Source organism: Alosa sapidissima, chromosome 24 (assembly GCF_018492685.1).
Source record: "Alosa sapidissima isolate fAloSap1 chromosome 24, fAloSap1.pri, whole genome shotgun sequence".
Lineage (NCBI taxonomy): Eukaryota > Metazoa > Chordata > Actinopteri > Clupeiformes > Clupeidae > Alosa > Alosa sapidissima.
Genome location: NC_055980.1, coordinates 4590183 through 4662271, shown reverse-complemented (window position 1 = coordinate 4662271; position 72089 = coordinate 4590183). Strand labels below are relative to the sequence as shown.

Genomic DNA, 72089 nt, shown 5'->3' with positions numbered 1-72089 from the left:
TCTGAGAACCATGTGTTTAAACGCATTAAAATGCAAGTATTTATGTGCATTTTCCAAAGCTGTGCGTTTAATAGCTCTTTGACATAAAATTCCAGCAACTGGACAAAGGTGCCATGTGTAAGAATTGAGGTAAAAATATACAAAAAATGAGCTACACGCATCAAAAGAATGAGAAGAAATAAGGGTGATGATGTCATTAAAGAAATGACAAGGTATAGTGCTGCAGAGATATCAACCTGAATTAGCATGCTAAATTACTAGCCACAGCCCGACAGGTGTCATAATACCAGTTTCGGCCATGGGAGGCGGTATGTGGGCAACATAACCGCCAGCCAAACTGCAATACACGTGTCTCGCTTGTTACTCTAGGGTAGACCAACTCACTTTCTGGAGGTATACTGCCCCCATCTTTTATGGAATGTGGAGTATGAATTGATTTTTTGGGGGACATTACACATGGCACCTTTAAAGAAGAATTCTGGCGATTTTTCAATTAGATCTCTCTTCACCAAGTATTGTCGTTACGAGAAAAAAAAGAGGCTATGAGTGGTTCGCACTCTGAAAAATGTGACTAGACAAAGTAAAAAAAGAACAAAAAAAGAAAACAATCGGTTCTACCTAGCTCGAGTTGCTGCAGCCAACAGCTAGAGCAGCCAGGCAGCTACAGTACTACACTCTGGTAGACTGGGTAAACCCAGCCTGATCTGCCGGCAATTTCTTTTTCGCCCTGCAGCTCAGGCTGGAAACCCGTGCATCTTTTTCTGCTGCTTCCGTTACAATTTTGCCGGGACCAATCACAAGCTGGCTTATCCACCTGGCGCGCTACTGGCAGGTTTAAAACAATGACGATAGCAGAGCGACGGCAAAGTCTCTCTCATGACCGTCAATCCAATTCCCTTTACCCTCTCGACGTTGGCTCAATGTCTTTTTTAGGTTAGCAAACAAATCGATCGAGTGGGTGTAAATACCATTCACTTTCATGTTTTTTTTGCACAACCTGCAAAAATCGCTCGATGCCATTGCTGCTTCTGCAAACCGCTGATAAATGGAACGTCACCTATTTCGTGTATGTGTCACTTAATATTAATTTCTATACAAACCAAGACGGCGGATCTGATCTAAAGAAACACAAGCCCCCACCCCATAATTGTATCTAAATTAGCTATCTACCAAAAATGCCATTTTACCGTGACTCGAAGAGCTGTAAACAGTGTTGTAAGGGTACGTAGGTCTACCCGCTTGGAGCTCCAGTGGAATTTTGATTTCACGACGAGAGTTCTTTCGCCGAGTGCGGCGGAAATAAGGCACCCACCAGCCCAGCACCAAACTCCGTGCACTGTAAACAAAATCAGATTTTTAAAGCAGTAAATGCTCCCGTTAGGAACCAAACCAGATTGTGTTCAAATCTACACACCCATGGCTACTGAAACATGTAAGGTTCATTTATCAAATGTTATTTTGAAGTATTAAAAATCATCTTTGTTTTAGAAGTTTTGAACGAACGATACGTTTGTTCCAGCAAGTTTCCTGCCTGGAAACTTGCTGGAACAAGTTTCCTGCCTGGAGTTTTCGCGTCAGCTCTGCAACGTCACCCGGTTCGTTGGTCAGATTGGTGAATGACTATCCAATTGCGTACAGAGTCATTTGAACTATACCCGTTGATCACGCCTCTTGTGCAGTAGAAAATACATAGCAGTCTCTTAAAAGATTGAGCTTGGTCTGGTGATAGCTAGACTAACACTCTGGGGGCATGTTCTTGAGCCCCCATGTTAATGCACCCAGTGTTGCACTCTTGGGGCATGAATCAATAAAAAAAACAGTATTTTATTTGATCATGATGTAGTACTGGGTTGTGGACAACCATTATTTGAGTAGATTTTTAGATTTCCTGGCAATTCATAAAAGGATTTGTACAGAACAAATTATAGCTTGCTAGAGACAAGAAAATAATGGTGTGTGTGTGTGGGGGGGGGTATACAAATTGTCTCTGTGTACCTGTGCACAGGATCATCACTTTTAAATTATTTTAAATAAAATAGATTTTTGTTGGTGTGTTGTGCAGTATGTTTTCTTTGGACTGTAGCCCTCATTGTGCATAATAAGTTTTATACTTTGATCATTGTTTTATTTATTTGATTCTGTGCAATTATTTAAAGAAACTTGCAAGCTCAGAAATTAAGTTGTAGTCAGATCATGCCTCATGCCTATTTTACAGCACCATCCTTTCAGCTTGCTTCCGGTAATCCCACATGATTGAAGCCATCACTTCCAGCAGTGAGAAATTCCAGGGAGCAGTGAGACAACACAACACGACATTGGCTGCATAATTCAAAGCGGAGAGAGAGGAGAAAGGGAATAAAGGAACATTAAGCCTTTTGCTTACCTCTTATCTCACATACCTGTTCAACTAGCTGAATAAAGTGCAACTAAATAGATGTGCCACATCAGTCAGTGTCAGTGTTCGTAACGCAAGTCATCTACACATATTCCGCTCTGTCCGCCGGCAAAAGTTGACATGTGAATACATCGTGCCAACAACCCCCGCAACCTGAGGGGTATTTCACAAAACCTAGATAAGGGATTTTTTGGTTGATCCTGGATGAATTTAGCCTTGACTTGGTTTCACAAAAGAGACGGCACATAAGTTACCATGGGGATTTATTCTCCGACTGCACCTAGCCTGAGGGGTATTTCACAAAACCCAGATAAGGGATTAAGATGGGATTTTTAGGTTATCATGGATGAATTTAGCCTTGGTTTCACAAAAGAGATGGCACATAAGTTACCATGGGGATTTATTCTCTGCACCTAGCCTGGTCCCGACCAGGCTAACAGCCAAGCTAAGTTCATTCTAATGGTAATTATGTCGTCTCATTATGACCGCCGCGCAGCGAAGCGGCGGTCATATAGGTTTAGTCAGATTTTTTTTTTTTTTTTTCGCATGTCCAAATTTCCGTCAAGGATTCCCGGGACACTGAAAGACCGGGGTAGACGAAACTTGGTGGGCATGTAACCCCATATGGATAGCATCGAACCATCGTTTTTCGTTTTGATCTGTAGCCGGACTGCACCCCCCGAAAGGAGGGTAGGGCAGACACAGTTTTCTGTGAATATCTCGAGAACCGGAAGGTTTAGGAGGACCTTTTTTTTTTTTGTATGTTGATCTCAAGGGGCCATGTCAACCCATTCCATAAACACTCATTTCATGTATAGCGCTACCTAGTTAAACACAAAAAAGTAAAAATGAGGTGTTGTAATCGCAGGTATCTGTGACCTAACATAGTCAAAACTGCACGAAATTGGAAGTGTAGGATCATTATGACACCCTCTGAATGCACGCCAAGTTTCGTGGAATTCCGTTCATGGGGGGCCACACAATAAATTAATTTATGTTACTATACACCAACTGGCCTGTAGGTGGCCGGAGACAGTTTTCTGTGAATATCTCGAGAACCGTAGGGCCTAGGAGGTCCACCTTTTTTTTGTATGTTGGTCTTAAGGGGGCATGTCAACCCATCCCATTACCATTTATTTCATGTATAGCGCCACCTAGTTAAAAATTAAAAAGCAAAAAAATTAGGTGTTTTCATCACAATATCTCTGGCTGACATGGTCAAAACTGCACGAAATTGAAAGTGTAGGATCATTATGACACCCTCCGAATGCATGCCAAATTTTGTGAACTTTCGTTCATGGGGGGCCTTACAATAAAATAATTTATGTGTACATTTAGTGACCGTACACCAACAAGAATTCCCGGGACACTGAAAGACCAGGGTACATGAAACTTGGTGGGCATGTAACCCCACATGGATAGCATGGAACCATCGTTTTTCCTTTTAATCTGTAGCCCCCCCGCTGTACTGGACCCCCTGAAAGGAGGGTAGGGCAGACACAGTTTTCTGTGAATATCTTGAGAACCGTAGGGCCTAGGATGACCAATTTTTTCCGTATGTTTGCCTCCAGGAGTCATGTTAACCCATTCCATGTGCACACATGTGCATAAACAGATACACACGCACACACATACATTCACAGTAATCATACGTATGACACATACTCACACAGTAGACATATGTACGCATGCATGCACATGCACAAACACACATACGCAGGCAAACACACAAGCACGCACACACATAAACATAAACGTGTATACGCACACAATTCAAGAATTTCTCAGAATTATGAACAGGCAAGATGGGGGTGGGGTTGTATAAAATGAATTTTACATGTGAAATCTATGAACTAATCATGTTTTGGTACTTGTTGTCTAGCAGATACCAGTGAGAATTGAGTGTGGATAATGCAATTTAGTGAGACAGTTAGAATCATATAGGCCTTTTAGCGTGATTTATTTTTGTGGAAAAAATGTGCTGGACTGGGCGGCGGTCATATTTTGTACCGCTCTGCGGTACATCTAGTTGGTTCAGCTAGCTGTCATTCACATCAGACCTCCGTGCAAATTTTTAAGGAGCTTTATTCCATTTATTAACTATTTGCTAAATGTATTTGCTCGCAAAACAAAACAGATTGTCTGCCTACTACCATATGGTTATTATTTTAATTGTGATAGCCTTATACTTATTAACATAGGCCTAGGTACTCATTGTTATTTTATTGATAGACGTTTGATAAATAGCCTACTATAGTGGAGGGGCAAGTTTTCAAAGGTATTTTCAACTATAATATTAAAGGTCACATTCACTGAGAAACCGTTTAATACTTGTTACTTTCGAAATACTATAGCTCACTCCAAGTTACATATGCATGCTGCACGTGAAAATGATCTTCTACCCCCATTGCCCGCATTAGCCAATGAAAGAAAATACACGGAAAAACAAGCGAATCAGAAAGAGCCCTTCCCAATGACGCCGAAGGGAAACTGACTATTCATGGCCTCGCCCACCTTGGCTTGTGACCGCCTACAGGAAGACTGGAAGATTTTGCGGCTAGGGGATTGTCTCTCTGCAGCTAGTAGGAGCTAACAGCAAGTTGCCAACATGGCGGAAAAAAAATCGTTCCTGTTTTATTTCTGGCAATAACACATCAATGTTGCATGTCTTGCCTTAGAAACATGAGTTGAGGAAGAAATGGTTCGGATTTATCGTTGGAACACCACCACCAATCATTTCGACCACACTCACTGCCTTAGAAAGTGGTTTTGCATCGATGTTCTGAAAACCTGGTTCTGTACCGTCATGACGATCGACCACCAGCTCACAGGCTTTAAGTACAAACAAACTTTTCCACCTAACATCTGTTACAAAATAGCATGTTCATATTCTTCACGTTAGCATGCATGAAAAGGGTAAGCTAGGCTTAGGCTAGCCTATATTACAGGAAGCTACACCAGGCACGTAACTGAAGTGTTCTGTTCGCGACGTGTAAAATCAGAGAATGCCTAATAGGAAGGGCTCTGGTAAAATCCATTAGAGGAATGGTCTATTTTCCCGAACGTAGCCTACAGGCCACTAACACGCCAGGTGTAGCTACTTCCATTGATTAGGCCTATTGGAAGCTAATTGTTGCAGTACATAACGCAAACGGAATGCTTCAGTTACGTGCCTGGTGTAGCTACACTCATAAGAAACTGACCACACTACCCAGAGATTAAGCTTGTTGAACCTATAATCTTCTAACCTAAGCGTTAAACCACAAATAATAATATTAGCAACAATATTTTATGCTCAACTAAGTACGGGTATTGTTCTAGTCTAAACAGGGAAAATCAAAAACACAATACCCGTGCACTATTAGGTTAAGTTGCTATCACTAGAGCTCAGGTATTTACACTTAAGTCTAATTTATGTCTTCTTGCCATTATTGACATACAATGATGTTTTGTTTGATTACTTGCTGTTTACTTAGTGTTTTGTATGTCTTCCAGAGCACATCCTCATGTCAGGCTACACAGCTTTCTAGCCTACATTAGGTCATCATGTTAGAAGCAAAGGTTTGTGATCTAACTTTTATTGTTGTGCTAGTTAGTTTCTAGAAGTCTTTTTCTAGTAGGCTAATACAGGTTCTTATGTGCTCGTCAATGTTTTGGAAAGTCAATTCATGGGTTTCCTCAGGTCACTTTCCACAGGTGTATAAAATCAAGCACCTCGATTATGAATGCAGACTGCATGGTGCTTGATTAATACACCTGTGTAAATGGACCTGATGAAACCCATGAATTGCATAACAGATAGAATTGATATTACCGAATGTCTTCTTGTGGGTGTGCTACTTAGTACATCATACACCTTACCACAGTCACTAAAATATTTTTGTTTCCATTGTGCCAGTACAGTTTTGTGAGATAGTGAATGTCCTGTGTACTATTAGTATCTTGTAACTTGACAGTAATACACATTTATTTACTTTAGGTACCCAAACAGAATACTTAATGAAAAGTATGAGTATTGATACAAGCACTTCGGATACACCATGGGCATGGGGGCCTGCTACCTCTACTGCCATCAATCCTGTTCATCCAAGGCCAGCTAGAAGACCTCGGTTGATCAAGAGGAGGAGGATAAAAGCGACATCTCCACAATAACACCTGATGGCTCCACCTATGGCCCAGCGCAATCAAAGAGCAATGTAATAAAATCATCACAGCCAACGAATGTGTTTTGTGTGTTGTCCCTTCGGATCCCCAGGACAATACAAGCCGAAACAACAACTCAGACCTTTTTCCCTAAATAATCCCAGCACCATCTTACAAAGGATCTGTAGGCCAGATGTCTGCATCGTCTGGCAAAAAGAGGACATTGTTAATTCTGTGCATAGTTTGGATGTTCTTGTTTTGTGTTTGCATTATTTTAATAGACTGCAATATTACTATTTGTCAGTGTTTCACGGACCACCTAGCAAAAAAAAAAAAACAGACCTACTTCAACAGTATATATTACACAACAGGCCTTCTCACTGAACCACCTTGCTTATTGTCTTTGCACCTTGCTTATGGTGTCAGAGGATTCATATGATTTAAACTGGCATAGGTTACATCAGTGTTGCAGAACTGTTTGGATTTACATACAAGTTGGTTCAATATTGCAAACAACTCATCTATTATATTTTACCACATCTACTTGTGGAACACTTGAGATAGCTTGCGGACCACACTTTGAGTACCACTGCTGTATGTAAATATAATAAAGTTGTTTATAGAAAATTGACCTGTTTTGTATATTTGTTTTAGGAGTTTCATCAGTTTGTCCCTTTTTAAAACTCATCTAGGCTACCTAGTTCAGTCAATCCAACTATATTAAACCTCATCTGCCTAGCAAATAATTTAACCTTTTAAACTATCCACCTATTTAACTGTTCAGTCATTCCAACTATATTAAACGTCATCTACCTAGTTCAGTCATTCCAACTATATTAAACATCATCTACCTCACAAATAATTTAACCATTTAAACTATCCACCTATTTAACTGTTCAGTCATTCCAACTATATTAAACCTCATCTACCTAGCAACCAATATAGCAACCACCTCAAGTCCCCTAGCAACAGCCTAGCAACCACTTCCACAGTTACAACCTAGCAACCAATAAGTGTAACCTAGCAACCAGCATAGCAACCACCACAACTAACCTAGCAACAGCCTAACAACCACCTCATGTACCCTAGCAACAGCCTAGCAACCATGTCAAATACCCTAGCAACAGCTTAGCAACCACTTCCACAGTAACAACCTAGCAACCAATATAGCAACCAATAAGTTTAACCTAGCAACCAGCATAGCAACCACCACAACTAACCTAGCAACAGCCTAGCAACCACCCCATGTACCGTAGTAACAGCTTAGCAACCATGTCAAATACCCTAGCAACAACCTAACAACCACTTCCATAGTTACAACCTAGCAACCAACATAGCAACCAATGAGTTTAACCTAGCAACCAGCATAGCAACCACCACAACTAACCTAGCAACCGCCTCATGTACCCTAGCAACAGCCTAGCAACCATGTCAAATACCCAAGCAACAGCCTAGCAACCACTTCCACAGTTACAACCTAGCAACCAACATAGCAACCAATGAGTCTAACCTAGCAACCAGCATAGCAACCACCACAAGTAACCTAGCATCAGCCTAGCAACCACCTCAAGTACCCTAGCAACAGCCTATCAACCATGTCAGATACCCTAGCAACAGCCTAGCAACCATGTCAAATATCCTAGCAACAGCCTAGCAACCACCATAGCAACCAACAGGATTACATAAGCAACCAGCAAAGCAACCACTTAATTTGGCATAACAACCAACATATTTACCCTAGCAACACTATTGCAACTATATCTGCATTATTTGTTTTTACTCTGTATGATATTTTACATCATATTCTTTGCATTTTCATGCACTGTATTTCCTTCACGAAATGCTTTTCTAGTTCTTATTACAGTGCATGGAAATGCACTGTACTGTTCTTCCTAGGCTTCTTCTTATTACAGTGCATGAAAATGCACTGTACTGTTCTTCCTAGGCTTCTTATTCTTATGCTTCTTCTTATTACAGTGCATGAAAATGCACTGTACTGTTCTTCCTAGGCTTCTTCTTATTACAGTGCATGAAAATGCACTGTACTGTTCTTCCTAGGCTTCTTCTTATTACAGTGCATGAAAATGCACTGTACTGTTCTTCCTAGGCTTCTTATTATAGTGCATGAAAATACACTATACTGTTCTTCCAAAATGTCTTATTACAGTGCATGAAAATGCACTGTACTGTTCTTCCTAGGCTTCTTCTTATTACAGTGCATGAAAATGCACTGTACTGTTCTTCCTAGGCTTCTTATTCTTATGCTTCTTCTTATTACAGTGCATGAAAATGCACTGTACTGTTCTTCCTAGGCATTTTATTACAGTGCATGAAAATGCACTGTACTGTTCTTCCTAGGCTTCTTCTTATTACAGTGCATGGAAATGCACTGTACTGTTCTTCCTAGGCTTCTTATTATAGTGCATGAAAATGCACTATACCGTTCTTCCAAAATGTCTTATTACAGTGCATGAAAATGCACTGTACTGTTCTTCCTAGGCTTCTTATTACAGTGCATGAAAATGCACTGTACTGTTCTTCCTAGGCTTCTTCTTATTACAGTGCATGAAAATGCACTGTACTGTTCTTCCTAGGCTTCTTATTCTTATGCTTCTTCTTATTACAGTGCATGAAAATGCACTGTACTGTTCTTCCTAGGCATTTTATTACAGTGCATGAAAATGCACTGTACTGTTCTTCCTAGGCTTCTTATTACAGTGCATGAAAATGCACTGTACTGTTATTCCAAGGCATTTTATTATTACAGTGCATGAAAATGCACTGTACTGTTCTTCCTAGGCTTCTTCTTATTCTTCTTCTAACGCGTTTAATGCAGCTTCAACCGTTTAACGTAGAAACTTCATTCAAACTATGTTACGTAGGTCTTACTTAGGACATGGGTGCTATGTATTTTTCAGCTTTGTAACTTTTATACTTTTTAAACTATTAATTAAAAACTGTTCAAAATTTCCCCATAGACTTAACATGGGCTGATGACATCACAATAGAGCCGTTAAGCAATTAGAATCCTATGGCAGGTGTTCAGGCCACCTGTCCCAACTGCCATTCTCAGGCTTTAAGCATACAAACTGGCCCTATTAAGACTACACATCCTGTTCAACTGCTTCCTCTGCCAAAAACTGTTTCAAAATAAAAGTCCTCACTACAATATTTCACTGTTAAACAATTTAACCCTTTAAACTACTGAACTTTTTAACTGTTCAGCCATTGTAACTGTTACTTATCATCAACTATGACTCCTACCCACTGTAGCTAGTTAGCTAAGTTAGCTAAGTCACATGGTTAGCATTGTTAGCATGTTAGCATGCTAGTTAGCATTTTTAGCAAAACTGCTTAAAATGATTAGCTAAGTTAGCTAAGTCACATGGTTAGCATAGTTAGCATGCTAGCATGCTAGTTAGCATTTTTAGCGAAATTGATTAAAATGATTAGCTAAGTCAGCTAAGTAACATGGTTAGCATAGTTAGCATGTTAGTTAATCATTTTTAGCAGTTATGCTAAATATGCTAACTAAGTAAGCTAAGTAACATGGTTAATATAGTTAGCATGTTAGCATGCTAGTTAGCATAACTGCTAAAAATAATTAGCTAAGTTAGCTAAGTCACATGGTTAGCATACTTAGCATTTTAACATTGTTAGCATGCTAGTTAGCATAGTAACTTGGTTAACATTATTATCTTTGTTAACATAGTTAGCATAACTGCTAGCAAACATTAGAGCCATTCCAAGTTTCAGTTATCGTCAACTATCTACCTAAATAATTTAACCATTTAAACTATCCACTTATTTAACTGTTCAGTCATTCCAACTATATTAAACCTCATCTACCTAGCAACCAATATAGTTTGTTTTTACTCTGTATGATATTTTACATCATATTTTTGCATTTTCATGCACTGTATTTCCTTCAGGAAATGCTTTTCTAGTTACAGTGCATGAAAATGCACTGTACTGTTATTCCAAGGCTTTTTACAGTGCATGAAAATGCACTGTACTGTTCTTCCTAGGCTTCTTCTTATTACAGTGCATGAAAATGCACTGTACTGTTCTTCCTAGGCTTCTTCCTGTTCTTCCTAGGCTTCTTCTTATTACATTATTCTTCTTCTGCTTATTACAGTGCATGAAAATGCACTGTACTGTTCTTCCTAGGCTTCTTATTACAGTGCATGAAAATGCACTGTACTGTTCTTCCTAGGCTTCTTATTACAGTGCATGAAAATGCACTGTACTGTTATTCCAAGGCTTTTTACAGTGCATGAAAATGCACTGTACTGTTCTTCCTAGGCTTCTTCTTATTCTTATTACAGTGCATGAAAATGCACTGTACTGTTATTCCAAGGCTTTTTCTTCTTCTTATTCTTCTTCTTCTAACGCAGTTAATGCAGCTTAAACCGTTTAACGTAGAAACTTCATTCAAACTATGTTACGTAGGTCTTACTTAGGACATGTGGGCTTTGTATTTTTCAACTTTGTAACTTTTATACTTTTTAAACTATTAATTAAAAACTAGTCAAAATTTCCCCATAGACTTAACCCTTTAGGCGCCAGAGGTTTTTTTCCGAAACGATCAATTTTGACATCTTCATTTCAAAAGGCTATATCTTAAAAGTGATAAGAGATAGAGACTTTCTGTAAATTAGAGAAATATTAAGGATGACCCAAAGTTTATGTAGAGATTAAATGTTTATATCTAATTTGCATATTATGACGTCATATGGTGGCGGCCATCTTGGATTATAGAATTTTCATGAAAAGTCGCATGTTTGAATGATAAAATGCACCACTTCTTTCCCCCCAAAATGTCCCTCACCTTCTGTATGCTATATTGCACAATACTGAATGCTCAGGTAAATAGTAAGTAGTGAACAAACTGTGTAAATCATTACTAATAAATGGCAGAAACAAACCAAATGCATGTAGCGGTAGACTGGCCTTTTGCTGTAGAGATTTTCCATTTACTACATACAGTAGGCACTCTGATTCCATGTATGGGCCACATATATATTATTCAGATGACACACAAACACAAGTAGACAAGACCTGTTTAGTTCAAAAGCTCATTTGCCACGGCAAGGCACAGATCAGGAGTGAGATGACGAGACAAGACAAGAGACAATGTTAGTATTTTTTTTCTTTTTGTTGATGTTTTTTTGTTTTTTTTTCTTAGCTGACAAAGACACACACATCACAAGGACATGAACACACAAAAAGGAACACATAGTGTACTGTATGTCCTAAATGATCAGGGAAGTAGATAGCAAATCAACAGTGTAAATCATTACTAAATGGCTGACATTTTTTTTTTTATGTAGCAGGCCTTTTGCTGTAGAGATAATGACTCCCTATCCCTATCCATACAGGGCCGGCATTCCCATCATCTTGTGATAGACTATGCATGACCTAATGTGTGTGTGTGTGGGAGAGGGAGAGAGCGTGTCACCACCTCCACCATGCGAGCAGCATGGCCAGATCTGCCTCGCGCGCGCCGAGTGGAGAGAATTTGCGCAGCTCGGACTAGGCCTACTGTCATTCTCATTGCGACTCCCCACACTGCCACTACGTTCCCCCCTAACTGTCCTATGAGCACTTCGACCTCGTCTAACATACCCAATGGCATTAGACAAAGGCTCCACCACGTTACTGTCGCCACGATTGTGGAGAGGCACACGTTCAGAAGACAGAAGCTAGCGCTATGGATATTAGGCTACCTCCAGCCTCGTTCGCCACACCACTAACACCCTGCTAACTTCCCGATGAACACTCCGAACCCGTGAAACATTATTCCCACCAGTGACATTGGGCAAACGATTCAACGTTTGTGCTTGGTGTAACCTAAACTATGGAGTAAACTCTCACTTTGTCCAGCTGCATCATTGCAAGGCAGGGACGCATCTGAAGCCTCACTAAACGAATCACCGTCATTTTCTGAAGGCAGATATTCCCCTTCAGAATCAGGGTCCGCGAATAGAAGACCCAACACTTCATTTCAGGTAAACTTTTTTGATGCCATTAGACGATAATCTAATGCAAATACTCGCTGACGTTGACAATATCGCTCTGACAAAGTGGCTCACACGCACACTAGCTCCGGTATTTCATGCACTGATTCAATGAGCTGTAGCTAGAAAGTTTTGTTTAAAGCGTGTCCTTTTTTCGACTCGGGGATGACGTATGACATGTCTGCCATCTAGTGGAGTGGAAGTCGAACGAAATATGACACCCTATTTGACTAATTCGGCCGTTTTACTCAGTGCCGCATCTTGTCGACTATAGTCGCCTGTGGCGCCTAGAGGGTTAACATGGGCTGATGACATCACAATAGAGCCGTTAAGCAATTAGAATCCTATGGCAGGTGTTCGGGCCACCTGGATCAACTGCCAGTCTCAGGCTTTAAGCATACAAACTGGCCCTATTAAGACTACACATCCTGTTCAACTGCTTCCTCTGCCAAAAACTGTTTCAAAATAAAAGTCCTCACTACAATATTTCACTGTTAAACAATTTAACCCTTTAAACTACTGAACTTTTTAACTGTTCAGCCATTGTAACTGTTACTTGTCATCAACTATGACTCCTACCCACTGTAGCTAGTTAGCTAAGTTAGCTAAGTCACATGGTTAGCATGCTAGCATGTTAGCATGCTAGTTAGCATTTTTAGCAAAACTGCTAAAAATGATTAGCTAAGTTAGCTAAGTCATATGGTTAGCATAGTTAGCATGCTAGCATGTTAGCATGCTAGTTAGCATTTTTAGCAAAACTGCTTAAAATGATTAGCTAAGTTAGCTAAGTCATATGGTTAGCATAGTTAGCATGTTAGCATGCTAGTTAGCATTTTTAGCAAAACTGCTTAAAATGATTAGCTAAGTTAGCTAAGTCATATGGTTAGCATAGTTAGCATGTTAGCATGCTAGTTAGCATTTTTAGCAAAACTGCTTAAAATGATTAGCTAAGTCACATGGTTAGCATGCTAGCATGTTAGCATGCTAGTTAGCATTTTTAGCAAAACTGCTTAAAATGATTAGCTAAGTTAGCTAAGTCACATGGTTAGCATAGTAACTTGGTTAACATTATTATCTTTGTTAACATAGTTAGCATAACTGCTAGCAAACATTAGAGCCATTCCAAGTGTCAGTTATTGTCAACTATCTACCTAAATAATTTAACCATTTAAACTATCCACCTATTTAACCGTTCAATCATTCCAACTATATTAAACCTCATCTACCTAGCAACCAATATAGTTTGTTTTTACTCTGTATGATATTTTACATCATATTTTTTGCATTTTCATGCACTGTATTTCCTTCAGGAAATGCTTTTCTAGTTCTTATTCTTCTTCTTCTTCTAACGCACTTAATGCAGCTTCAACCGTTTAACGTAGAAACTTCATTCAAACTATGTTACGTAGGTCTTACTTAGGACATGGGTGCTATGTATTTTTCAGCTTTGTAACTTTTATACTTTTTAAACTATTAATTAAAAACTACTCAAAATTTCCCCATTGACTTAACATTGGGCCTTTATGACATCACAGCAATTAGAATCCTATGGCAGGTGTTCGGGCCACCTGGACCAACTGCCAGTCTCAGGCTTTAAGCATACAAACTGGCCCTATTAAGACTACACATCCTGTTCAACTGCTTCCTCTGCCAAAAACTGTTTCAAAATAAAAGTCCTCACTATAATATTTTACTGTTAAACAATTTAACCCTTTAAACTACTGAACTTTTTAACTGTTCAGCCATTGTAACTGTTACTTGTCATCAACTATGACTCCTACCCACTGTAGCTAGTTAGCTAAGTTAGCTAAGTCACATGGTTAGCATAGTTAGCATGCTAGCATGTTAGCATGTTAGTTAGCATTTTTAGCAAAACTGCTTAAAATGATGAGCTAAGTCAGCTAAGTAACATGGTTAACATACTTAGCATTTTAACATTGTTAGCATGCTAGTTAGCATAGTAACTTGGTTAACATTTTTATCTTTGTTAACATAGTTAGCATAACTGCTAGCAAACATTAGAGCCATTCCAACTGTCAGTTATCGTCAACTATCTACCTAAATAATTTAACCATTTAAACTATCCACCTATTTAACTGTTCAGTCATTCCAACTATATTAAACCTTATCTACCAAGTAAATCATTTACCTATATAAACTATCCACCTATTTAACTGTTCAGTCATTCCAACTATATTAAACCTCATCTACCTAGCAACCAATATAGTTTGTTTTTACTCTGTATGATATTTTACATCATATTTTTGCATTTTCATGCACTGTATTTCCTTCAGGAAATGCTTTTCTAGTTCTTATTCTTCTTCTTCTAACGCACTTAATGCAGCTTCAACCGTTTAACGTAGAAACTTCATTCAAACTATGTTACGTAGGTCTTACTTAGGACATGGGTGCTATGTATTTTTCAGCTTTGTAACTTTTATACTTTTTAAACTATTAATTAAAAACTATCAAAATTTCCCCATTGACTTAACATTATGATTATGACATCACAATACGGCCGTTAAGCAATTAGAATCCTATGGCAGGTGTTCGGGCCACCTGGACCAACTGCCAGTCTCAGGCTTTAAGCATACAAACTGGCCCTATTAAGACTACACATCCTGTTCAACTGCTTCCTCTGCCAAAAACTGTTTCAAAATAAAAGTCCTCACTATAATATTTCACTGTTAAACAATTTAACCCTTTAAACTACTGAACTTTTTAACTGTTCAGCCATTGTAACTGTTACTTGTCATCAACTATGACTCCTACCCACTGTAGCTAGTTAGCTAAGTTAGCTAAGTCACATGGTTAGCATAGTTAGCATGCTAGCATGTTAGTTAGCATTTTTAGCAAAACTGCTTAAAATGATTAGCTAAGTTAGCTAAGTCACATGGTTAGCGTAGTTAGCATGCTAGCATGTTAGCATGCTAGTTAGCATTTTTAGCAAAACTGCTTAAAATGATTAGCTAAGTTAGCTAAGTCATATTGTTAGCATAGTTAGCATGCTAGCATGTTAGCATGCTAGTTAGCAATTTTAGCAAAACTGCTAAAAATGATTAGCTATGTTAACTAAGTAACGTGGTTAGCATAGTTAGCATGCTAGCGCTAGCATGTTAGCATGCTAGTTAGCATTTTTAGCAAAACTACTAAAAACAATTAGCTAAGTTAGCTAAGTAACATGGTTAGCATAGTTAGCATGCTAGCATGCTAGTTAGCATAGTAACTTTGTTAACATTATTATCTTTGTTAACATAGTTAGCATAACTGCTAGCAAACATTAGAGCCATTCCAACTGTCAGTTATCGTCAACTATCTACCTAAATAATTTAACCATTTAAACTATCCACCTATTTAACTGTTCAGTCATTCCAACTATATTAAACCTCATCTACTTAGCAACCAATATAGTTTGTTTTTACTCTGTATGATATTTTACATCATATTTTTGCATTTTCATGCACTGTATTTCCTTCAGGAAATGCTTTTCTAGTTCTTATTTTTCTTCTTCTAACGCGTTTAATGCAGCTTCAACCGTTAAACGTAGAAACTTCATTCAAACTTTGTTACGTAGGTCTTACTTAGGACAATTGGGCTATGTATTTTTCAACTTTGTAACTTTTATACTTTTTAAACTATTAATTAAAAACTATCAAAATTTCCCCATTGACTTAACATTATGATTATGACATCACAATACGGCCGTTAAGCAATTAGAATCCTATGGCAGGTGTTCGGGCCACCTGGACCAACTGCCAGTCTCAGGCTTTAAGCATACAAACTGGCCCTATTAAGACTACACATCCTGTTCAACTGCTTCCTCTGCCAAAAACTGTTTCAAAATAAAAGTCCTCACTATAATATTTTACTGTTAAACAATTTAACCCTTTAAACTACTGAACTTTTTAACTGTTCAGCCATTGTAACTGTTACTTGTCATCAACTATGACTCCTACCCACTGTAGCTAGTTAGCTAAGTAGCATGGTTAACATTTTTAGCATGCTAGCATGTTAGCATTTTTAACATGCTAGTTAGCATTTTTAGCAAAACTGCTTAAAATGATTAGCTAAGTAACGTGGTTAGCATAGTTAGCATGCTAGCATGCTAATTAGCATTTTTAGCAAAACTGCTAAAAATGATTAGCTAAGTCAGCTAAGTAACGTGGTTAGCATGTTAGCATGCTAGTTAGCATTTTTAGCAAAACTGCTAAAACGATTAGCTAAGTTAACTAAGTAACGTGGTTAGCATAGTTAGCATGTTAGTTAGCATTTTTAGCAAAACTGCTAAAAATGATTAGCTAAGTTAGCTAAGTAACATGGTTAGCATGCTACCATGCTAGTTAGCATAGTAACTTTGTTAACATTATTATCTTTGTTAACATAGTTAGCATAACTGCTAGCAAACATTAGAGCCATTCCAACTGTCAGTTATCGTCAACTATCTACCTAAATAATTTAACCATTTAAACTATCCACCTATTTAACTGTTCAGTCATTCCAACTATATTAAACCTTATCTACCAAGTAAATCATTTACCTATATAAACTATCCACCTATTTAACTGTTCAGTCATTCCAACTATATTAAACCTCATCTACCTAGCAACCAATATAGTTTGTTTTTACTCTGTATGATATTTTACATCATATTTTTGCATTTTCATGCACTGTATTTCCTTCAGGAAATGCTTTTCTAGTTCTTATTCTTCTTCTTCTAACGCACTTAATGCAGCTTCAACCGTTTAACGTAGAAACTTCATTCAAACTATGTTACGTAGGTCTTACTTAGGACATGGGTGCTATGTATTTTTCAGCTTTGTAACTTTTATACTTTTTAAACTATTAATTAAAAACTATCAAAATTTCCCCATTGACTTAACATTATGATTATGACATCACAATACGGCCGTTAAGCAATTAGAATCCTATGGCAGGTGTTCGGGCCACCTGGACCAACTGCCAGTCTCAGGCTTTAAGCATACAAACTGGCCCTATTAAGACTACACATCCTGTTCAACTGCTTCCTCTGCCAAAAACTGTTTCAAAATAAAAGTCCTCACTATAATATTTCACTGTTAAACAATTTAACCCTTTAAACTACTGAACTTTTTAACTGTTCAGCCATTGTAACTGTTACTTGTCATCAACTATGACTCCTACCCACTGTAGCTAGTTAGCTAAGTAGCATGGTTAACATTTTTAGCATGCTAGCATGTTAGCATTTTTAACATGCTAGTTAGCATTTTTAGCAAAACTGCTTAAAATGATTAGCTAAGTAACGTGGTTAGCATAGTTAGCATGCTAGCATGCTAATTAGCATTTTTAGCAAAACTGCTAAAAATGATTAGCTAAGTCAGCTAAGTAACGTGGTTAGCATGTTAGCATGCTAGTTAGCATTTTTAGCAAAACTGCTAAAACGATTAGCTAAGTTAACTAAGTAACGTGGTTAGCATAGTTAGCATGCTAGTTAGCATTTTTAGCAAAACTGCTAAAAATGATTAGCTAAGTTAGCTAAGTAACATGGTTAGCATGCTACCATGCTAGTTAGCATAGTAACTTTGTTAACATTATTATCTTTGTTAACATAGTTAGCATAACTGCTAGCAAACATTAGAGCCATTCCAACTGTCAGTTATCGTCAACTATCTACCTAAATAATTTAACCATTTAAACTATCCACCTATTTAACTGTTCAGTCATTCCAACTATATTAAACCTTATCTACCAAGTAAATCATTTACCTATATAAACTATCCACCTATTTAACTGTTCAGTCATTCCAACTATATTAAACCTCATCTACCTAGCAACCAATATAGTTTGTTTTTACTCTGTATGATATTTTACATCATATTTTTGCATTTTCATGCACTGTATTTCCTTCAGGAAATGCTTTTCTAGTTCTTATTCTTCTTCTTCTAACGCACTTAATGCAGCTTCAACCGTTTAACGTAGAAACTTCATTCAAACTATGTTACGTAGGTCTTACTTAGGACATGGGTGCTATGTATTTTTCAGCTTTGTAACTTTTATACTTTTTAAACTATTAATTAAAAACTATCAAAATTTCCCCATTGACTTAACATTATGATTATGACATCACAATACGGCCGTTAAGCAATTAGAATCCTATGGCAGGTGTTCGGGCCACCTGGACCAACTGCCAGTCTCAGGCTTTAAGCATACAAACTGGCCCTATTAAGACTACACATCCTGTTCAACTGCTTCCTCTGCCAAAAACTGTTTCAAAATAAAAGTCCTCACTATAATATTTCACTGTTAAACAATTTAACCCTTTAAACTACTGAACTTTTTAACTGTTCAGCCATTGTAACTGTTACTTGTCATCAACTATGACTCCTACCCACTGTAGCTAGTTAGCTAAGTAGCATGGTTAACATTTTTAGCATGCTAGCATGTTAGCATTTTTAACATGCTAGTTAGCATTTTTAGCAAAACTGCTTAAAATGATTAGCTAAGTAACGTGGTTAGCATAGTTAGCATGCTAGCATGCTAATTAGCATTTTTAGCAAAACTGCTAAAAATGATTAGCTAAGTCAGCTAAGTAACGTGGTTAGCATGTTAGCATGCTAGTTAGCATTTTTAGCAAAACTGCTAAAACGATTAGCTAAGTTAACTAAGTAACGTGGTTAGCATAGTTAGCATGCTAGTTAGCATTTTTAGCAAAACTGCTAAAAATGATTAGCTAAGTTAGCTAAGTAACATGGTTAGCATGCTACCATGCTAGTTAGCATAGTAACTTTGTTAACATTATTATCTTTGTTAACATAGTTAGCATAACTGCTAGCAAACATTAGAGCCATTCCAACTGTCAGTTATCGTCAACTATCTACCTAAATAATTTAACCATTTAAACTATCCACCTATTTAACTGTTCAGTCATTCCAACTATATTAAACCTTATCTACCAAGTAAATCATTTACCTATATAAACTATCCACCTATTTAACTGTTCAGTCATTCCAACTATATTAAACCTCATCTACCTAGCAACCAATATAGTTTGTTTTTACTCTGTATGATATTTTACATCATATTTTTGCATTTTCATGCACTGTATTTCCTTCAGGAAATGCTTTTCTAGTTCTTATTCTTCTTCTTCTAACGCACTTAATGCAGCTTCAACCGTTTAACGTAGAAACTTCATTCAAACTATGTTACGTAGGTCTTACTTAGGACATGGGTGCTATGTATTTTTCAGCTTTGTAACTTTTATACTTTTTAAACTATTAATTAAAAACTATCAAAATTTCCCCATTGACTTAACATTATGATTATGACATCACAATACGGCCGTTAAGCAATTAGAATCCTATGGCAGGTGTTCGGGCCACCTGGACCAACTGCCAGTCTCAGGCTTTAAGCATACAAACTGGCCCTATTAAGACTACACATCCTGTTCAACTGCTTCCTCTGCCAAAAACTGTTTCAAAATAAAAGTCCTCACTATAATATTTCACTGTTAAACAATTTAACCCTTTAAACTACTGAACTTTTTAACTGTTCAGCCATTGTAACTGTTACTTGTCATCAACTATGACTCCTACCCACTGTAGCTAGTTAGCTAAGTAGCATGGTTAACATTTTTAGCATGCTAGCATGTTAGCATTTTTAACATGCTAGTTAGCATTTTTAGCAAAACTGCTTAAAATGATTAGCTAAGTAACGTGGTTAGCATAGTTAGCATGCTAGCATGCTAATTAGCATTTTTAGCAAAACTGCTAAAAATGATTAGCTAAGTCAGCTAAGTAACGTGGTTAGCATGTTAGCATGCTAGTTAGCATTTTTAGCAAAACTGCTAAAACGATTAGCTAAGTTAACTAAGTAACGTGGTTAGCATAGTTAGCATGCTAGTTAGCATTTTTAGCAAAACTGCTAAAAATGATTAGCTAAGTTAGCTAAGTAACATGGTTAGCATGCTACCATGCTAGTTAGCATAGTAACTTTGTTAACATTATTATCTTTGTTAACATAGTTAGCATAACTGCTAGCAAACATTAGAGCCATTCCAACTGTCAGTTATCGTCAACTATCTACCTAAATAATTTAACCATTTAAACTATCCACCTATTTAACTGTTCAGTCATTCCAACTATATTAAACCTTATCTACCAAGTAAATCATTTACCTATATAAACTATCCACCTATTTAACTGTTCAGTCATTCCAACTATATTAAACCTCATCTACCTAGCAACCAATATAGTTTGTTTTTACTCTGTATGATATTTTACATCATATTTTTGCATTTTCATGCACTGTATTTCCTTCAGGAAATGCTTTTCTAGTTCTTATTCTTCTTCTTCTAACGCACTTAATGCAGCTTCAACCGTTTAACGTAGAAACTTCATTCAAACTATGTTACGTAGGTCTTACTTAGGACATGGGTGCTATGTATTTTTCAGCTTTGTAACTTTTATACTTTTTAAACTATTAATTAAAAACTATCAAAATTTCCCCATTGACTTAACATTATGATTATGACATCACAATACGGCCGTTAAGCAATTAGAATCCTATGGCAGGTGTTCGGGCCACCTGGACCAACTGCCAGTCTCAGGCTTTAAGCATACAAACTGGCCCTATTAAGACTACACATCCTGTTCAACTGCTTCCTCTGCCAAAAACTGTTTCAAAATAAAAGTCCTCACTAGAATATTTTACTGTTAAACAATTTAACCCTTTAAACTACTGAACTTTTTAACTGTTTAGCCATTGTAACTGTTACTTGTCATCAACTATGACTCCTACCCACTGTAGCTAGTTAGCTAAGTTAGCTAAGTAACATGGTTAGCATAGTTAGCATGTTAGCATGCTAGTTAGCATTTTTAGCAAAACTGCTTAAAACGATTAGCTAAGTTAGCTAAGTCATATGGTTAGCATAGTTAGCATGCTAGCATGTTAGCATGCTAGTTAGCATTTTTAGCAAAACTGCTAAAAACGATTAGCTAAGTTAGCTAAGTAACGTGGTTAGCATAGTTAGCATGCTAGTTAACATAGTTAGCATAACTGCTAAAAATGATTAGCTATGTTAGCTAAGTAACGTGGTTAGCATAGTTAGCATGTTAGCATGCTAGTTAGCATAGTTAGCAAAACTTCTAAAAATGATTAGCTAAGTTAGCTGAGTAACGTGGTTAGCATAGTAACTGTCAGTTATCGTCAACTATCTACCTAAATAATTTAACCATTTAAACTATCCACCTATTTAACTGTTCAGTCATTCCAACTATATTAAACCTCATCTACTTAGCAACCAATATAGTTTGTTTTTACTCTGTATGATATTTTACATCATATTTTTGCATTTTCATGCACTGTATTTCCTTCAGGAAATGCTTTTCTAGTTCTTATTCTTCTTCTAACGCATTTAATGCAGCTTCAACCGTTTAACGTAGAAACTTCATTCAAACTATGTTACGTAGGTCTTACTTAGGACATGTGTGCTATGTATTTTTCAGCTTTGTAACTTTTATACTTTTTAAACTATTAATTAAAAACTAATCAAAATTTCCCCATTGACTTAACATTATGATTATGACATCACAATACGGCCGTTAAGCAATTAGAATCCTATGGCAGGTGTTCGGGCCACCTGGACCAACTGCCAGTCTCAGGCTTTAAGCATACAAACTGGCCCTATTAAGACTACACATCCTGTTCAACTGCTTCCTCTGCCAAAAACTGTTTCAAAATAAAAGTCCTCACTTACAATATTTCACTGTTAAACAATTCAACCCTTTAAACTACTGAACTTTTTAACTGTTCAGCCATTGTAACTGTTACTTGTCATCAACTATGACTCCTACCCACTGTAGCTAGTTAGCTAAGTAGCATGGTTAACATTTTTAGCATGCTAGCATGTTAGCATTTTTAACATGCTAGTTAGCATTTTTAGCAAAACTGCTTAAAATGATTAGCTAAGTAACGTGGTTAGCATAGTTAGCATGCTAGCATGCTAATTAGCATTTTTAGCAAAACTGCTAAAAATGATTAGCTAAGTCAGCTAAGTAACGTGGTTAGCATGTTAGCATGCTAGTTAGCATTTTTAGCAAAACTGCTAAAACGATTAGCTAAGTTAACTAAGTAACGTGGTTAGCATAGTTAGCATGCTAGTTAGCATTTTTAGCAAAACTGCTAAAAATGATTAGCTAAGTTAGCTAAGTAACATGGTTAGCATGCTACCATGCTAGTTAGCATAGTAACTTTGTTAACATTATTATCTTTGTTAACATAGTTAGCATAACTGCTAGCAAACATTAGAGCCATTCCAACTGTCAGTTATCGTCAACTATCTACCTAAATAATTTAACCATTTAAACTATCCACCTATTTAACTGTTCAGTCATTCCAACTATATTAAACCTTATCTACCAAGTAAATCATTTACCTATATAAACTATCCACCTATTTAACTGTTCAGTCATTCCAACTATATTAAACCTCATCTACCTAGCAACCAATATAGTTTGTTTTTACTCTGTATGATATTTTACATCATATTTTTGCATTTTCATGCACTGTATTTCCTTCAGGAAATGCTTTTCTAGTTCTTATTCTTCTTCTTCTAACGCACTTAATGCAGCTTCAACCGTTTAACGTAGAAACTTCATTCAAACTATGTTACGTAGGTCTTACTTAGGACATGGGTGCTATGTATTTTTCAGCTTTGTAACTTTTATACTTTTTAAACTATTAATTAAAAACTATCAAAATTTCCCCATTGACTTAACATTATGATTATGACATCACAATACGGCCGTTAAGCAATTAGAATCCTATGGCAGGTGTTCGGGCCACCTGGACCAACTGCCAGTCTCAGGCTTTAAGCATACAAACTGGCCCTATTAAGACTACACATCCTGTTCAACTGCTTCCTCTGCCAAAAACTGTTTCAAAATAAAAGTCCTCACTAGAATATTTTACTGTTAAACAATTTAACCCTTTAAACTACTGAACTTTTTAACTGTTTAGCCATTGTAACTGTTACTTGTCATCAACTATGACTCCTACCCACTGTAGCTAGTTAGCTAAGTTAGCTAAGTAACATGGTTAGCATAGTTAGCATGTTAGCATGCTAGTTAGCATTTTTAGCAAAACTGCTTAAAACGATTAGCTAAGTTAGCTAAGTCATATGGTTAGCATAGTTAGCATGCTAGCATGTTAGCATGCTAGTTAGCATTTTTAGCAAAACTGCTAAAAACGATTAGCTAAGTTAGCTAAGTAACGTGGTTAGCATAGTTAGCATGCTAGTTAACATAGTTAGCATAACTGCTAAAAATGATTAGCTATGTTAGCTAAGTAACGTGGTTAGCATAGTTAGCATGTTAGCATGCTAGTTAGCATAGTTAGCAAAACTTCTAAAAATGATTAGCTAAGTTAGCTGAGTAACGTGGTTAGCATAGTAACTGTCAGTTATCGTCAACTATCTACCTAAATAATTTAACCATTTAAACTATCCACCTATTTAACTGTTCAGTCATTCCAACTATATTAAACCTCATCTACTTAGCAACCAATATAGTTTGTTTTTACTCTGTATGATATTTTACATCATATTTTTGCATTTTCATGCACTGTATTTCCTTCAGGAAATGCTTTTCTAGTTCTTATTCTTCTTCTAACGCATTTAATGCAGCTTCAACCGTTTAACGTAGAAACTTCATTCAAACTATGTTACGTAGGTCTTACTTAGGACATGTGTGCTATGTATTTTTCAGCTTTGTAACTTTTATACTTTTTAAACTATTAATTAAAAACTAATCAAAATTTCCCCATTGACTTAACATTATGATTATGACATCACAATACGGCCGTTAAGCAATTAGAATCCTATGGCAGGTGTTCGGGCCACCTGGACCAACTGCCAGTCTCAGGCTTTAAGCATACAAACTGGCCCTATTAAGACTACACATCCTGTTCAACTGCTTCCTCTGCCAAAAACTGTTTCAAAATAAAAGTCCTCACTTACAATATTTCACTGTTAAACAATTCAACCCTTTAAACTACTGAACTTTTTAACTGTTCAGCCATTGTAACTGTTACTTGTCATCAACTATGACTCCTACCCACTGTAGCTAGTTAGCTAAGTAGCATGGTTAACATTTTTAGCATGCTAGCATGTTAGCATTTTTAACATGCTAGTTAGCATTTTTAGCAAAACTGCTTAAAATGATTAGCTAAGTAACGTGGTTAGCATAGTTAGCATGCTAGCATGCTAATTAGCATTTTTAGCAAAACTGCTAAAAATGATTAGCTAAGTCAGCTAAGTAACGTGGTTAGCATGTTAGCATGCTAGTTAGCATTTTTAGCAAAACTGCTAAAACGATTAGCTAAGTTAACTAAGTAACGTGGTTAGCATAGTTAGCATGCTAGTTAGCATTTTTAGCAAAACTGCTAAAAATGATTAGCTAAGTTAGCTAAGTAACATGGTTAGCATGCTACCATGCTAGTTAGCATAGTAACTTTGTTAACATTATTATCTTTGTTAACATAGTTAGCATAACTGCTAGCAAACATTAGAGCCATTCCAACTGTCAGTTATCGTCAACTATCTACCTAAATAATTTAACCATTTAAACTATCCACCTATTTAACTGTTCAGTCATTCCAACTATATTAAACCTTATCTACCAAGTAAATCATTTACCTATATAAACTATCCACCTATTTAACTGTTCAGTCATTCCAACTATATTAAACCTCATCTACCTAGCAACCAATATAGTTTGTTTTTACTCTGTATGATATTTTACATCATATTTTTGCATTTTCATGCACTGTATTTCCTTCAGGAAATGCTTTTCTAGTTCTTATTCTTCTTCTTCTAACGCACTTAATGCAGCTTCAACCGTTTAACGTAGAAACTTCATTCAAACTATGTTACGTAGGTCTTACTTAGGACATGGGTGCTATGTATTTTTCAGCTTTGTAACTTTTATACTTTTTAAACTATTAATTAAAAACTATCAAAATTTCCCCATTGACTTAACATTATGATTATGACATCACAATACGGCCGTTAAGCAATTAGAATCCTATGGCAGGTGTTCGGGCCACCTGGACCAACTGCCAGTCTCAGGCTTTAAGCATACAAACTGGCCCTATTAAGACTACACATCCTGTTCAACTGCTTCCTCTGCCAAAAACTGTTTCAAAATAAAAGTCCTCACTAGAATATTTTACTGTTAAACAATTTAACCCTTTAAACTACTGAACTTTTTAACTGTTTAGCCATTGTAACTGTTACTTGTCATCAACTATGACTCCTACCCACTGTAGCTAGTTAGCTAAGTTAGCTAAGTAACATGGTTAGCATAGTTAGCATGTTAGCATGCTAGTTAGCATTTTTAGCAAAACTGCTTAAAACGATTAGCTAAGTTAGCTAAGTCATATGGTTAGCATAGTTAGCATGCTAGCATGTTAGCATGCTAGTTAGCATTTTTAGCAAAACTGCTAAAAACGATTAGCTAAGTTAGCTAAGTAACGTGGTTAGCATAGTTAGCATGCTAGTTAACATAGTTAGCATAACTGCTAAAAATGATTAGCTATGTTAGCTAAGTAACGTGGTTAGCATAGTTAGCATGTTAGCATGCTAGTTAGCATAGTTAGCAAAACTTCTAAAAATGATTAGCTAAGTTAGCTGAGTAACGTGGTTAGCATAGTAACTGTCAGTTATCGTCAACTATCTACCTAAATAATTTAACCATTTAAACTATCCACCTATTTAACTGTTCAGTCATTCCAACTATATTAAACCTCATCTACTTAGCAACCAATATAGTTTGTTTTTACTCTGTATGATATTTTACATCATATTTTTGCATTTTCATGCACTGTATTTCCTTCAGGAAATGCTTTTCTAGTTCTTATTCTTCTTCTAACGCATTTAATGCAGCTTCAACCGTTTAACGTAGAAACTTCATTCAAACTATGTTACGTAGGTCTTACTTAGGACATGTGTGCTATGTATTTTTCAGCTTTGTAACTTTTATACTTTTTAAACTATTAATTAAAAACTAATCAAAATTTCCCCATTGACTTAACATTATGATTATGACATCACAATACGGCCGTTAAGCAATTAGAATCCTATGGCAGGTGTTCGGGCCACCTGGACCAACTGCCAGTCTCAGGCTTTAAGCATACAAACTGGCCCTATTAAGACTACACATCCTGTTCAACTGCTTCCTCTGCCAAAAACTGTTTCAAAATAAAAGTCCTCACTTACAATATTTCACTGTTAAACAATTCAACCCTTTAAACTACTGAACTTTTTAACTGTTCAGCCATTGTAACTGTTACTTGTCATCAACTATGACTCCTACCCACTGTAGCTAGTTAGCTAAGTTAGCTAAGTAGCATGGTTAGCATAGTTAGCATGCTAGCATAGTTAGCATGCTAATTAGCATTTTTAGCAAAACTGCTTAAAATGATTAGCTAAGTTAGCTAAGTCACATGGTTAGCATAGTTAGCATGCTAGTTAGCATTTTTAGCAAAACTGCTAAAAATGATTAGCTAAGTCACATGGTTAGCATAGTTAGCATGCTAGCATGCTAGTTAGCATTTTTAGCAAAACTGCTTAAAATTATTAGCTAAGTTAGCTAAGTCACATGGTTAGCATGCTAGCATGTTAGCATGCTAGTTAGCATTTTTAGCAAAACTGCTTAAAATGATGAGCTAAGTCAGCTAAGTAACATGGTTAACATTGTTAGCATGTTAGTTAGCATAGTTAGCATAACTGCTAAAAATGATTAACTAAGTTAGCTAAGTAACATGGTTAACATACTTAGCATTTTAATATTGTTAGCATGCTAGTTAACATAGTAAGTTGGTTAATATTATTATCTTTGTTAACATAGTTAGCATAACTGCTAGCAAACATTAGAGCCATTCCAAGTGTCAGTTATCGTCAACTATCTACTTAAATAATTTAACCATTTAAACTATCCACTTATTTAACTGTTCAGTCATTCCAACTATATTAAACCTCATCTACCTAGCAACCAATATAGTTTGTTTTTACTCTGTATGATATTTTCATGCACTGTATTTCCTTCAGGAAATGCTTTTCTAGTTATTATTCTTCTTCTAATGAAGCTAATGTAGCTTCAACCGTTTAACGTAGAAACTTCATTCAAACATTGACGCGTAGGTCTTAATTAGGACATGTGGGCTTTGTATTTTTCATCTTTGTAACTTTTATACTTTTTAAACTATTAATTAAAAACTATCAAAATTTCCCCATTGACTTAACATTGCCCTTTATGACATCACAGCAATTAGAATTAATAAAACTGGCCCTATTAACCCTTACAAGCCCGACCGTTCTAATTTCGTTAAAATTTTAACGATGACCAATCATCTAATATCTCAGCTGTCCAATGACTGATTTTATTTCTGAAATCTTCCCCGTAATGCTGACAACATAAGCTTCAATTTGATATGATTGGTTAAGGGGTTTATGGCGTGAAATGTTTTGGATACTTGAAGATGAGTCGTGAAAAAAACTTTTCACTTCAGTCGTACATTTTAACATGGACCGCTAGATGCCACCTGCACTTCGTTGGAGTTTACCTCGACTGGAAACCACACAGCTGGATAAACTGAGGTAATATATATTTTATATCGTTTCTAGTTATGGTTAATCTTAATTTGTAGTCATAAAATCATGTTATTTGATAGTAATATGCTTTCTCATCAGCGTCAACATTATGGCATAGCGGGGGCTAAGTGCATCGTCATGTAACTTTAGCTAGCTGCATTACTCTGAACTGCTTGCAGTATTCTCGTTTGCTTTTTATATCAGTTATTTTCATTTGACAATTTCATTTAAAAACCTGTTAGTATATAACCTGTAAGTAAGTTTGTTTTCTAGTACCAATTTGCTTGTTAGGTAAGCATTATATTGGCAAGTCAGTATAGCATACCAAAGCTGAATAAATCAATGGGCGCCGCGTTTCTAAGTTGCGTTCTCTTACATGAAATAAGTTGAGCGATATTTTTACTCCTCTACCCCTCCTATGACTCCTACCCACTGTAGCTAGTTAGCTAAGTCACATGGTTAGCATAGTTAGCATGCTAGCCTTCTAGTTAGCATTTTTAGCAAAACTATTTAAAATGATTAGCTAAGTTAGCTAAGTCACATGGTTAGCATAGTTAGCATGCTAGCATGTTAGCACGTTAGTTAGCATGTTTTAGCAAAACTGCTTAAAATGATTACCTAAATTAGCTAAGTCACATGGTTAGCATAGTTAGCATGCTAATTAGCATTTTTAGCAAAGCTGTTAAAAATGATTAGCTAAGTTAGCTAAGTAATATTGTTAGCATGTTAGCATGCTAGTTAGCATAACTTTTAAAAATGATTAGCTACACTCTCAAAAAGGATGTGTTGGAAACAACACATTTTTAACACATCAATGTGTTTAGGTAAGGACAACACATTTTGTGTTATTTTTTGTGTTAAACCCATGTAACACAGTTACTGTGTTGATATTTTAACACACCTGTGTGTTACAGTTGACACAATTTGGTTATGGTTAACACAGTTACTGTGTTTATATTTTAACACACCTGTGTGTTATAGTTGACACAATTTGTGTCAATTTGGTTATTGTTACTTTCATTTGGTTATGGTTATGCTTTTGTCCAAAGCCACATACAAATACAAGACAATATAATACTTAAATTTAACAGGGAACAGATTAAGATGTTGGTCAGACTATTAGAAGGATAATAGCAATAATAAACAACAATGTCAATTCAATCACAGCATAATGAAGTGCATGTTGTCGTTTTATTTATATTTTTAGTATATTTATGGATCTTAGCAGATAAGACAATTATGATTTTTTTTTTAATAAATAAAACAATAATGAAATATTTAAACCAAATAGTGTGTGCAATAAAGATGAATTCCTGACAGCCTAATGTGAAATTATGTATTATTTATTACAAATATTGTACACATAAACATTACACAAGTTCATAGCGAGGGTTTACAAAAATATCATTGTTAAAAAATATCAAATGTATTGGTCTAAAATCAATTAAATCTCTTGCTCTTGGGTGCTTCTTGTTGGTGCCCCCCACCCAATCCCAATCCTCCCCCACCTTTTTTATGCAGCCCTTGCCACTTAATCTACTAAACCCCTCTTCTACTCCCCCCCCCCCCCCCCCATTAATGCACAAATAGGCTGACACCAGACATAATTTCACTGCATTTCTATATGCTAACTATATGCATGTGACAATAAACTTCCTTGTATCCTTGTAAACTAATTAGTTTAAAGTCCTCTGTTCTCTGGACAGCAATTGCATGGAAATGGTTATGGAAAAACTTTGTAACAAGTATCCTTAAGAAAAACATTTTGATTTTCACTTTCTGGTAAAATGTGCATAACTTCTCAAACCGTTTTCCTTAAGAGAAATGGCAAGTCGTTTTCTGGAACAATGATGTATTGGGCGGAGGCGGAGGGATCTCCAATGCACACCAAGTGGGGCTGGCGATGTTCTACTGATCTATCAGGATGATTGTTCAGCACACTGGAAATGCTGGTTCCAGTCTGTTATTTTAAAGAAAGAACAAGAACATAAACAAGTCATTAGACATATGCAGGGTTTCAAGCAATTTACAAATTGACAATACTCATTTTACATTATACCAGATATAACATTGCACCATAAAACATACAATATAGGCGTTCCGTACTGTAAGCACACAAAAGAAACATTTACTATAGGAGGGGCCTACCGGTTTTATATCCAAAAGGTAGCCCAAAGCTGACTTCACACTGCATTTGGTGTTCCCTTTGCCCCTGCCTGATGCAGTGGGGGGCAGCAGATGGACAAGCTTATGAAGAGCTCTGTAACATGAAACTATAAAAACAAACAAATTTAGTAAACTCTTACTTTCTTGTTAAAATCAATTGCATTCATTCACTGTAGCACAAAAGCTTAATAGAGATAATTCCTCCTACCATCATCCTCAGGAACTGGTGGCAAGGCAGCTGCAGGTTCACTTGTGGACATTCCCTCCCATTTTCGGATGAACAACAGCTTTTCCAGGAAACATCTTTCCAAATTCTGTATCAAAGTACATAAATGGACAAAATACAGTCATTTGAATAATTACAATGATATCAGAGGGATTAAAGACAGTTCATCCAACTTTCATTATTTTCATCTTTATTTTACTATTTTTATTACAAATAGGTCATTTGAATAATTAGAATGATATCAGAGGGATTAAAGACAATTCATCCAACTTTCATTATTTTCATTGTCCCAAAACAATATGCACTCACCATATATGGCATGTCCACAAAGCGTGGAAACTCTGCAAAAACCTCCAACGTTGGATGTCTAGCAGCAATCCACAACCTTGTAGCTGCAACAAAATAGATTATTATAAATTTGATTTCACACCATATTGTGAACACATAACTTATTTCAACTTCCATACCGTTTCATTTTTAAATCATTCAGCATTTCCAAAATAAGAACACACAATCTGGGTGACTAACGTTAGCGAACTGGTCAGAAACGAATTGTTACTTTAGGTTATTATCAAAATGCCAGCATTGATTACACACTTCATAAACTTGAAAAGATAATCATAACGTTGTGCATAGACGTAGAAGCTAGTTCAACACTGGGTCTAACTGCAATATCGTTTAATCAAACCGTGTTCACGTTAACGTTAGTGTCGCGTTCGGAATGCAAATGTGTTTTCCCTTGGCAGCGTTGTAGCTTCTAAATGCATTAAGTTCATTCATCATCGTTAACTTGCTAGACTAATCGTGAACATGTTCTAATGTTATGTCGTGGAGCAGAAGAGATATAACTGCATAGGCCAAAAACGACTACACTCACGTTACCTGACCTTGTGTCTTGATGTCTATTATGGCTTGTAAAGTTAACGTTAACCACCGATTGTTCAGAATAAAAGTTTGTAGTTTTGTCATCCTGAGCCCTAACGTTAGCATTTCATAGCAGCTACCTTGTTAGCATTACAAGGTCATACCAGTTCCCACAAACCTTGCTAACGTTAGCTGTCCAAAGCTAAAACTTCAGCAGCTACCCAAAATGCGGATTTACCCACATAGTAATACGAGATGACGTAACGTTAGAATATTTTAGTTTCTACATGTATGCCAGTGTTTTTCAGAGTGTGTTAATGTAAGGTCAGGATTGACTTAACATGGACTAGCATAACGATTGCTAATCAATAACCTAGCTGCTAGAGCTACTTGGCTAAAAATAGATGCTGGACTTTATTATCATTTAACCTTTACAATATTGCAAGTTGCAACCGTCTTTAAAATAAACATAACAAATACGTCTAAGACATGGGTCTACCTTACCTTTTATTCAGACATTTACATCCACTCTGTGTGCCACTTGCACTTTCTTCCAGTGCGCCAAGATAAATTGAAGTGCTGAGAAAAGAACCTCTCAGGGTAACGGCTCATCCAGGACACCAGGGATTGGCCAATAATTTAACACATTTTGTGTTGGGCAGTATATTCCAGTAATATAACACAGTAACAACACAAAATAACACAAATTGTGTTAAAATTGTAATAACACAAAAAATGTGTAATTATTTAACACATCATTTTTGAGAGTGTAGGTTAGCTAAGTAACATGGTTAACATAGTTAGCATGCTAGTTAGAATAGTTAGCATACCTACTAAAAACGATTAGCTAAGTTAGCTAAGTCACATGGTAAGCATACTTAACATGTTAGCATGCTAGTTAGCATAGTTAACATACCTACTAAAAATGATTAGCTAGGTTAGCTAAGTCATATGGTTAACATAATATTAGTTAGCATAACTACTAAAAATGAAAACATTAGCTAAGTTAACTAAGTTAAGTAACTTGGTTAACATTATTACTCAGTGTTAATCAATGGGAATACACTCCTCGATCACGTGATGACCACTGAAGTCCTCTAACAGGTTCTATTGGCGCGAAACGGCTCGGCTATATATTAGCCGGCACAGCCAATGGCAAACAGTCTTTAAGGGCCTTCAGACATAAGTGTAAGACCGGAGGTTCTGTGGATGTTAAACGGTTGGGCCGTATATCTGAACAACATAACTGACCATATGGAAGTCCGAACTTATCCGGCTGTTCTACTGCTCCCCTCCTAGTATTTCCTCCGCACATTATGTAAATGAGCTATGTCTGAACGAAGCGGAGAACATGCGGTTAAGATTCACACCACGTGAGGACGTGTCAATGACGTTTCTTTCGTGCGTCCATGTGGCGGGAGCACTTAAATGCCAGGGTCATGACCATGATGGAGTGGCATAATGCTGTCCAGAAAATCTCCGACCTGGAAGGACGAAGACATCACAGAGCTACATGAGGGCAGACAGCGTCGTGATAGAATACATGAAGGGAACGGCAAGAGATACGTTGATGTAGGCCTACAACCACATCGCAAGGCCAAAGGAATTCAAAAGACCAAATTATCATAAGCAGAAAGCGCTGAAAAGGCAGTACAACGACGTCATTGATGACAATAACGGTATTACAGTATAATATAAGAGTATTTAATAAATTGTTAGCCAACACGGTCGGTTTTCTGTTCATTGATAGCCTTCTCATGACCTCACTGCTGAGCCCGATATTTTTTGAGAATGAATAATACCTAGCTAGAGAAAATGAAAAGAAGAAAACCCAACTTTATTCCAAGCTCCTTACATAAATGCAATAGACACATACAGTATTTGACTAGTTTGCAGGAGCACACAAAAGGCATGCGAATGGCAGATTATCATTTAGGCTGGCACTCAACAAAATGCAGGCACATGTTTGATAGACTGTAGTTAGCAGGTGCACCTGCCATTGGGACAGGTGAGATGCTTTTGGAAAAATAAACCAGGAAAAAACGAACCCCTTCACCGTTATGTTAGTATTTTGTTTGCTGTTTTAAACCGTTGTATATGATGGCCTAGAAGTCTTGAGTTACTGAATTGGCTGGTACCATAAAGCCTACAAGTTCATGCATGCTCTCTCCAACGCAAACCAGATTTGGGTTCCATAGCCAAGTAATTCTGCTACATAACGTTGAAAACAGATAAATGTGTTTATTTGAAGCACACATACAAATACTGTAGGTCAGCTATAAGTAGGCCTATGCGCACTTACGTGACTACTTCAAGTATTAGCCTACGCACAATAGATTTTTCTTCTTTAGCCTACATAATGCATAGATTTTGTAAACAAAAACAACAGCTGTGACAGCAGCCGCATATATTCTGCGTCATAACACGCCTCTTGCGAACTCTGCAAGGCCCCACTCCTCACTCGACAACCACACAGAGATTCTGTAATGTGTGTGTATGTCGTTCACACATAAGTCAGTATAAGGTCCGCAGGTTAGCATCATATCTGAATCACCCGAAGGGTCAGACCTCCGTTTGACAAACCTCCGCATATACTCCGGAGGTTATGTCTGAAAGCCCTTTTTCATTCTTCAGCGACGTCTATTGCCACTGGTCTGAGAACGGAAGAATAGGATCTGAAACAACTGACGGAAGACAGAATAAACATTTTCTGTCAAATCAAATAATAAAAAAGCAATGTCCGAGGCCGCCCAAATGAAGCGGTGTGTCCAGGGGTGTGGGCAGTTCATCCCATTTGCATAAACTGTCTGGGTATATCTCATGCCCGGACAGAGTTGGCGGTCCCACAATTCTGCTCGCACTGGGGCCGAAGGCTGTCCTCTTCCGGGCTAACTTGCTTGAGAAGACGGAAGCCAATGGCCCCCCTCCCAGTCCGCCACTCAAGGGGAGCCACTCGCATGAGTGGCTGCTGGTTGAGCAGGGGGAGGCGAATTTGCCGGTCAGGCTGGCTGCAGAGTCCCCCACTCTCCAGGAAGCTCTCTGGGGTCTCATGATGATGACCAGGTGTCCGTGGCCTCCGAGAGTAGCTCGCGTAGTAGCTCGGACGATGCGCTCTTGGTGGAAACCCTATTCAGCGTGATCACCCGTCTAGGGCTTCGGGCCTTTCTCTGCCCTGCACGGGGCAGAGGAGCAGGGGCTGATCCACTTGCCCAAGGTGGAGGAGGCGCTGGCTGCCTTCCTCGCCCCCCAGGGAGCATCAGCCCGTAGCCCGGCCACTCTGCCATCTAAGCCGTGCAGGGCCACTGCTGGTCAGGCGTCTAAGGCTTACGCCTGTGTGGGGCACCACAGCATTCCTCCAGTTCTACGCCGAGAGCATGAGGCTGGCTGCGGAGGAAAATGAAGCCCACGACTCCACTCCCTGAATGGAGGAGAGCACTGAACCTGGCCTTGCGGGCCTCGAAGTGCGCAGCCCTGGCACAGGGCAGAGCAATGGGCCATTTGGTGGGGCTGGTACGCCATCTGTGGCTCACGCTGTCCCAGCTACCCGACAGGGAGAAGACTCCATTGCTGGATGCGCCTATCTCCCTCTCCGGATTGTTCGGGCCGACGATGGAGAGTATGAGGTAATGTATAATGTATTTTCTTTAAAATATTCATATAAAATACAGTGTGCATACAGTGACTATAAAAAGAGGTGTGTCTGATGAGTCCCATATAGGATAACTATTCTGCATTGGTTTGGAGTCACTAGGTAATATGGCTTGGGAGGTATTGAAAAAAAAGGAGTCTGTTTCTTATATGAAATAATGTATTTTCTTTAAAAAATTCATATCAAATACAGCGTGCAAACATGTGCTATAAAAAGAGGTGTGTCTGATGAGTCCCATATAGGATAACTATTCTGCATTGGTTTGGAGTCACTAGGTCATATGGCTTGGGAGGTATTGAAAAAAAAGGAGTCTGTTTCTTATATGAAATAATGTATTTTCTTTAAAAAATTCATATAAAATACAGCGTGCATACAGTGGCTATAAAAAGAGGTGTGTCTGATGAGTCCCATATAGGATAACTATTCTGCATTGGTTTGGAGTCCCTAGGTCACATGACTTGGGAGGTATTGAAAAAAAGGAGACCATTCCTTATGGGAAATAATGTATTTTCTTTAAAATATTCATATAAAATACAGTGTGCATACAGTGACCATAAAAAGAGGTGTGTCTGATGAGTCCCATATAGGATAACTATTCTGCATTGGTTTGGAGTCACTAGGTCACATGATGTCAAAGCTATTGACAAAAAAGTCTATGAAGGTAATTCAGGCGCGGAGGTGTCACTGTTTTCGGAGGGGAGGCCCACATTGATGGAGTTTGGGAACCCATGCTCTAGTCCATTAACCTGACTCGCCAGATGAATTTCGTTCCGCCTAGCTCCACTCCACCTGGGATCGATCCATTGGGGAGGTGTTTCAGAAGGCTGGGCCTTATCAAAAATCCATGCATATGATTTGGATACGTCACCTCTATGAAACTCCCGCCCTGCGTCCTGATTGGCTCTACCATAAAATCTGGTGCCGAAATCACTCTCAATGGAAGCGATCCCAGATGGATGTGAGTGGAGCTAGGCGTAACGAAATTCATCTGGCGAGAGTCAGGCTACTAGTCCATACCTATAGGCCTAGAGTATATCTATTCATAGGCCTATACTAAGGCTATGACATGGTTTCGACTCTCAATAGATGCCTTTATAAGTTCGCAGTGAACGCGCACAACTCTAGGTTATCTAACACAGGGTTGATTAAACTAACTGGTAACCGGTGTTTTGGAACCGACAGCTCAGAGGGGTATTCCAGAAAGGAGGTTTAACAAACACTGAGATAAAACTTAACCTCTGGGTTGTCTGAACCTGTGGCGACTAAACCCGAGCTGTCGGTTCCAAAACACCAGTTACCAGTTAGTTCAATCAACCCTGTGTTAGATAACCTAGAGTTGTGCGCGTTCACGGCCAACTTATAAAGGCATCATCTATTGAGAGTCGAAACCATGAGTGAAACCGGCGAAACGAAGAGCACCGTATTTTTCAGAGGCGGAGTAGCAAGTTCTCCTCGAGGCTTACGAGGAGAGAACTGTGAACAAAAAAGAGCAATACTTGAGCGTCTGCCAAGGAACGAGACCTTGCTTTGCAGAGAATAGCCTAACTGACTGTGTAAATGCGTGCGTTTAGGATAGCCTATTTAATGTCAAAAGCACAATTAAATAATTTAGTGGACATTACGTATTTGACTGCTTTGAATGATGCTTTCTTAAGCTAGCCTACCTTGTCACAGATTGAGTGAGCCATAGACTCCTTGAGAATCCCAAAAGTAATTTTCTATTTTAACGCGGTTTCTGCAGCTGTGGGCCAAGTTAAACCTTTGCGCTCCAGCATCGAAGGGTGATGAATGTCGGAACTGGCATGGGTAGCCTATCCTCTATCCCTCAGTAGCATACCCATCAAGTTATCCTGTAATTGCACATATAACATTAAGTTACAGCCTACACATTAATTAGTCTGTAGATCTGATAATATTCTAGTAAGGTGTAGGCCTGCCCTAACGCACCCTGTTGACATTGTGTCGCTCAAATTATTAGACTCCCGGTACATCATTCCTGGCATCGTGTAGGCCTACTGGGCCCTGCCATTTCGCCTCCACGTTTGTGATAAGATGTGAAGCATCATCACATATCATTTGGCAATTATTAAAATAAAAATGTGCTTTAAACACCAACACCATTAAGAGAGCATCCAAAAATAAAAGTGGCCTATGACCTATCCATTCGACCTTAAGGACATTCTGAAAAAGCCAAAGCCCGTTAATTGAAGCTCACCAGCTAAGACAGCCTATCGTCGTTGCACATTTAGAAAACTTAATAAGTGATGCTGACCTGCCAGTTGGTGAAACTAATGATCCTCGTGGGTTTGTGTCCAGGAAAACGAATGAAGTTGCGCAGGAACTGCTTTAGCGCAAGGCCAACTTTACGCACCGACCGACAGCTTGCCGATATGCTCTGCGTCTCCAACACTACAAAAACGCCCAGTCGGAGAGCGTGTGTAGCCTATTAAAAAAATATTTTATCCCAAATGCCATCAGCATTCTTAACTAAACTTAGTGACAACACGCATACCCGGCTGAGCTGTCTATATTTAAAGGACCCATATGTAAGATTGTGGCCAAAACTGGTACTGCAATCACTTTCAAATTACTGTAGAGCGATGTATCCCCTCCCCCTCCCCCCTGACTCGAGGTTGCCAACCCAGATGCCGAAACACTACTGACTTTGTGATTAGTAGATCGGTGGAGGGTGGCGCATCAGGGCAAAACACAACATGACATGACAAAACACAACATCAACATCAGTTGAGGGCTAGGGGTGGGCGATATATATTGTCTGCGATAATATCGTGATTGTTGTTTTAACGATGTGCAAATTTACATTATCGAGTATTTAAATTACTTATGGGGAAAAAACACTCGAAATCACGCACTGAAGACTCATACATTCCCAGGAGGTAGGCTATGCGGGAGAAGTGCAGCAGAGCAAGTGTCACGTGATCACTACTGGGTCACAACGTTGTCCCACACAGCCTAATGTTTATTTTGTGCAGCGAGAGTAGCCTATGCGGCTACTTCTGTTCAAGTAGCATTGATGAGACAGTCACGTTTTTTCCTACACGGTATTATATGGAGAGAAAACATTAGCCTTTGAGTATTTTAATAGTCAGTTGTAAACAAATAACTATTCTCATGTAACTCTTTTGTAAATGGATTGAAGTTTGCTCTAAATATCTACGTTTACCGATTATGCTAACCGTTAGCATCTCTATGGGATTTCTCATATACATTAGCCATAAGCTAACGCATTCGTTTCTATTCTGTAACTTGGAATGCTAGCCTACGTGATTGCTCTAAAACAAAACATAGAAGGAAATAACTGAGATGTAGGCTACTCTGTTGGTCTGCTCTTAGTTTTACAGTGAATCATATGTAAAGGTTTGAAAGGAACTTCAGCTTCAGACTTTCTCTTGGGAAACTGTTAGGCCTATTCATCTTCTCTAATGTAGCTGGCTAGACCATGACTGTGTCTCAAATCGCGTACTTCTGCACTTACAATACCTAATTTGAGTGCATGAGGGTGTTCACACTGAAAATTCCAACGACACGAAGGGCGCTGCAAGTTCCCGGATGGTGCACTCATAACGGTCAAAAAGCTGAGTGTGCAACGCTGGACACTTTTCGCCCTTAACGGACGCCATCTTGGCCAAATAGCGGAAGGGGAGGGAGCGTTTTCAAACTCGTGGTAATCGCGGTTGAGAAAGCTGAAGCAGCAGCAGTGGAAAACAGACTTTACGGAGGTACAAGCAAGTTATAACATAAACGGTTCATGTTTTGACACAGTATGACCATGTCACTGTCGAATTGAGGACGCCAATAAAGTTATATTAAAATGTTTGCGATCGTCATTTCCGTGAAGTGCACGGAGTTAGTGTTTGATATGAGACAATACTATTTTGTTAAAATTTGCGCACTCCGCCAGTAAGCACACAGTGCACATAGTGTACTACACAAAAGTGTACTCACGTAAGTACACCAATTGAGACAGACTCCATGTCATTGCCACACACACAAGTGGGGGCAGAATTGGAAATGTGTCATAGAGTGACAATGCATTGGTTGATTTGGTTAAAAAGTCACAGGTTAGGTTATTGGTTATTATTGTAATGATGCTATTCATAAATAATGAGCTGTAAAGAAACTCAGACTTTAACAAAAACATTTTTTTTAAAGGATATCGACTAATTATCGTTATCGTCAAAATCACAAAAAATATCGAGATATTATTTTTTATCCATATCGCCCACCCCTATTGAGGGCTGCAACTTCACTTTTTAAATGACAATATCCTGGCCAGACTACTGTGGTGAACTGAGGGGGCAATGCCTGGAGATAATGAGGGAGCGTTTGATGCCTAATTGCCCTAATTGGACTCACCTGGGTAGGAGACAATATGAGCATGCAGAGGAGCAACGTGCGGGAGAGAGAGTCCAAGGTTGATCTGGAGCGTCCAGGCGAAACGCTGGGGGAGTGTTGGTCAAAATCGGGTACGAATTGTGCTGGTCGCGGTCAGTAGGATCGCCGCCAGTGAAGATAGCTGTAGGGGGGGAGGAAACCTTAGTATAAGCCTTTGTTAAAACCTAGACCAACGCCGCGACTGGCGGGCGAGTTGGACTACTGGACTCGTGAGCCCCTGCACGAACTCCTCAGAACTTTCATACTGGAATTACAGACTAGAACTTTCACACTGGAACTACATACTGGAACTTACACACGGGAATTTACATACTGGAACCTCGCTGGCCACCTGAAAGTTCGATTCGCTGTCCCTTGCCATCAGGCCCCCAGGGGAGGGTCTCAGGGAGCAGGGAAGTCTCCCTTTTAATAACTCTCATTTGACTAGTATGTATCTGTGTCTGTTTTTATAATTGAAAGTCGGATAGCTTTTGTGCAACATAATTTATTAGTGACAGGGTTGCGGGGAACCTTTTATTGAGAACACTGGAAAGGTGTGCTGTGATACCCGAATGGAGATGTTTTCCTCTTTGTGGTGTTTATGAATTGCTGTGTTTTATTGGATTGCTGTTTTGCACGGATTGGGAGTGAGGATCCCCCAAATCATGTCAGTTGATTAATTATAATGTCCGGAGCTACCTGGCTGTGCCTGTGGAAATAAAGCTACTTTTGTACTGTCCGTGGTGGTGTGGGGTCTACACATTCTCTGAGTTGTCTACCTGGGGGAAGGGACAAAGGGGGTCGCTAGAGGGGGACCTTTTCCTACCCAGCAGATTTATTACACTACTGTTGTCAGTGATATAAGTATTTGAAATGAACATGATTACTTAATGTCTAGTGACATATCAGGGTAATTTTATGATTAATTGAAATACATTTCTTACATACGGTTCCTTTAAACTTATTTATTCATTTTCTATGTTTTCCCTTTTTTGTACTGTAGCCTACTTGTTTTAATTATATCAATGTGTCTGAGATGTTGTTTGTCCATCTGTCTGGTGAACCAAACACAAATGTCCACTATGGTGTAGGCTAGCTAGCCTACATTAAAGATTTATTTTATTCTATTCTAATCCACCATGCGTAATGTAGGGTTTAGGATTCAGCTGAAAAACTCTAGCGCTCTTGAAAAACTCGTTTGGAAAAGAATGGATAGGCTATCATGTGATGTCGTGGTCTTATCGCCCTCTCACGGTGAATTGCACGGATGAATATTACATGATTTTGTGCTTCTTTGTCAATCGGACCTTCATCAAAATGAAACGCCATTGTGTGACAAGTGTAAAAATAGCGGCCTGATTGAACATGCACTGAAATAACCGAACATAATTGAACATAACCTGAACAAAACCTACCCCCTACCAGGTTAAGTTCAGAGCCTATGTTCCCATAGTTACTTACATAGCCTGATCATTTTTTAGCTTTCTGGAACTGAAATCCCAGGTTTACCGCTAACTCTGGGTTAACATACCCAGTTAAGCCAGTAAACCTGCTTTCTGGAATACAGTACCCCCCAGGTTTAGTCGCCACAGGTTCAGACAACCCAGAGGTTAAGTTTTATCTCAGTGTTTGTTAAACCTCCTTTCTGGAATAGGCTACGCCCTGGACGCCACAGGTCGTTGATAGTTTCTGGAATGATCATCTGACTTCATAATCAGAAAACGAAACTATATCAGTGACAGATCTGCCACGTCTGATGAAATCAATGCAGTAGACCTACAGGAAGAAAATATTCCGTAAGTCTTTGAAAACGCATAGCCAACGACGATTTAATCTATGGTATATATTGTAATCTTCTTATTTAAAAAAATGTGCATGATGGTGAAGGTTTGTTTTTATTTCTTGTCATCGAGGTAATTTCCAAAGTAGGGGAGTGGAGAACCGGGACGAATAAACACCTTTTTAATTAGCCTATATGCCAAATAAAATGCAAAATATCTTATTTCAGGGAAGCATAGCCTACTCTACTGTATTACATTGTGACTGAGAGCATTATTAAGTTAAATTTTAACAACCGCTGCTTTTTTTTTTGTTTTTTTTCTTCGTCATAAACTTCCTGAATTTTTGGTCAACGATTCCCGGGGCATGCGCTATGCGGTACATCTAGTTAGTTGTTATGTATGCGCGATGACAGCCAGATCAAAACTTGCTGACTTAGTTGAATGTGAACACAGAAAAGTTATAAATAGGTAATTGTGTTCTTCTGTTCAGCCTATACAGTTATGAACTATATGTATTTAAATATGTGTGTATTACTACTACTACTGCTAATACACTGCACATATTTATATTTAATTCATATTACTGTAAACCACACCACTACTTCTTAAACTGTCTATCCTGTACTATGTCTTATACTAAATACTGCACCACCTGTCTGTGTCTATTATATCGCATTTGCATACAAATGCTTTTTGCACTTCTGGTTAGACGCAAACTGCACTTCTAGTCCAGGCAATCTATGAGAAAAAATCACCCAACCCAAAACTAATTGCAACAGAAATGATTTTTGTTGTATTCAGTTCATGAAACCTTCCCAAATCACATACCAAAAGTCCATGAAAATCCAAGTGGTGGAACATTGTCAAAATTGGAATTATGTGTGCATAGGTCAATGGCGAAAAGCTGCACTTTTGGCAGTTTTATTGAACTTTTATAGTACAGGGGATATGTGAAAATTAGGTCAAATTCTTTCATATAAGCATGAAACTTGGTGAACTTGTACAGTTTGGAGCCCTGAACATTTTCAGATATAAAACAATTATCAAAAAACCCTAATGGTCGCTGTGGCAACCATTAAATGTTCCACTATAACTGAATTACACCTATATTCTTCATTATATCTCCTGAACCAAACATGGTATCTCAGAACAAGTGATGCCTACAGGGATGAGCAGTATTTATGGTACATGTATTCCATATTTCAAATACAAAATATATTGTATATTCGTAATTTGTATTTGACTTGGTTGAATAATTTGTATCAAAATACTTTATAGGTATGTATTTTTGTAGTTTAAAATATTGACAACTATTTTTGGTAAAACCAATACTTTTGGTTATGTGATGACATAAAAGTGCAAAACATTGAATGTAGCCTCTGACTGGTGCTGACTTAGAAATTTGCCCACACTTATAATGATAATATTGACATTCAGGAAGATGATCCAGTGCAAGTTGAGTAACTTTAGGCGGGTCAATATAGGGTTCAACATCAAAAAAATTGATACAAAAGGTTTTTTTTATGGATTCTGGTACTGGCATGCTAAATAACATACTAAGAATCTAGTAAAATCTGACTTTGAGAAAGGGGTCATTTTCAAGATGGCCACCAAAATGGCTGCCAAGAGGTTACAATGGCTATGGGCCCTATCATGACAGTCAACAGCACGGCGCAAAGCGTATAATCATCACGATGCAACACTATTCTACTTTAGAATATTGTACACTATTGTACACGTATTTCTATTAAGTTTTTTGTTATGCCCGTCTCTTTTATTGAGCAACGCACCAAGGGGTGTGGCAATTAACGACCTAAGGAGGGGTCTAGCGCATTATCTAAAAATCGCTATCTTACACTACCTAAAACGCATTACGCCACTGACCAAGAAATACCTGGTCAGAAATCCATGGCGAGTTGTTTATATGTTATTTTAAAGGGACACCAGGCAAGCCTGATGCCTTTTCTCTACAAAACTCCCACACGCTCGGTCTGAAGCTCTTTTCCTTTTTGTTTGCATCTTCCGTCAAGGGTTTTTGTTGCTTCTTCGCCGGCTCTGCCATTATACACACGTTTGCAACAATCGCGTTTCGTTAGCCTGCCCCTGTGCTGTGATTGCAGGATGTAAACTGATCCTGCTTCGGTCGGCGGGTACGATACACTGAACTTGCAAGCGGGATATTCTTCCATATCATATACTGACTTACGAAGATGAGTAATTAAACGTTGCCTGGTGTCCCTTTAAGAGTGCATTATCAACAGTGATGGGCGAGTGCACAATTACACCCTGCCTTTCTCGTCCACAGGAACGTGCACCAGCGCACATCCATGTAAAACATTACAAATTACACGATTACAATGGGGAACATAATTATAATAAAGATATCAGTAATACGTCCCACAATGAGTAATTATTCACCATCATTTGCAAAGTCACAAGATGTAAGAAACTCCTCTGCAGGATAAATGTCCTTAGGTTTCTTATTTATTTAAACACTATTGTAAGTTTTGCCTTTTTCAGGCTATTTTGTCAATGGTAACATATTGTCAGTCAATAGTAAAAGTATTTAACTGTGTATAACTGTTTTGTCGTTGACTATGATACCACGGAGAAGTTAGTTTCACATTGACAATGACTTCAAATAATACACAAGTGCAGATGTGTGTAGGCTATACTCTGCTTGGTTTTAGTAAAGCATATTTTAGTGGAATACCTGTTCCATACGGTCTCGCATGCAAGCAGATTCCTTCAAATGCGCCGCTGACTATCAAAATATCGATGCACTTTTTGAAGTTGCACTGTTTGCTGTTAAAGGGAATGACAGATGTCACTCTCATTAGTTTAAAGGATGTTAAGCCCAAAACACACCCATGACTAATTAAGAAACATAAGATCCACCTTTTTGCCGGACTTTTGAAAACAAAACCACACCCAATGTGGACTTGACAAACCCCTAAGCTATTTGCTAGTGACCATGTGTATTAGACAAATATAGCCCTATATATCAATTACTATTCAGCCCACAGGGGTGAATCTGAGGACAAACGATGGTCAAATTAAACAATAATATGATTTTAAATGTTAACATTGAACATTTTTGAATGCTCTAGCTTTTTCAGCGATATATTAAAATCAATGTGTTTTAATACAGAGTAAATGCAATATAGGAATATGTACCATGTCCAAGGCATGGAGGAAGATAATACTTAACTGGCATTATATCTCCTCTAGAGGGCATATGCTTTTAGAAAATATATAGTTTAGGGTGGTTAATCTGTTTTCCCTGGACATTATAGGCCAAAATGTATCCACTTTACACTAGATTCAGCTTTACAGAATACAGGGCAATGTATTGTGCATGGCATGGAGGAAGATGGGAAATGTCTGAAATTGTGTAATATCTCTTCTAGAGGGTATATGCTTTCAGAAAATATATAGTTTAGGGTGTTTAATTTGTTTTCCCTTGACTGTACATGCCAAAATGTGTCTACTGTACACTAGATTCGCCTTTGCAGAATAGAGGGCAATATGTTGTGCATGGCATGGAGGAAGATGAGACATGTCTTAACTGGTGTTATATCTCATCTACAAGTAATATGCTTTTAGAAAATATATAGTTTAGGGTATTTATTCTGTTTTTCATAGACAGTATAGGCTAAAATCTATCCGCTTTACACTAGATTCACCTATACAGAATATAGGGCAATGTATGTGCATGGCATGGAGGAAGATGGGAAATATCTTAAATGGTGTTATATCTCCTCTGGAGGGTTTATGCTTTCAGAAAATATATAGTTTAGGGTGTTTAATTTGCTTTCCCTAGACAGTATATGTCAAAATGTGTCCGTTTTACACTAGATTCGCCTATACAGAATAGATGGCAATGTATTGTGCATTGCATGGAGGAAGATGGGACATGTCCTAATTGGTGTCACATCACTTCTAGAGCTTATATGTTTTTAGAAAATATGTAGTTTATGATGTTTAATTTGTTTCCCTTAATAGTGCAGGCCAAAATGTATCAGCAGTTCACTTGATTCGCCTATACAGAATAGAGGAGTATGTATTATGCATGGTGTGAAGGAAGATGGGACATAAGTTGATTAATGCTATATTTCATGTACAGGGCATATGCTTTTAGAATATGTATAGTTTTGGCTGTTCTATTATTTTGGTAAAACCATGACCCATGCATAGGCATGCATTTTAATTATTAAGCTTAAACTATATTTATTAGTATAGCATGCACCTTTTGCCAGACATCACAACAGTCACCTCTTTGGAGGCTAGCTGCAGTTATCTGCACCTTTCTGTCGAATTTGGACATTATCCTGTCCATCTTCAACTTTGCCTTTATAATTTTCCTTTATTCATTCACTTACATAAACATACTGTGCTGTCTGATTACTGTTTTAATTGTGCAAAGTAAAGAGGCATCATACAGGCCCCTCTGATTGGATAGACAGTCTCTCAGTCAACCCCCGGGCAAGAGGTCAATTACTATAAGTCTAGAAGTCTTGGAAAATGATGAACTGATACTTTTGTGTGATAGGCCTATACTGTATATGATTCAGTGGCCTCTAAATCAGACCACCAAAAACACTTTCCTAGGCTAAATAATGCTTAACTATGTGTTGTACAACTTTAATATTGTGGAACACTTGCAAAAACACACTGGCTCTATTTAAAGACTCAACAACCATTTCCATTGATTCAAAGGAATGTAAAAATAGACACCAATTAGCAACAAACCAGTCTGAAATAAGCCTGAGAAATGTACTAACTCTTTGAAAATAAAAGAATGTTCCTCAACAATGCAATATTCTAAAATTCCATGTTAAGTTAGATGGGGTCAGATATTCTTTAGAATGCTTATTCTATAACATTCTAATTACAGTTTTGTCAGTATTTGCTGAAGGATAATGCATAAAACAACCCTCATTTAACATATTTCCACCAACTGGATTTTCATGGACTTTTACTATGGTGTTTAGATCACCAATTGAAATATAAAAATGTGAAAATAAATTCTGTTGCAATTAGTTTTGGGTCAGACCTTACTTTGCCTGGACTATTCCTTGTCTCTGTACTTGAATTTAATCTAATCTAATCTAGTTGCCACCATACCGGTTATACTAGCCTAGGTGTTTTGAGTGATGTCGTTACGCAAATTTCTCTCTCTTTCATCTCCAGTTATGTTGATAACACATTCAGTGAACCACCTGGCCGTTATTCATTTTATCTCTGTGCGTAGAAAGATGCCTGCAAATCAGAAGAGATTGCCGGGTCGAAGCCCTCGCACCCAATACAGCACAAAACGCAGGAGTAGAGATAGGAAACAGGAGCTAAAGGTGGTGCAGGACCTGCCTGAAACCATGCTGAGGGCCATCTTGGCCATGCTCCCAGCTCCTGACCTGTTCCTTCGGGCCAACCTGGTTTGCAGACAGTGGAGGAATATCATCTCAAGTGAAGGGGTATGAGACTATGTACACTAAATGGGGCTGTCCACACATACACACACACTCACACACACACACACTCAGAAGGAACTACATCCACACCTCCTGTAATTTTTATTGACATATTTGGTCATTTAATCGATGATCTATTACAGTTTTGCCGCTGGAAGAAGTGCTACATCCGCTACCATCAGCAGGAGGAAGTGGGAAAGCAAGAGGTCATCTCCATTCTGCAGGAAAACCGCATGACCCCTGATGACAACAATAACCTCTGTTTATTACATATGGCAAAGTATGACTGTGATCCTGTCAACTGTATCTGACAATACACAGAAAAAGTGTCTATCCTGTAATTTTTCACGTTACTGCTACAGAGGTGCCACTGGTTAATCTATTCATTAGTGATGCTGAAGCATCCTATTTAGTAAAAAATATAAATACAAACAATAGTGGGCTGAGCCCTGATGTATGTATCTAACTTGTTGGTCATTGTGTGTGTGGTTGTGTGTCTGTTTGTGTATAGGTACATGTCTCAGACCTTCCACTGCATGACTGTGGGTTCCGAGAGAGATCGAGAGAACAGGATTTTGGAGTGCATCAGGAGTCACCGCCTCTATGAGCAGGCCAGAGCCTGCATGCCAGAGAGCATGAAACAGATGGTGTGCCCACTGCACTGTGCCATAGCTATTCTTTAACAGTTAATTAACTGAATGGTTCATCAATGAATTTGTTAATATTTTATTAATTAAAGGAGGTCCCGTGGTCATCTCTGGCTCTGATGCTGGTTCTGGCTGACGGGGTGGAAGAGTTGTGGCAGCTGGTGGTCAGACTACGGAGCCCTCTGACCCCTGAGCAGCTCTCAGAGTTTCTCTGGTGCTCCGCCACTCTGCTGCGCGCCATGGCAGACAAACGGGTCAAAATCAGCAACCGGTGAGATGTGCATATGTAAGGACCGTCAAAATGTTACCAACGTTGAAAAACATCTGACGGGAAGGTTGATGCGTGTCAGAACTTTATGGAACAGTAAGCTGCATTACAGTTGTGAATATTTTAGAAAATACATAATCTGACTCCATAATATTAGAGCTACAGACCTACAATATCACTAAACCGTTAATAAACCAAATTTCTAAAATTGATAGTTCCGGTCCTTGATTGTGATTGGCTGAATCAAGTTTGATGCCGTTGTAAAATGCAGCATAAACATACACCTTGACCGCATTTCGTTCTATATTACTGCGCTACCATAACTTGATACAAAAGTTAAAGTAGCTGCGTCTCGACGTTGCTTGGCAACTATTCAGATAGAGGAAATAGATTTCTTGGTGGAAGAATGATTATTTAGGAATAATTTGTTATATTTCTAGTTACCTGTGCCTTTACTTTATGAAACTTTGCCAGGTATTTATAGTAACGGTTTTAGAAAAGCAATAAGCCACTCGAGTCCGTAGGTTACACTGACTCCGCTAGCACGACGTGCCTAACAATGCCCCTTAGATGTTGTAGAATCAGTGTAACCTACAGCCTCTCGGGGCTTATTGCTTAAGTTAAATGCAACAGCATGCCACACCAAGAGTTATATGTATGGTAGATCAAGGAACAATTTATTACCGCAATAAATGGTAGCTTAAATGTTACAGATGTCAAGTAAACACAAAACCAAACCTGGGGTAAATGAGAGAAAAGAGAGAGAAAAAGGGAAGGGAAGACAGAGACAAAAGTGTGAAAGAGTAGATGAACAGGGCAGAGAAGAGAAGCCAATCTCCCAAACACTCTCAGGTGTTGCAGTGACCAATCCCTATGAGGCCCTATAAGATATCAACAAAGATCACTTTGCGGATCATCACATTGGTTTTACCACTTGTAAGGACCGTCAAAATGTTACCAACGACGGAAAACATCTGTCAAGCTCCCAAACACTCTCAGGTGTTTGGTTTTATACACTAAAACTCATTCCTATGCATTTGCCAGTGACCAGTCCCTGTGAGGCCCTAAGATAACAATACTCCCATTAATCAAGGCCTTACAGAGATCACACAGTTGGGCTATAAAACTATGCCATATACTGTATTTAAGATTGTAATGAAGCCATGATGATCAGACACATAACCCACATAACAAGGATCAATTAGAGACCAAACATCAATATTTTACATTAATACACAGTATAATTACACAAACTTGAAATACTACTCATCTTGAGTCTCTCAGACCCTGGTCTGAGTCAAAAGATCAAAGGACACAGGAGATGCAACTATAGCAGCATTGTGATCAGGCCTTTGGTTAAGAACAAAATTATTAATATATTGATTTAATGTTGATTTTTTCTTGACCAACATGTTTGTTCTGACTGAAAATGATACTGCCTCATGGCTAAAGGTCGTAAGACAATTTGGTAGAAACATGGAATCAAAAAAAAGAAGCGTTTTCATCTTTTTCTTAACATGGCATGTCCAAAATTATTCACCCTTTTTAAGTAATCAGTGGAAACAGGGGCGTTGTTAGGCCTATTTTGAGGGGGGGCTGATGATCAAAAGCCCCCCCCAAAAAAAATATAACAACACATCCAAATTCACACCCATTAGTCTCTGCTGAATTTCTCACGAAGTACTTATCACACATAAATCTATATCATGCGAAAGAGCGGAGCCAGAGCTTTCCAATGATATTAGCGGCTAGAAGTGATAAACGGTGTGATAAATTAATGTGGATCAGGGACAGACTGGCAATCTGTGCGTTCGGGAAATGTCCAGAAAGTCTGTCCATCCGACGGCCGTCGACTGCCTGGCTCAGTGGCTCATCAGCCACGTAGGGCTACTGTTTCTCCACATAAATATGCTTCACTCAGGCTTAACCCATTTAATCCCAAAATTTTCCCAGACATGAAAATATCAAAATCATGTGTATTGAGTAACCTTTTGAAGTAATCAATAACTATTTTTTCAAATTTTCGTAAAAAAGTGGGTGAAAAGGAGTGTTTTATGTTCGGTCACAATTGTGACCGATGGGAAACATCTTGAAAATGATATAGCCTAGCATATTAAGAGCTCTTTTTCAAAAGGTGTATAAATGTGTATTTCAAGTCACATAGACGTGCAGTTGTGTTGTTTTGATAGAGTAAAAGAGTGAAATGTGCTCGCTTTTTTGACGGATTGAGGACTCTGTTGATATTGTTCTCTTTTAATAATTTCTTGCCTTGGTTGGCTGTATGTTTTGGATCATTGTGTGGTTTAATGGCCCAATGCCCCCTATTGGGGCAGGTGTCTTGGCACACTGCCTGATCTTTTCCTCCAGAATGTTAATGTAGCCCCTTGTTTTAGTGTTACCATTTACTTTGAAAAAGGTCACCACAAAATAATTATTTTCTCACCCCCACACTTGAAATTGACATGGCATCATTGGGTTTAATGCTTCTTTTTTTAGGCCAATCTCATGCCATGTCCCTGCGTAAAAAGAAAATCCTGTGAAAGCTAAATTCTTTGTCCAAGTGTGCCCTTATAAAGGTTGAGTTGTGCATGTTTGAAGAAGAGTGATCCATGATCAGCATCCATGATGACCAAGTGGTCCGTTTTGGGATGGGGTGAAATTTTCAACCACCAAAAACCATACCCACAGGGGAGAGTAGGTATAGAAATGTATTAGTTTTTGGTGTTTTTCAGACAATGGGACCTGGTGACCTACTCAAAGTAAATGGTAACACTAAAACAAGGGTATACCCCCTTGTTTTAGTGTTACCACTAAGGGCTGTATTTTACCAAGAGCCGTTTCCCACTCATCATTTCCCACTCACAACTTTTTCACTACATAATTAGATCTTTTGATCATAATTGATAACAAACGCCAAAAAAGCGTCCTGAAATGCAAAGCAAACTAGGCTAACGTTACCTGACTATATCTCTGATGGCTAAAGGAAATAGCAAGCCCAGTTTAAGCATAATCAGAAATAGCATTGGTAGCTAGCAACCTGAGGAAGGATTGCTAGTCTTATGGACCGATTGCTAACGTAACAGAAAACAGCAGAGTGTTGAATTGCATTCAATAACCCATAATCCATATCCATATCCACAACGTAAAATAACTAGCTAGCCAGCATCAATAATTTGCAACGTAAAACTTGAACATGGCTAGTAGGAGCTTACGTTACAAAGTTTATTGACGGTAGGCTAATAGTATTACCTGGCATAAGCAGACATGCATACACGCAAGGGCTACAAAACTAAACAAATATTTTAATTTAAAACATTGTCGTAACTGCAAGTGACGCGCAGCATCATCCCGCTGTCTCTTGTTTTTCCTTTTTTCCGCCCCCGACTCTTAGTGCCTTTTCGAGGCCATGTCTAAGGTGTATAGGGATTGAAGCATAATCGAACAGACCACTGGGAGGGGGGCACCAGAGGGAGACTGGAGAAAGGGCCGCACAGGAGATTCACCTTTTTCTCGACTAATTTGGTCTAGGCCTATATTACTTTTGTATTGCTTTTGCATATTAACATGTTTTAGACCTATTTTATTTGTTATTTATACTAGTAGCCTATTGTGGTGATTTTTCACGACCCAGATTTTTTGGTGCCCCCCCTGGCACTTGGTGCCCTACGCGCAGTGCGTGATGTGCGTGTGCGGAGCGCCGGCACTGAGCATTGCGCCCAGGGGTGTAGCAATTAACAACTAAGGGAGTGGCCTGGCGCATTGTCTAAAAATCGCTATTGTACACCTGGTCAGAAGTCTATGGCGAGTTGTTTATATGTTATTTTAAGAGCGCATTGTCAACAGTCATTGGCGGGTGCACAATGCACCGTCCTTCTATCATCCATGAACGCACACCAGCGCAAGTCCATGCAAAACATTACAAATTGCACGATTACAATAATTAGAATAAAGATATTACGAAATACATCTATATAAGTATAAGTATATATACTCTTTTGATCCCGTGAGGGGAAATTTGGTCTCTGCATTTATCCCAATCCGTGAATTAGTGAAACACTCACCACACAGTGAACACACAGTAGTAATCACGGCGCAGTGAGCTGCCTGCAACAACAGCGGCGCTCGGGGAGTAGTGAGGGGTTAGGTGCCTTGCTCAAGGGCACTTCAACCGTGCCTACTGATCGGGGTTCGAACTAGGGTGACCAGAAGTCCCGAAAAATTCGGGACAGTCCCGATATCCAAGCAGTTGTCCCGAATCCCGAATCCTGCCCTAATTGTCCCGAAAATTATACTCAATCAGAATACTGAGTAGTTATTTTCTGATAAACATCAAAAACTGTCCGTAGAGAGGTTGAGTCGACTGCATACAGCCCCCGACGGCAGCTAAGTGTCTGGATGCAGCCCAGCGCGAATATGCACTGATTTCGCGAAGCTGAGGACATTGAATGTGCAGGCAGCGCAGCAGGCAGAGCCAGCGTGTGTGCAAAAAAAATACGTCGGCAGTTCGGCCTAATGTCCATGTCGTTTTAACATAATCTACTTAATCTAACAATTATTTTGTATTCTTACTTAATGACCCATAATTTTGGCAAGGCTTGTTATTAACGTTAGGCTATTATCCTTATTCTGAAAGGTCTGATTTGCACTGTTACGCAGTCATTGTTTTTTTGTTGTTTTTTTCCCACAATGACATTTTGAGTTCATGATTTCTCTGTTGTATTTTGAGGCAGACTTGATGTTTGAATAAAAATGTGTTTTGGTACAGGTTTGAAAATTCGCTGTAAGCCTACCATCTAACGAGTAGGCCACGGCTGCCGCCACTACACATCTCGTGATGAGTAGTTATTCACCATCATTTGCAAATTGGTAATGACGGTTAAAAGTGATTAGGGGAGAGGCGAGAGACACGTATGGAGCACAGCTGAAGACGCACTGTCACGTCATATAAGCAATTCTTCTGCAGGATAAATGTTTTTTATTCAGACATTTGAGCAATATTAGGTTAAGTGTTGCTTTTTCCAGCCTATGTTTTCGATGGTAACCCATTGTCAGTCAATAGTGAAAGTAACTGCATATAACTGTCTTGTCGTTGACTGACACCATGGTGAAGTTAGTTTCACTTTGCCAATGAGTTCAAATAATAGAGGAGTGCAAATGCGTGAAGGCTATGCTAGGTTTTAGTAAAGCATGGTTTAGTGGAATGACTATTCCATACGGTCTCGCAAGCAGCCTCCTTCAAATGCGCCGTTGAATGTCAAAATACCGATGCATTTATTTGACATCGTGCTTTGCGCTGTTAAACGGAATGACAGATGTCATTCTCTTTGTTTTAAATGATGTTATACGCCCCAAACACACCCATGACTGATTAAAAAATCTAGGAACACCTTGTTGCGCCATGCGCTCGACGTTTGATAACGAAAACCCTCCCAATGTGGTCTGGACATCTTACTAAATTTGAATAAGCTTTTGACGAGTGACGATGGGCTTTTGACTGTCATGATAGGGCCCTAAGAGTTTTGGAGGAAAAGATCAGGCAGTCAATTTGTGTCAAAGTGACTTGCCTTTTTGGACACCTGGGCACATAATGGCATTGTCTATTTAGCTGGATGTAATCATTCTCAGATTTTGCCTTACACATGCACATTATTACTAATGCCTATGAGAACTTAAACTGATCTTGCCACACCTTTTCTATATTACTCTCGTCTCCATGTGTCTGTGTCTAGGTTGCACTATAATATTTACTACGTGTTGCACATTATGGAGAACATCCTTCCCTCCAACAGATCAGAGGCAGATCAGGACAGGTCAGAACTCTCTCTCTCTCGGCTTCTGGCACACACACATACACAAACTGAATTCTTATTAATGAATGATTAATGTGTATTTGTCTCCACACAGCGAGAACCAGATGACCCCAGAACAGCAGCAGATTTTGAATCACAACACAGAGGAAGACCATGTGGTCAAAATCATGGCCTTTGCTGGTGAGGGCCTTATTCCAGAATTTCATAAATGTATTCATTTCTTTTTACTGGAGCCAGCCATTGTGTGAAACTGTTGGGGTATTTCAGGTACAGGGAAGACGACCACTCTGGTCCGTTACGCCGAGCAGAGGCCCTCGCTTCGGTTCCTTTATGTCGTCTTCAATAAATCTGCACAGATGCAGGCACAGAGCATCTTTCCTGACAACGTTTCATGCAAAACCATCCACTCCCTTGCCCATGCTGCTGTAGGACAGAGGTTAGTGTTTTACTAGAAACCCACTGAAAAACATTGTATACAGTACACACCCAGTATAAGGCTTCAATTGGAAGTAAATGAAATGAAAAATGTGAAATGAACTTATCACACAATTTGAAATTTGCTAGTGTTATATTATGTTATCATTCCACTGAAGTAAAAACAGGCAAAAACATTTTCAGCGCTCATGGTGATCTGCTATGGTCTGCCCAGGTACCGTGATAAGCTGATTCCCTCCCTGAACATATTGGCTGTCTTCTGGGTGTTGCCTAAAGGTGAACGCAGCATTGTGAGGGCCAGGCTGGTCACCCAGACAATAAACAACTTCTGGGCCTCCACAGATCCTCACATGGACAACCAACATGTGCCTGGATGCACCAGTGATGACAAGCCTCATAAAGAGAGAGAGGTACAGAAGGGCTTTCTTGGCTGAGTCAAGTACTTGTCACATTTATCCTGGACATTTCCTACCTATATATCTACCTATATATATATAGCCTGCATGCTGAGGCATTGTTGCTGTAGTTACCCCAGCCCAAACTCTCTTGCTCAAATTCTTTTGGTCAGATACTGGAGAACGCGTGTTGTATATGGGATAGAATGAAGGAGGTTGAAAACACACCTGAGGCTGCTTATCACATGTATCATGATGGTAAACACACAGTGATTTCATCATTGTTAATGTAAGCAATATCCAAAGTTTTGCACTGTTAACTAAATTTGCCCTCTGCTCCTCTGTAGGATACCTTAAACTGTGGCAGCTGGAAGGTTCCCAGATAAAACACGACGAACACTACGATGTCATCTTCATTGATGACGCCCAGGATTGTACCCCAGGTACCAGTCAAATTCACTGGGACATATGATGAGCAACTGTCTGTGGTTAATAGTGTATAAATATCTGCCATATTTCAACATTAAGTAAGCTTGCCACATTGATAACTCCCTTATCTCAAAGAACAATTTTGATCCAAGTATGGAATGACACAATTATGGTACCTTTAAGTGGGAGTAGTTAAAATTTAGGACAAATTTACAAGTAGTTTAAATTTATGACATTGACAACATCAAATTCGCAACAAAATTATTACATTTAAGTTAATACAACCACAAACAACCACAGTATAGATACATGAAGACTTTGGAAAAGTAATGCCATCTTGGAAATTATGCTTTTAATGAGGATTTTTTTTATGAGGAATGTATGTTATGGATTACATTTTTCAGTTCTGAAAGCTTTTGCTCTCGCCTGATTGTTTTTTGAAGATGAAGATATATGAATAATATGGGATGTGGCAGACAAAGATTACACTGTCTGTTGCCATTTGAAATGCATTTTGTAGAATGGTCACAGATTATTTCTGAAATTAAGATGAAAATGCTTGTATGATCAAAGATCATTTTCATTATAAAGCCCCACTAAAACACAATAGTGTAAAAGTAACTAAAGTCACCTCTTTGTAAAATAGTCTAAAACTATATTATTTCCCCCTCTCCACCCCACTAGTAATGCTGCACATCTTGCTGTCTCAACCATGTGCAAAGATCTTGGTGGGAGACCCTCACCAACATATTTACAGCTTCAGAGGAGCAATCAACAACCTGAACACAATCCAACACACACACATCTACTACCTGACACAGGTACCAGACTCATACCGGTATACTGTTTTACATGAAGACTTCCAGTAATACATACTGACGTCCACTTACTATTAACCTTACGTAGATGATGAGATGAGATTGCTTTCTCAGAGTTTCAGATTTGGTCCTGAGATCGCCTATGTTGGTGTAACCATACTTGAAGTCGGCAAAGATGTGAAGAAGACAATGGTTGGAGGAAACCAAAGAGGTGCGGCATTTCTAACATTGGAGACAGACATTATTTTCTGCCATGGTTTATATGACAGTAGATTTATATGTGTGTGTGTGTGTGTGTGTGTGTGTGTGTGTGACAGACTCTGTGAGAGGACAGGATGTTGAGATGCGGCAGCGGTATCAGACGGGTGTGGGTGGAGCTGATGGAAGGCTGGCTATCCTCAGCCGCACAAACGCCTCCATTTTCCATGAGGCAGTGAGGCTTACAGGCCTCAACCCTACCAGCCGAATCTACATCATAGGCGTGAGTCAACCAGCTCAATCAACTGATCATAAGAAATCATTGAAGAGACACTGGGCCCTATCATGACATTCTAAAGTGCATCGTCACTCGTCAAAAGTCTATTCAAATTTAGTAGGATGTCCAGTTCACATTGGGAGGGGTTTCGTTCTCAAAAGTGGAGCGCATGGCGTAACAAGGAGTTCCTAGGTCTTTTAATCAGTCATATGGGTGTGTTTGGGGCGTAACATCATTTTAAACCAATGAGAATGACATCTGTCATTCCCTTTAACGGCGCAACGCGCGATATGTCAAATAAATGCATCGGTATTTTGGCATTCAACGGCGCATTTGAAGGAGGCTGCTTGCGAGACCATATGGAATAGTCATTCTTAAACCATGCTTTACTAAAACCTAGCATAGCCTTCACGCATTTGCACTCGTCTATTATTTGAACTCATTGGCAAAGTGAAACTAACTTCACCAAGGAGTCAGTCAACGACAAGACAGTTATGCAGTTACTTTCACTATTGACTGACAATGGGTTACGGGACAATGGGTTACGAAAACATAGGCTGGAAAAAGCAACACTTACCCTAATGTTGCTCAAATGACTGAATAAAACAACATTTATCCTGCAGAGGAGTTGCTTATATCTCGTGACAGTGCGTCTTCAGCTGTGCTCCATACGTGTCTCTCGCCTCTCCCCTAATCACTTTTAACCGTCATTACAAATTTGCAAATGATGGTGAATAACTACTCATCATGAGATGTACAGTATTTCGTAATATCTTTATTCTAATTATGTTTCCCATTGTAATCGTGCAATTTAATGCTTTGCATGGACGTGCGCTGGTGTGCGTTCATGAATGATAGAAGGATGGTGCGTGCACCTGCCAATATGACTGTTGACATGCGCTCTTAAAATAGCATATGAACAACTCGCCATTGACTTCTGACCAGGTTTAGGTGGTGTATGATAGCGATTTTTAGACAATGCGCGAGTCCCCTCCCTAGGTTGTTAATTGCCACACCCCTGGGCGCAATGCTTAAAAAATAAACGTGCAAAATACCGAATTCAACTTTCCGCGGGTGAATAACGAGTATTACGCCATGCGCTGGTGACCCAAAATACAGCCCACTATGTAGGTTATGAACACAAGGGTAGGCTATGTGGAATGGTATGTAGGAGAGCAGCCACAAGGACATAAGTGGCATTTAAGGTCAATTCACACCAAAGATTTGTGATGAGACAAAACCGTTGCAGAGAGAAGTTGCAGCTGTATGAATTAAATGTTGCATGTCGTTGCCAGCTGTTGCAAGTTGTTGCAAAGTATTCATCATGTCAAATCGCAATTGCAAGGTTTTAGAACACTTTTACCTCATCATTTGGACATGCAGAGATTTGAATCATAAAGCTGAAGTCGGCAAGTCTGGCAGATTGAGGGGACTTAGCCAACATTTTTAATGTTTACAACTCTCACGCTCCTCCACCACTACCACCGAGCACCCTCCCATGGAGTTTGTACGATCATGCGCGAGGGGGGAGGGGGATCTGTGGCGTGTGCACGAAATGTGATTGATAGTCAGACCTCACACAGTCTTGCGCTGATTGGACCAGAAGAACCGGGAGCTGTGGATTTTTGCAAAACACATAACAGGCTCTAGGTGGAGGTAGAAGCACAGGTTTTTTATGAAACCGGCTGATTTATGTTGTTCTGTCAGAGGCAGAGCATATGTCGGTTTCAGTGAATATGATCAAAACAATCTTTCCGACTTCAGCTTTAATAATAGGAGGCCATGCAGTTGTTTACTGATTTCAATGGCAACAAGCAACTTAATGTATCCATACTATCTAATGTATTGTTCTTTTTTGAAATACCTTTATACTCTCCATGGAATAGGTATAACCTTCAAAACTCTCATCAGGAATAAGCTGTGCTGTCCTCTGTTTTAGGGTATCAAAGCATTTGGCCTGAGTACAATTCGTGACATTTGGGCCCTGAAGCAAAGAGAACATGGTCTGAGTAAGTTTTACTTCTCTAAAATGGATAGTTCTGATTCTTGATTATGATTGGCTGAATTGTGTTTAATGCCATTGTAAATACAACCCTTCACGCTGCCACGTTTCATTCTATATTCTCACATATCATTCTATATCCTCACTTTCACCGCCCTTAGATTTACCAATAGAATCCGATTTCATCCGGCTATTCAGTGAGGGTGCAATGGACGGGCTGAAGGGGTATGCAGGTCTGTGCCAGTATGCTGAAAAGGATGACAAGGAGCTGATGTGGAAGATTACCGTGGTGAATAAGTATGGAAAGTGCATTCTAGAGCTAGTGGAGCAGATTAGAAGTCAACAATGCAGACAACAATGCGATGCAGGTGAGCCTGGAGGGAGTGAGTGGGGTGTGTTGGTGGTGTATATTCTCCTTGCACATTTTCTTTCTCTAATTCTGCTACTGCTCTCAGATTTTATTCTGAGCTCAGTACACAAGGCCAAAGGCCTGGAATTTGACACCGTTTTCATCACGGATGACTTCAGAGCGCTCCAGGCCTTGCCAGCTCAGGAACAAGGAGGTTAGTCTGTCATTGTATCAGTTAGCTTGTGGTGTGTGTATTTGCAAGTGTCCATTGCGTGCATATTTGTGCATTCATAGAGAAAGCAGGGATATATACATATTGTTCATATAAATAAATAAGAATGCATATTTAAAGTATTCTGCTTTCAAGCATGTCTTGAGGATGTATGTTTTCTTTAGGAAATCAAAGCATCATTGAAGAAGATGAGTGGAATCTCATCTATGTGGCAGTAACCCGTGCAAAGAGGACTGTGTTCATAACCAGGACCATCACCAATATCCTTGCCCGTGCAGGAGTTAGTGCTCTTCCTCTTTCCATCTCTGTGACATTTATCTGTTTAGCTATTTAAGTTAATTTACTTTTAATAGATAGAAATATCCATGGACCAGTACACACTGATATATATCTACTTCACTAATTATCCTGCCAAGACTAAAGTTGTCAATATGACTCAAAGAGACTATTTGTGTTATGGTATAAAGTTGAAGCACTAGTGTTATTGTATTTCTAATGTGACACAGACAACCTACTACCTTTAAATCTATACCTCCAAAGTTGTTTTTTTTATCCAAAAATACTATTTTCAGCACATTGTCACATAATGCATATCTTATCTTTGCAGGAGTACTTCCTGAGGTCAGAGTTGACTACAGTTCCAGCAGAGAATCTTGTGCGCAACTGCTCTATATGCTCCAGCCATTTACATCTAAATACCCGCATGCACAGACTCCCCATCACATATGTGAGCATTTTTGTCTGTCCATGAAATTGATAGCTATTTGTGTGACAATCTTGGCATGACAACATGTCTGTTTATGTAACAGTGTGTTATTCTATAAGTGTGACATATCAAATACTGTTTGATCATATTAACTCAAACATATTGTCTTGGGCAACTGTACATGCATGATGGTAAATGATGTGCTTGTGTTTCCATGTTTGCGTTTTACAGGTCAATGATGTGGAGAACGGTGGCCCTCTGTGTTTGCCCTGTGTTAACAAAAAGGCAGGTCAATTGGCATGTCTGATGAGCCCAGGGATAAGGCAAATCCCCTTCCCTTAACAGCCCAGAGAAGGAGTGTAGATGTTGCTGCAGTAATAGAATATCAAAGGTGAAGGCAAAGGTGATTCATCATGACCAGTGGCTAGGGGCCACCCTAAGGATATCTGCAGACAGGTGCTAAATGAGTCATTGCCAAGGGCAGAGCAGTTAAAACTCACAATTTTAGCTCATTTTATATTGCAATTTATATTGATGGCTGTTGTTTTCATCATTCTTTTCCATAAGTTTACAATGATTTTTTTCTTCCATTCAGAATGAAAATATCTTCCATTGAAATGAAATATGACATTCAGCATTTGTTCTGAGAACCATGTATTTAAAGGGATATTCTACCATTTGGGATATTACGCTCATTTTCCACCTCCCCTCGAGTTAAACAATTGATTTTTACCTTTCTCCAGTTCATCCAGCCGTTCTCTGAGTCTGGCGATACCACTTTTAGCTAGCCTGGGTGTTCCCATGCTGCCTTGCGCGCGATTTGATTCACGCTGCTAAGGCAGCCTGGAGACCATGGAGCAAATTTTCGCCTGAGATAGGGAACCAATCACAGAACAGGGGGGAAAGCAAGACGATGATGAGCTATGCACAGACGCATTTGATAGACATCCGTGGCACCCAATAAACGGATCTGGGCATTTTTTTCAAATACGAGAAAATGAAGGTTCCCAGACCACATCTCATTGAGAAGTGGTGGCACTAGCCAGGCTAACTTTTAGCTCCAGCCTAGCACAGATCATTGAATCGGATTAGACCATTAGCATCTCGCCCGCTAGCATCACACTTAAAAATGACCAAGACTTCCGGTAATTTTCCTATTTAAAACTTGTCTCAAGTTAGAAAGTGTAATAAGACTAAAGGAAAATGAAACGTGGCGATTTTCTAGGCTGATTTGACATGGAACTATACTCCAGCGTAATCATCAAGGAACGTTGCAAGCGTACCATGGGCGCAGCAGCACAATTATATCACCCATCACCTGAAAATAGTCTCCGTAGGCTGTAACTTCCAGCAACAAGTTTGAGCTGCAGCAGATTATTACGCCGGAATGAGAGTATAGTATAGAAATCCATTCCAGCTGACTATATAAGGTTGGTTGAGAGACTGAGCAAAAGGTCTGTACCTTGAAGAATTTAAATATTGAAAATGTAGCTTTATTTACACTTTTTGTTTGCTTACAACATGAATCCACGTGGGCTATTTCATAATAATAACCACCTACTCAGATAAATAAAGATAAAGATATATATATATATATATATATGCTATATATATACACTCTATAGACCTACTCTGGGGGGCTGTTCATGAGCCCCCATGTTCATGCTCCCATGAATCAATGCAAAAAAAAAACTATTTTATTTAGAAACTTCATAATGTAGTACTGGTTTGTGGTAGATATTTAGATGTCCTTGCAATTCCTAAAAGGATTTGTACAGAACAAATGATAACTTTTTATGGGACAAGACAATAATGGTGTATAACATAATCTTTCAGGATTTCTGTGTACCTGTGCACAGGATCATCACTTTTAAATCAAGATTTTTGTTGCTGTGTTGTGCAGTATGCTTTCTTTGGACTGTAGCCCTCATTGTGCATAATAAATTATATACTTTGATCATTGTTTTATTTCTCTGATTCTGTGCAATTATTCAAAGAAACTTAGAAATTAAGTTGTAGCAGAGACTTTCTAATGAGGAGACACAGCACTCAAAAAATCCTCCATAGAAATGCATGGGGTTAGTTTGTAACGGCAACATTGCCGTTGTCTACACATATCCCACCCTTCCTCGGCAAAACGTTGACATGTGAATACATTGAGCCAATCATGTGGTGTGATGTGAATACATTGAGCCAATCATATGGTGTGTTGTGAAGACATCGTGTCAATCATGTGTTGTGAACTTGCAGCTGGAGCAAGGTTGGTGTCGTGAAGCCTTGCGCACGCGCATTTCTGCCGGATAGGATGCCCGATGAGTGCCTAAAAAGCGTTGCAATATGGCCGCCGAGTGGAGGGACTTGCCTAAAAGGACTTTGGTTGTAGTCAGATCATGCCTCACTTATTTTACAACACCCTCCTTTCAGCTTGCTTCTTATAATCCCACATGATTGAAGCCATCACTTCCAGCAGTGAGAACTTCCAAGAAGCAGTGAGACAACACAACACTGACTGCATAATTCAGAGGGGAGAAAAGGAATAAAGGAACATTAAGCTACATTAAGCCTTTTGCTCACCTTATATCTCACATGCTTGTCCAACTAACTGAATATAGTGCAACTTGAACATGAACGTGCCACATCAGTCAGTGTGGCATCAGTATCCAGCGAGTAAAACTGGCTGTAGTGCTTGAGCCGATTGTACAGAGGAGCTCTTAACTGACGTAAAGTAGGCCTGCCTACCCCAATACCCTGCCACGCTACTAACTATAGGGTACCGTTTGTAAAATTTGGCATATTGTTTTATCCAGCACACCTTTAGCACATTTAGCGCTACAACATGTAAAAAAAGAGCGCTACAATTTTAAACTATCTTTTTCACACATTTACAGACAAAATGGTGTACAAATGACAATATTGTAATGCCGACGATTAGTTAGGAGATGGGGAGGCTGAAATATCGTTCCAAAACTCCGGTAATTTATTTTCTATTGGATGTACAGGCTAGGGCATGGGCAGCAGGAGGTGTCCATTACAAAACAACATACTGATCACTGATAATTCAGTCTCAATCACTCGTCATTCACATTCATCGGCCAACAACGCAACACAACTCACACATAATCCACTTCTACTCTGACTAAACTTACTAGACGTCTTAGAACCCCCTATTCTATTCCCTCCCCTTATCAATCGCTAACCTATCTGAACCCCTAAATATTCCCTCCCGGACACCTCCCCCCAATCAAAACACATCAGAACTCATTGACACATTCTATGACACAGGAGGGAGAGGGAAACACAAACACTCTCGCGCACACACACACACACACGCACACACCAGGAAAACAGAAGACACAGGGGAAAGTCCCACACGGGGGCAAATAGCCTCGGCACTAATAAGTTCCTCACCCTCGAGGAAAGATGGAAGACCATTTTGTCTGTAAATGTGTGAAAAAGATAGTTTAAAATTGTAGCGCTCTTTTTCCTCCATCCCCTCCGTCCCCTTTCCCTCCACTCGGACAAGATGGTGCTGGACATGTCCGCGAGCCGGTGAGCCAAGCGCCTACGAGCCCTCTCCTCCCAGTGGTCGTCAGGCACAGGCAAGGAGGGGCACGCCGCCGCTGGACGGCCCTCACCTGCTGGTCTTCACTGGGGCCATTACTACGATGGTCATATGCTCTCTTCTGCCGAATTCCAGCTTGAATGGCTTGATTGCGCACAAAGTCATGAGCTAGCTGGAGTTGGTCCTGCAGTTGGTGTGCATACTCAAGCCCTGGAGGGGCATGCATGGCTGTGAGGACCAATCTGCAGCTAAACTTCGGGACAACAGTCTGCCATTTAGGTAAACCTGTTGTATGCTCCACCCAGCGTCTTTTCAGCACCCCGTCATGTAGGACCAACCCATCCCGCATGGACCACAGGCCCCTCACTGTGAGTCCATGAGCAGCTACATCTTCCCAGGATGGGCGCTGTCCAGCCTCCACCCAGCTGATCACAACCTGGAGCTCTGGATCTTTCCGTTGTTCGGTGGCCCAGGAAATGTTGGAGGCCGGTAGTATGGCTCGGCATTCACTGCACCATATAGGCTACTGTAGTCATGGGCGGATTATGAACCCCCACTTACAGTATTGTCATTGTACAGTATGTGGGAGGGGGGGTTTGGGGGTCCTCCCCCAAATTTTTTTTAATTTGTTTGATGTGATTTCTTGTATTCTGGTGCATTTTGGGGATGGCCAATACTACATTTAGCCTACATCCTGATTTGTTGATATTGAGGCAATGATTCCATGCAAAGGCTTGGGCTTCAGGGCCCCCTGACCCCTTGGGCCCCTGGGCCTGGGCCTGGGCCCGGTAGGCCCGTGCAGTAATCCATCCCTGTAGTGCGGTTCTGTCAACATAAAAAAAAACTACGGGTAGCCTACAATTTTCGCACAACTTGGTGGAAAAGTGTAGCACAGGTTAAAGAAAACCCATTCATTTTTGGAGCTGATCCTACTCAAAAGGAACTTCAAAGTATTTCCGGTAGGCTTAGCCTTTTAGCTCAAAACTAGGGCTGTCAAAATAACTGATTAATTTCGATTCATTAATTTGAGAAAAAATAACTGATTAAAAAAATTAGTGCAGATTAATCGATTCCGTATGACCTTTGACCCCGAGCCGTTCTAGTCAGTAAAAATTAGACTGTAAAATGAAGGAGAGAGAGGAAAACGTGCTGCCTGGATCATTGATTGGAACATCATGGTGTTGATAAAAATAAAATGTTGAAAATAAAGTCCTTTGCAATGTCTGCAAGTGTTGACAATGAGGAGAGTGTTAATTTATTTTCATTGTGTCCCCTAGGTTATATCTGTGGCCTGAAATGCCTTCTATGTGAAAAAAAAAAAAAATTCCCGAAGCACTTTTGAATTTATTTCCTCAGCATATTAGGTCATATCATAGATTATTATGGCCATTATTTGAACAGTGAAAATAATAATAAAAGAGTTTTTGAACTTTAATGTCACTAATGCTGATTATTCAATGATTCATTTGAATTTAAATATTTAAAATACTTTCACAGCAAAAATTATATATGCGATTAATTTAGATTAATTAATCACAGAGTATGTAATTAATTAGATAAATTTTTTTAATCGATTGACAGCCCTACTCAAAACGACAGTGAAAGTGAAACTTGGAAAGTGGAAGTCTCTCCACCGAGTGTTACATTAGATGCACAATCAATCGCGAGTCGATGCAGGTAAAAAGTATCAACTGGTAGGTTAGTAACAAAGGTAGCCTAATTTTGCAAAATGTGATGACGACACACAAACTTGGGCAGAAACGTTTAGTATAGGCTACACTTGTGGTGATAGCCTACAGTTAATGTGAATCGCAGACAATAACCAAAGGAGATTTGCACCAAATAAAGGCTGCTGTTTCTACAACATATTGGCACAAAACGTATTTTCTGTCAACTATGACGATGTCCATGTTCAGTAGGCTAGCCTATATTTTTTATTTAGTCAAGCAGTGACATGTGGTTTAATGCATGGGGTAACATGACGTGAGACAGACAGAAGATGAGCCTATCTTTAGTAGCCTATCCCTGAATCATGTCCCTCTCAAATCACTTTAAAATGGTGTGATTAGCAACCAGAATTTAAAAAAAAAATCCCGGAGAGACACCCCCGGACCTCCGTGTTATTGTGATTAGGCTATGTACTTTGGAGTGGATAAGACTGTCTTTAGTGGCAGGCTAGCACATACCGTTGACTTGCGCTAGCCTAGCACCTGCGAACTCTGCAATTAGAAGGACTGGATGAAACGTGTTGAAAACGGTCTCCACTGATAAATATCACACTTGCTTACTTGGAGGTCTTATGTCCAAAATCCTGAACCACCCCTTTAACAGTCACCTTGTTGAGCTGTCGAAAGTCGATACAAAACCGCCAGCTGCCATCTTTTTTTGGGACCAATACAACAGGAGAAGCCCAGGGGCTGTCAGAGGGCTCAATGACTCCAGCAGCCTTTATTTATTTATATATATATATTTATTTATATATATTATTATTATTATTATATATATAAATATTATATATATTTCCTGCAGACACTGTTCTGCAGCCAGCTGTCGAGAATGGGGCAAGCAACGTGCACGTTGACGGATAGGGGTTGCATCACCAGTGTCAATGCTGCGTTGAATCAACGGGGCCCTACCAACATAACCTGGGGTTGCAGCACTGACGGATGGTGTGTCTCTGTGTTGGTGCATCAGTGACCAGTGCTGGAGGCTCAGGTTCCACTACAAGCAGGAAATGGGCGTAGAAGGGGTAGAGTCTCGGACCCAGAAGAGGCTGCTGAAAACGGCACAGGAAGGTCTTGGGTAGTGGGTATGGTCTCAGGTGCTGGCGGGTCAGGATTTTCAGCCGCATGGAGTACACCAACACAGTTTAATACATACACAGTTTAATACACAGTTTTAAACACACATCCTCTACATACTTACAGCACACTGCCCCCACCTACCCACACACACACACACACACACAGTCACTGCTCCACTCCCCTCCCGCCCACACACACATCTTCACTGTCATCACTCACATACATCATACATACAATACTCTGCTTGCAATAGTAAGTCCCTTCACCATACTTGCAGTACACTGCCCCCCCCCCTCTCCCCTACATACACAGCACATTATTTCATCAGGAAGCTTCTCCAACACACATCCCCAACATACTTACAGCACACTGCCCCCCCCCCCCCCACCCCCCCAATACACAGCACATTGTCTCATGAGGAAGCTTCTCCAACACACATATTGCACACTGCCCTCTCCCCACATACACAGCACACTATCCCATCTCCCCTGTCATCCCCCCAACACACACACCAAGACCCCTGGCAGTTGGGTTAGCCATTGAGCCGTGGATCTGCCCAAGGTTTCTTCCTTGGTAAGGGAGTTTTTCCTTGCCCCTGTTGCTCTTGGGTGCTCCTTGTTGGTGCCCCACCCCCCCCCCCCCAATCCCAATCCTCCCCCACCTTTCTTATGCAGCCCTTGCCACTTAATCTACTAAACCCCTCTTCTACTGCACTTTTTACCCCATAAATGCACAAATAGGCTGACACCAGACATAATTTCACTGCATTTCTTACTTCCAGTAACTATATGTATGTGACAATAAACTTCCTTGTATCCTTGTATCCTTGTAATAGTGGCCGAAGGGGTGAGGGGCTGAAACAGATGGGTGCAGTGTTTGACTGGAGTCTGAGGCATGCTGCCCCTAGGTCAATGACAGCCGCTGCAGCATGAAGGAAGTCAATGCCAAGGATACAGCACTCAGGAAGTTCAGCAACCCAGGCGCGTATGAAAACGTAGTGTCCAGCCACCTGGATCTCCGCCTCACACTGGCCGACCATAGGCACACGCTCGCCGGTGACGGTAGTTAAAGGGACACTGGGGGGCTGTAGTGCACGTTTCACCAACAAGCTGGGGTGACAGTGGAACCAGTGTCTATTAAAGCTTCAACTGGATGACCATCTACAGCAGCGGATACATGACAGCACTCGACTAGGCCACAAGCAGACAAAACAACACTGACGGGAGACTACACTGCAGACAGAATAGATAGATAGATAGATAGATAGATACTTTATTGATCCCCAAGGGGAAGTTCAAGTCAGGACCAGGAGACACTCCCATTACTCCGGTCCCCTCCCCGTTTCCCTGCTGTAAAGAGCCAACAGCTGAGTCCAGTGTGGTGCAGTCCCGGTGCAGGTGGCCTCTCTTGCCACAGCACCAGCGTCGTGGTCAAAAGAGGTAGGCCTACGAGCAGATGGAGGATGGCTACCTTCCCCTGGATAGACGGCAAAGGCTCTAGGACGGCTACCCCAGCTGTTTGCGGTTCTTGCTCGCTGTTCGTCAAAAATCCCCTCAATGGCATGGGCCTGCTGAAGCGCCTCTTCGAGAGTGGTGGGTTGCTGCAGTCACAGATGTTGCCTAAGCCTCTGAGGTGTCAGACCACGAATAAATGCATCCAAGGTGAGGGCATCTGTGGTGACTTTTTGTAAAGTTTCCTGATAAGATATTCTGTAGTTGTATTAAAAGATGTTCTATACATTGGGCTACTGTTCGACCTTTAAAGTGGTAAAAGAGCAGGGGTAAATATAGTTAAGGTCAAAGGTCCTTTGTAGAAATAGAATAAATACCTAGGCACATATGTATTACCAAAAGAGGTAAGAAGGACATAGGAGCTCTATTCTATTCTGAGTTGGTAAAAACAAGTGATGCTACTGAAGGTAGAGGTATATAAGCTGTGTAAAACAGAATGCTAGTAGCTGGCTTCATGAACCTATGCTCTGTGTTGGATTAAAGCTACACCTTCTGCAGTAGTCTGTTGCTTTGTCACAATTCTTCTGAGTTTGAATCAGTTAATTATAATTTGACACCACATAATTGGCGACCACGAATAAGACCTGGGAAAGGACAAAAAACAATAAGGACAAGACGGCTGTCGTGGCCTCGGGGGCCCAGGTGGTCAGGGGAGAAAAGCTGAGGCGCCATTTAAAATAAAGTAAGCAACTTTTGCTTAAATAGCAGCTAATCTTCTCTGACCAGACTGTGCTCTGAGCTAGTTGTCTTGACTTATAAGTCCTCCAGTCAAAGAATCTTTCATTAAGAATCTAAAATTAAGACAAAGTGATTAAATACTGCAGAGTGGGGTAAGGCTTTAAATTAAATGTAATACTATGTGCATGGAAGACCACTCTGAGAGAGAGTTGGTAAATTAACTGTAATACTATGTGCATGGAAGACCACTCTGAGAGAGAGTTGGTAAATTAACTGTAATACTATGTGCATGGAAGGCCACTCTGAGAAAGAGTTGGTGAGTTAATTGTAATACTATGTGCATGGGAGACACTTTAAGAGAAAGTTGTCTAAGTTCATTGTAATAATATGTGCATGGGAGACACTTTAAGATAAAGTTGTCTAAGTTCATTGTAATAATATGTGCATGGGAGACACTTTAAGAGAAAGTTGTCTAATTTTTTTTTTTTATTTGCAAACATCATTGACATTACAGAAAATGCAACACTACGACATGCACATGAATACTACATACGACAAACAGACGTACATTACATAAACACATACTGTAACTTAACAAGACATCACATTGACTTGGCTTCCACAAACATAACACAACATAACATTAATAACAGAAAGGCTAAGGATGATTTGCGTCCAGGATGATTACAGATATGATTATCAGGGATGAAATTGATGACCGGAATGAAAATAAGGGGGGATGGGGGGGGGTGCGGATGGTAGCTCTAAGAGTGTGAATGAGGTGGTGTTGGGATGGGGGTGGGGGTGAGGGGTAGTGAGTATGTGAGGATGTATGTGTGTGTGTGTGTGTGTGCGCATATGTATAAGGCTGGCTTGCTGTTGGGCCAGGAGGAGAGAAGCTGGAACATAGAGAGGGAGGGTTTCAGAGGAGAGGAGTTGTAATTATTCTATTAATGATAAGTATAATGATAGGAATAACTGATTGCCTGGTTGATTGCCTGACTGATTGCCAACCTGGGCACCCATTAATGGCCACAGTTCCACCCAGCCCCTGCGTACAGCATACTGCGACGAGCTGACAGAGGGGAGGACCTGCGTGCCACCCATCGCCCCAGGCCCCCAGCATATGCACACATCCCCCACTACCACGACCAACCACACCTCGCCCCCAGACCTTCACCCAACACGCCACTCTTGACCTAAATATGTACAGTATGTGAATGGCTAGGTTGAGGGGTCTATCTAGAGTGTAGCATTAAAAGAAGTGGGCATGCATGGTGAATATCTGTCAGGATTTCCCCATGCACACCACACTTACCCTGTGTAAGATGTATGCCTCCTCAGTGTGTGCATTAAAATAAGTGAGGCATGCAGATAGACACCTGATGAGGCATCTACCTGCACTCCACTCTTACCCTAGCCTGTTTTGTAGATTTGTTTATGTATGTCACCTAACATGTAGTGCGATTAAAAGAGAGTAAAGCGTGCTGTGTGCTTCCAGGACAAGGCGTGTGCATGAGCGTATGAGGAGAGTGCACACCGGGGGCCCAGGGCCAATAGATAACCCACAGGACCCAACCAATGCCAAAACCACACAGCGACCCGCCAGGACCGAGTCTCCCAAGCCATCCAATGGGGCCCCGTCAGAATAACGATGGGAGAGGCAGAGTGTCACGGACAGAAGACGACCCAAGAGCGCAAGTTCAAATTCAGAGTCTTTTTATTGAAGGGTTCAGGGGGGAAGAGGAGTGAGAGAAACGTGAGGTCTTGGAGGTTCCGGTTCCAGGGGTGCTAGGAGTGCCAGGGGTGTCAGGGGTTCTCGGGGCTCAGGGGAACACACACACAACAGCAAGGTGAACAGCAGGCAGTAGTACAGACCAGGGCTAGGCACTAAACGTGGTGAGGGACAGAAGGCAGATTCGAGTTACCGGGGGGGCTGAAGATCGGAGAGTAATCGAGAAGATCCGGAAGGCAGGTCGGGATAACCGGGGCGGTAGAACAGGGAGGCAGTCAAGAAAGGATCCGAATCACAGGTAGGAGTCAGAGAGTAGACAGACAGACAGACAGACAGACAGGCAGGCAGGCAGGTTACTGGTCCAGGTTTGAAGACGATCTGACAGGGCTTGGCTGAAAAACAGGGCTTTATATACTGGGAGAGGTTAGTGGAGAAATGCAGTGCAGCTGGCAGAGTAATTAGAGCAGAGTGGGGCAAGGTGAGGATGGTGAGTGGGAAATGCAGCGCAGCTGGCCAGGTAACAAGAGCAGAGCAGGGCGGAGCCAGGTGGAGCTCGTTAGGCAGAGTAGAGAGAGAGTGAGCAGAGTGGCAGAGAGTTGAATCAATTAAGGTTGTTGCCAGGGAGAGAGAATGCTCATGACAGGACCCCCCCCCTAAGGGACGGCCCCAGAAGTCCCAAGAACAACATCATGCCGGGAGGGTGGAGGGGAGCAGGCGGCGGGTCAGAACTCCTCCGAGCGGTCCGAGTGAGCATCCTCATCCTGAGAAGGAGCTGGAGGGTCACGGTCGGGAGACAGGACAGGTACTGAGACAGGATCAGGGTCAGGCACAGGACAGGAAGCCGGGCGGGCAGGACGGCTAGGGACCCCTCTGGGACGGCCCCTACGGATTGCAGGCTGATCAGGATGTAGTCGGTGGAAGTCAGTGATGAGGGTCCGGTCCACTATCCTCCTGGCCGGGATCCAGGTCCTCTCCTCCGGACCATATCCCTCCCAGTCAACGAGGTACTGGAGACCCCTACCCCGTCGCCTAGAGCGGAGCAGCCGCCGGACGGTGAAGACAGGACCGCCATCTAAGAGGCGCGGAGGAGGCGGTGGCGGAGCCGCAGGGACCAGGGGACTTTCATGGACCGGCTTGACCTTGGAGACGTGGAAGGTGGGATGGACCCGCATGGAAGTGGGCAACTGAAGCCGAACCGCCGTTGGACTGATGACTTTCTGCACAGGAAAAGGACCAATGAAGCGAGGGGCCAGCTTTCGTGATTCAACCCGCAGCGGCAGATCCCGGGCAGACAGCCAGACCTTCTGACCAACCCGGTAAGTAGGTGCTGGGGCCCTCCGTCGGTTGGCACCGACGGCGTAGCTGGTTCCTGACTTCAGGAGCATAGTGCGAGCCTGGGCCCAAGTGCGGCGGCAGCGGCGGGCATACGCAAGGGCAGACGGACAGGTGGCATCCGCTTCCTGGCTGGCAAACAGTGGGGGTTGATACCCGTAGACACACTGAAACGGGGAGAGCCCGGTGGCGGAACTGGTGAGTGAATTATGGGCATATTCCACCCAGAGCAGGTGTTGAGCCCAGGCCCGGGGATTTTGGGAGGCCACGCACCTCAGTGCCTTCTCCAGCTCCTGGTTCATGCGTTCAGTTTGGCCGTTTGACTGCGGGTGGAATCCAGATGATAGGCTGGCGGTGGCCCCAAGGAGATGACAGAACTCCTTCCAAAAGGTTGCTGAGAATTGCGGCCCCCGGTCTGACACTATATCCTGGGGTAGGCCATGGATACGAAACACATGTTCCAGGACCACCTGGGCGGTCTCCTTAGCAGAGGGTAGTTTAGGAAGAGGCACGAAGTGGGTCATCTTACTAAAGCGGTCAACAATGGTAAGGATGACTGTGTGTCCGTCAGAGGGCGGAAGACCCGTAACAAAGTCCAGTGAAACGTGGGACCAGGGCCGCTTGGGTACGAGTAGGGGTTGCAGCAACCCAGCAGGAGGCTGGTTGGGGGTCTTGTTTCGGTTACAAGTGGGACAAGCTCGGATGAATTCTTGGACCTCCCGTCTCATCCGCCGCCACCAGAACCGCTGGCGGACCAGATGAAGGGTGCGAGTGATGCCGGGATGACAGGCCAGACGGGATTCGTGCCCCCACTGGATCACAGGTGACCTGAGATTTGCTGGAACAAACAGACGGTTGGGGGCGCTGGTGCTTGGGCCTGGCTGGTTCCGAAGAGCCTCCATGACCTGCTTCTCGATCTCCCAGGTGAGGGCCGCTACGACAAAGTGGCTGGGAAGAATGGGAGCTGGCATGGCGGTGATCTCGTCCTTCTGAAACATCCGGGAAAGGGCATCAGGTTTGATGTTGCGAGATCCCGGGCGGTAGGAGAGCGTGAAATTGAAGCGGGTAAAGAACAGAGACCACCGCTGTTGACGGGAGTTCAGCCTCCTGGCTGTTTGGATATACTCCAGGTTTTTGTGGTCTGTCCACACTACGAATGGTTCCTTTGA

General features: G+C 40.1%; 2 protein-coding genes across 6 annotated transcripts in view; both read left to right on the top strand.

Moving 5' to 3' along the window:
* Window positions 1–58, top strand: part of LOC121700329 (F-box DNA helicase 1-like) — a 35339-nt gene extending 35281 nt beyond the window's left edge. For all 5 annotated transcript variants that reach the window (XM_042083210.1, XM_042083212.1, XM_042083211.1 and 2 more), the window contains one exon: window positions 1–58. This exon is cut by the window's left edge and continues 382 nt beyond it. The gene's annotated coding sequence lies outside the window, so the exon portion shown is untranslated.
* A 41088-nt stretch (window positions 59–41146) lies between these two features.
* Window positions 41147–60047, top strand: LOC121700608 (F-box DNA helicase 1-like). Its single transcript, XM_042083688.1, has 20 exons — window positions 41147–41276; window positions 46516–46735; window positions 46876–47012; window positions 47244–47379; window positions 47472–47650; window positions 53377–53457; window positions 53552–53637; window positions 53725–53893; window positions 54107–54302; window positions 54461–54545; window positions 54635–54730; window positions 55401–55537; window positions 55649–55745; window positions 55852–56015; window positions 57949–58018; window positions 58173–58379; window positions 58467–58574; window positions 58757–58872; window positions 59200–59319; window positions 59530–60047. Exons 2-20 carry the CDS (start codon window positions 46520–46522, stop codon window positions 59638–59640), a joined length of 2511 nt encoding a protein of 836 aa, XP_041939622.1. The 5' UTR covers window positions 41147–41276; window positions 46516–46519; the 3' UTR covers window positions 59641–60047.
* The last annotated feature ends 12042 nt before the right edge of the window (window positions 60048–72089 follow it).

Excerpts from the sequence above, each read along its gene's own strand:
- LOC121700608 (XM_042083688.1), top strand. The coding sequence starts at position 46,520 with ATGCCTGCAAATCAGAAGAGATTGCCGGGTCGAAGCCCTCGCACCCAA. Across the intron at positions 47,013-47,243 it reads TGTTTATTACATATGGCAAA|GTACATGTCTCAGACCTTCC; the intron begins GTATGACTGTGA and ends GTTTGTGTATAG. Across the intron at positions 55,538-55,648 it reads ACATCTACTACCTGACACAG|AGTTTCAGATTTGGTCCTGA; the intron begins GTACCAGACTCA and ends TTGCTTTCTCAG.